The sequence below is a fragment of the Carassius gibelio genome, chromosome B18, assembly GCF_023724105.1.
Source record: "Carassius gibelio isolate Cgi1373 ecotype wild population from Czech Republic chromosome B18, carGib1.2-hapl.c, whole genome shotgun sequence".
Lineage (NCBI taxonomy): Eukaryota > Metazoa > Chordata > Actinopteri > Cypriniformes > Cyprinidae > Carassius > Carassius gibelio.
In genome coordinates this window covers 5645606-5717694 of record NC_068413.1, presented here as the reverse complement: position 1 = coordinate 5717694, position 72089 = coordinate 5645606, and the positions used below count along the sequence as shown (strand labels likewise).

At 35.1% G+C, this 72089-nt stretch overlaps 2 protein-coding genes across 3 annotated transcripts; one reads left to right on the top strand and one right to left on the bottom strand.

The window, feature by feature from the left end:
- The first annotated feature begins 25992 nt into the window (after nt 1-25992).
- LOC127977704 (EF-hand calcium-binding domain-containing protein 4B) lies at nt 25993-47007 on the top strand. 2 transcript variants are annotated; one of them, XM_052582716.1, is made up of 18 exons: nt 25993-26259; nt 29501-29761; nt 31994-32105; nt 32412-32601; nt 33551-33697; nt 34538-34628; nt 35174-35269; nt 36211-36398; nt 38418-38489; nt 38568-38613; nt 38696-38787; nt 39036-39381; nt 39634-39766; nt 40125-40206; nt 40377-40491; nt 41240-41341; nt 41626-41702; nt 43401-44519. In XM_052582716.1, the coding sequence occupies exons 2-18, from the start codon at nt 29549-29551 to the stop codon at nt 43483-43485; spliced, it is 2187 nt and encodes a 728-aa protein (XP_052438676.1). In that variant the 5' UTR covers nt 25993-26259; nt 29501-29548; the 3' UTR covers nt 43486-44519. The 2 variants fall into 2 exon arrangements, with proteins under 2 accessions (XP_052438676.1, XP_052438677.1); XM_052582717.1 differs by lacking the exon at nt 43401-44519 and adding an exon at nt 46875-47007 and having other exon boundaries at nt 26000-26259.
- A 75-nt stretch (nt 47008-47082) lies between these two features.
- LOC127977705 (protein arginine N-methyltransferase 8-B) lies at nt 47083-62801 on the bottom strand. Its single transcript, XM_052582718.1, has 10 exons — nt 62062-62801; nt 57993-58232; nt 56161-56316; nt 52548-52611; nt 51876-52018; nt 51686-51773; nt 50837-50952; nt 48560-48710; nt 47744-47865; nt 47083-47229 (listed from the first exon to the last, which is right to left on the bottom strand). The coding sequence occupies exons 1-10, from the start codon at nt 62128-62130 to the stop codon at nt 47146-47148; spliced, it is 1233 nt and encodes a 410-aa protein (XP_052438678.1). The 5' UTR covers nt 62131-62801; the 3' UTR covers nt 47083-47145.
- Between the last annotated feature and the right edge of the window lie 9288 nt (nt 62802-72089).

The following is a 72089-nucleotide window of genomic DNA, read 5'->3' as shown; positions in this document are numbered from 1 at the left end:
TGCCATCACCAATCAATACATCTGAGCTTTTTCCAAAGAAACGTGCAAAATTAGATCTGCAGCGGTGCCAAAAGCATACTCACAGAACTTTATTGTGCAATATTCTTTTTGAACTGTATGACAAGTTAAGAACGTTTATAAATTAACCAATACATAAAGTCATAATAATGTTTAATTAATAAAATTACATTTTTCCGTACTTGCTTAATGGAAAAATATTGCAAGATTTGGCTGAAAGTGCACAGTTCTGTTCCAACGTCTAAGTCAGCTATCATTGAAACTTTAGAATTATTATTATAATTTTTTTACCTTTATTAAACCTCAAATAACAGGTCTTATCACTGTTAACCATAAACACAATACATCCAATCAGCATTGATTTAAAGTATGATAGCATGTTTTTGCCATAGGATATGTAAAAAAAAAAAAAAAAAAAAAAAAAAGTGACTTTTCTCCTCACAATTCTGTTCAAATCTGACAGTTTTGACTTTTTTTCCCCTTGCAATTATGAGGGGAAAAGTCAGAATTGTGTATTAAAAAGTTATAACTATGAGATACAAACTCACAGTTGGGAGATAAAAATGTCTTTTTTTTTATTAAATTAATTATTATTATTATCAATCCAGTGGTGGAAATTGGCTTTCATAATAAAATAGATAAAATAATATTAATATTAATTACTATTAAATACTAATACAATTTACTATTAAATTACTATTTGTGAGTAAATCTTTTTTTTATGATAAACAAAATAATTACTTACAAAAAAAAGAAAGAAAGGTAAATATTAAGTAATTTTGACAGGACTTTTTTCAACTGTTTTAAAGACTAAATATCACAAAACTTGGAGCAACTTTTAATTTGGATTCTCTTTTGTAAGTGATTTGCTATGTCTCTCTCTAGATAGATAGATAGACAGACATATTTTGCCTTAGAATTTAGCTGAAATATTGGATCTTATGAGGCAGCAGGATTATATCATTAGGTGCTGCCCTGAGATGCTGTCTATGTATGCAGCTCATATGGAGCAGCACATTTGTGTTAATCTCTTCTTTCATGTCATTGATTTTTGTCTTGGTGGTTACAGACTCCATTCAGACAGAACAGAGATCCTCCAGCATTAAAATAATAAAATAAAAGGCATTGTGGCTTTCACATAGTCTGTAATCTTGCTATGGTTATTGAAGCGAAATGCAGCTCTTAAAAGAAAAACAGGCAATTTTGCTAAACTGCGTCAGCAGCACTAAGAATACCTTTCCAGCCTGAATCATAAATGATCTCGAGGTAAAGATATAAGCATGTTTTGCGTATCCTTTTTTTCATTTTTACTTTAATAATAAAAGTGTCACAATTTATAATTCATGGCAAACGGATATCCAGAACAACCCTATTTTTCACCTAAAGTGTTTTAAAAGGCCAAAGGAAAAGTACAATTCAAGAAGAATAATCTTAAGTGAAGCCTTGTGAATTATCGTCACCACTTTTTACATAATTGACTAAGGGCCAGAGGGTCTGATGAGCTCAGCTCTTAAATACAACGATAGAGCTCCATGCATCACCACAAATGATAAATCATCTCTAGTGAGGAGAATTTCAAAGCTTTCTTAGCTCTAAATTTAGACAATTCATGTGTCAGAGTTTTAGACTATTTTAGGTGAGAATTAAAACAACAGGTTACATATCTGAAATATATATTTTTAAAATGTCTAAGTGGCTTTGACAACAATGTGGCATTATCGAGACAACAGTTTTCCTACTTATCACTAACTTACTGTACATTATTGTAATTCTAACCGATTACAAAAGTAAAATGTGTCATCTCTGGCAGTTATGTATCGCACATCTGCAGAAAATCAGATGTAACTGTGAAGCACATATCTGTTTCATTCTTTTCAGCTCTGTCATATCCATGTCTAACCTCTACTGCAACACTGTGGTTTTCTTGCCATATGTTTTGAGTAACTCTGTGGTCATATCATTTTAACACTATGGCAACCTTCTTGTATCACCCTAATAAAACATAAAACAACACAAGACTCTTGTTATGTCAATAGGTAGTTAGTGTTAGATTTCTCTTACTGTACATCTAGGGTGACAACAAGTCAATGGCAGCCCTGTTGTGGTAGGTGTGGAGGTTTTTTTTTTTTTTTTGTACTTTCATTTTTCGAGGGCAACAATTATTTAACCCACTGTTCTTTAACTCACCAATCTATGTATTTGCTAAAAATATGAAAATCTATTCACCCTCAGGCCATCCAAAATATAGGCTAGATAAATTTGTTTCTTCATCTGAACTGATTTGGAGAAATTGAGCATTTTATCCTTAGCTCACTAATGAATCCACTTCAGTGAATGGGTGCCGACAGAATGAGAGTTCAAACAGATGATGAAGACATCCACAAGTAATCCACACGACTCCAGTCCATCAATTAATGTCTTGTGACGTAAAAATCTGTATGTTTGTAAGAAACAAATCCATCATTAAAACATTTTTTATGTCAAATCCCTAAAATATGACTCCTCTATACATAATTTTGCTTCACTAGTTGTTAATTGATGGACTGGAGTCGTATAGATTACTTGATGAAAAACTAAATGACACTTGATGAGATTTTAACTTTGATTAATGCACAAACCCTGATACGTTAATTTTGTTGGAAATGTCCAAAAACTTTTTTGGGGTCACTGCATAATATATAGACTGGGGTTGTGCAGGATCTGTCAAAAGACTCAGACTGCATTTTCAATCATGAAAGACTCCATAAGGATAACATTACATGACTTCAAATAAGTGGCATGGCGTCCCTGCCATAATCAGCTAAACCTAACGTAACTCCGCTTAAACCACAAACAATGCAGCCTGTCTTTTCTAAAACCTCACCAAATTTGCAACCCAAAGCTTCAGTGGCTCATCTTTCACCTGGTCAAAATATGCAAATGAACACAAAAGCCTTACCGTGCAGAGGGTGAATTATGGACTTCCGTGATGTCTGCTCAGATTTCCCTCATTGGAGCTTGCTTGCGTGTCTGTCATCAGGACAATCTAACTAGTATGAAAGCTGTGTGGACTAGAGGGCTAGAAATATTAAAAAAAACAGACATTTCAGTTATGATATGTAACATAAGTTCTCTTTTTAGAGGTTCACATGTACATGTATATATACTGTACATTGCACTTTCCCTTTGTTGCCTGCCTAAATGCGAGTAACACCCCACAATTTCAATCACAGTCTAATTGTGGTTCACTTGGTCACTGAGCCTTCTCAGACTAAATTTAATCCATCATGATTTCCACTTTAATGAATGAGACTGAGATAAGAGCTGGTCCAAGAGAAAATTACCCAAACATGCTTTATCTTCTTTGTCAGACAGACATTACATAGAAACCCAACATATGGCAACAAATACACAATGCATCAGTCTGATCCCCTGAAACAGCTTCAGGGTGAGCTCTCTGTTAGATGTCAGGTTGGTTGTATGTGTTAAGCTTTAGAGCTTCAACCAGCATCACTGAAATAATCTGACTGGCATGCCACATGTATTCGGTTTTCATATGTGAATACTTTATTCATTCTGGAGTTCTAGGGCGAAAGGCAGACACGTGTAATTATAGGAGATATTAAAGACACATCAGGTTGTGTGTCTGAGGCTGAAACATGTGAAACCACACATCTGTGATGCATATGTTTAGAAGGGGCATACTCTGTCACATAGGACACGGCGGATGTTCAGGTCCTATAGAAACGCCTTATATGGAATTAATTATGTAAGATGGTAAGGAAACCTGTTTGGGCACATTAATTTTATAAATGTCATTGCATTAGAAAATATCAAACCAAATGTCATCTGCAAATAATCTCTTACAGAATTAACATTTAACCAACTACCATTTTTTAAAGAAATTAATATTTTCATTCAGCAAGGACACATTCAATTGTGTCAAAGTGACATCATATAGATGGCTTGGTGAGCATAAGACTTTGTCTTAAATCTTACTGAACATAAACTTTTCAATGGTATTGTACACTGTAAAAAATACGTGTAATTTTAACTGTAAAATTTTGTAAAAACGCTACGGAAAAAAACTGATAATAGGTTAACAGTAAGTTCCCGTACTATATACAGGGAAAAACTGTAAAAGATCTAACAAAGCATTTAATGTAAATTTACAGTAAAATTCTGTTATTATACAGCTTTTAGAAGTAAAAAAAGAACAAATCAATGTATAATTTACAGTCTAAAACTGTAAACTGATATTCCCAGAATTCCCTGCGTGACACTCCACGTTTGAAAGTATTTTGTTTAAATAATCATGTTTTTAAATAGTTCTTGTTATCAGTTATGTACATTTGAGCTTTATGTTACATCTTCTGTTGCTTAATGAAAGTTTTTTGCATTATTTAAGTATCACGTGTGTTACCATGATGGTGTTTTGTGTTTCCATAAATGTGCACCTTCTATATGTTAATATATACTTCTGCTTGTGGTGAAGCTACTTGTGATGAGCTTTGATACTTCATGTGGCTTTCTCTTATACAGTACCATCTTTATTATTATGGTGGTTGTCAGTATTTTCAAGGTACAAAACAGATTTAATTTTGTGTGTTGTTGAATTTACTGGTTTATATTCACATTTTCTTGTTTGTAAATTACAGCTTTATATTGTAAAATTAACAGTTTTTGACGTAAATGTGTTTACAGTTTTCTGTATTTTTACAAAATTATTCTGGCAACCACAGCTGCCAAAAAGTTTTTGTAAAAACAACAAGAAATTTTTTACAGTGTATACATTATATATAAATTATAACCTAAACACATAATTTTTTCTTCTTTTTCTATTTGTTTCCTTTATATTTTAGTCTACAACTTAGTTTTCCATTTGATTTCTCCAGAGTTGAATGACATTTCAAAGTTTGGCCTAATTATCCAAATACTTTTTGGGTCCACCGTATGGTTTTATAAATTTCTCAAAGCTTCACAAAGACGAAAATATAAAACACTTTAAAAATGGCTAAGATTGTGGTCTAGATAAAAACAATAAAAAAGCAGCTCAAGTATCACTGGAACCTCAGGGTTGTAAAACTGGACCTGCAGTAAAATCGCACAAAATCTACTAAAGCTAGGGTCGCACTAAAATAATACGGGTGATGAAAATGCAAGGATCTGACTTAAAAATGTGGAAAACTATAAACATGCTGTCTCACTGTGTCATTAAAGGTTAGCTAGCTCCCCTTAAATTAAACTTATGCCATAATTTACTCAACCTCAAGTTGTTCCAGACCTAAAACACTAAAGGAGATTAAGAGACTTTTTTCTTTTATGACAAAAAGCATTTTGCATCCTGCAAAATTGATAATTTTGTGTTCCACGGATGACAGAAAGTCATACAGGTTTGGAACGTCATGTGAGTGAGGAAATGCTGACAGAATTTTCATATTTTTTTTCTTAATCAAAATGAATCCATGTTGATATATGGCGACTATGCCAAAATGTTTCGTAAATCATCCAATATACATGTAAATGCATAGATTTGTCTCTTTTTCCACAGTTACACCACTTCCCAGTGTACACCCTTGACAGGCTATAAATGAGTGTGTGGAAAAGCATGTCAGTAGTAGATAAATCAGAGGACAGATCATAGCGTATTTACATTGCGCCCTGAGCATGTGTGTGTCAAAATGACATGGCTTGATGTTGACTGATTTGGGCCTGTGACTCTAGTGTGTATGAGTGTTTATGTGACTCAGTGTCCGTTTCTACGTGTGCGTCCACTCTGACGCCGCCTGCCCATCTATATGAAGCAAAAATGCCTGGGAATGTATTTCTAAAAGTGGATGGAGCAGCTGAGAAATCTCCTCCACTGGATTAGAGCTTGTGAAGAAAACACGGTGGGTTTCCAAAAGTTCCGTGCTGATGTCAAATGGATCGATCCTTCATGTTAATCCCAGTATTTACCCAACACTCTCCAGTAACTATAAACACTGGCCAGCACACCCAGCGAAACGGATATCTGTGATCAATCAGTGAACAACTGTAAGGGGAAAAAACTGGTTTGTTGTTATAGGTACAGTGAAGAACATTGGTTCTATAGAGCTTCATATGGTAGAGGACTTGAATGAGGCTATTTCGTCTTGCCAAATCACCTGATCCATCTCATTCTCAAATGCTTTGATGGTTTCTTGGTAATGCCTGACAGATTTGCATTACAGATTTTTATGTAGGAATATATCTTACAAGGAGAAATAAATCCATGTTTATGGGTTCATATGATGTTGATAAAAAGAACATTATTTGGTGTATTTGGTGTAATGAAATGTGCGGTTTAAGGTTCAGAAAACATTATTTTCCACACATTGTACATTATTGTTTCTCCTCTATGCCCCGACTTTCTGAAACGCGTTGATTTTACATAGCTCATCAGCCATCTATCCAGTTCATTGTGATTGGCCGAATACCTCAAATGTGTGATGAAAATGTTACGCCTCTCACTATATTGTGATGCTGTGTCCCACACCGATGAGACAAAAACAATAAAATCCATTATATAATATTGAAGACATATTAAGACCTCAGTGTGTGATATCTCTTCTGTGACTAGTGAGGTGACATGTAAGACACGTTATTCAAGAAGAAACAAAGATATTACAGTTATTCTCAGTCCCCAGGTGCATTATCCTTAATATTTGCAACGAGGTATGTGCATTTCTCAAAACAATTCGTACAAACAGCACCACAAAATGGATAACCTGAAAAAGCCTCAAAAACTTTAGTTCATCTCTCAAAAGTAAGTATTTATTTCAATGAACATACCAGTGCCATCAGAATTAAAAGTCCTCGTGTCATCGTTCATAAACAAGATGGTCAAAATGCGAATTCATGTTGATAATATGACAGTGCACTCTGTTATAGTATTGCAGTACTTGATAGAAACTATGGCAACAGTTTGGATGACAGTTACAGTAATGTATTGAAATGCAGAAGTCTACACTTTTTATGCATGCTTTATATCCATTTCAAAAGTACAAATATACACACTACTGTATGTAAATAGTGTATTGATTGAAAGAGACTGGATAGGATTCACAGTTACACTTTTACTAGTAAAAAACAACGTTACAATGTTACAGTGATATAGAAAAGAAAGCCAAACACAAGAAACCAACCATGATTAACAACAGCGTCCGCAGTGGCCCTTATTTTATCTGATATGCGCAGATTTGCTTGGCCTCTTCTGCCTTTTAGCCTCTGTACCCTACCACCATGCATCCAAATACACATAATCAATTGCATGAATGTACCAAAGCAATCGCAACTTTTCCAAAAGAATGAGAACCTGCTTATAAGAATTGCACAAGTGACCAGTGAGATTTGGAGGTTGAACAGGTAGTTTTGAGAATTTCATTTCTGTTCTGAGATATGCACCAAAGCGACTGAGAAAAACTGTAAAGTGACCTCATTTGTGATTTTTTCAGGCTACTATGTACCAAGAACTAATACAACATATGGTAATTTATTTTTCAGCATTCTGAATGAATCTACTCACAGAGAAGCTGTTCATTTAACCACTGGACCACAGGGATCTCCCCAGGGAAATAATTTCATATGGGCAAATCAGAAAGGGCAAAGGAAGCCCCCCTTGCAAGGGTACTTCATCTTCTCCTGCGCTTGTGTTTGAACGGTGCTGTCACAGAACAGAAAAAGATGTGTAATGCATATGCCCTCTTGTCATTTAAAAATGACAACAGAGAAAATGTATTGCTAAAAAAATGATCTTTAATCCATCATGTGCAGGGCCAAAATAAATGTCCAATGGCACAACTTGAAAAGAAAAAGAGTGGACACCCTTAACTTTCAAAACAGACAATCAATAAGATGTCATGCACAGATTAAACACTGACAGAATGAAATATTTGCCTAGAAGAACAATTCAAATAATAAATTGCATTTTAAGCATTTTAGGGAATTTAAGCTAAAAAAAAACTGAAAATCAATGCTATTTATGCTGAATTTTTTCTTAAGGCCAATTGAATAAATAGTTTGTAATAATGTGAACCCAAAACATTTGAACTATTAAGCCACATTTAAATAAAATATATTTTGTGTCTAAAAAGTTGGTTTTATATTTTGAATATCTTATCCAGATCCACACATTTGATTGTATATGTAAACCATAAATGTGTTCAAACACTTTTGGCTTTTGGGGATTTTTGCACATCCAGTGGCAACTTGTCCAATATTTCACAATATAGTTCCTTAGTTATTAATTGTGCATTAAACTTTGACCTGTAACTTAATCCACACTGTTTCTGCTAAAACTTTAACTACTGTACAGAAATGTAAAAAAAAAAAAAATAATAATAATAATTGCATTGCGAAGCAGCATTTCAAGCTGAAGGTTTTTTTTTTTTTACGAAAGAAAAAAATAGAGATTTCCTGTTTACCTTTTCAACGTAACATTTGGATCATTAATAACATCGTAAAAGACATTTAGCATGTGGAAAAGCAAACACCATCTTTGACTTTGTGAGCTGAACCTGTGTTGTCAGGGGCATTTGTGTAAGATGACTAGAGCTGATGTTTTCAGCACTCATTTATCATATTTTCTCTCTGGAAGCGATTCAAATTCAACTTTACTTACTCTCGTATGGCCAGTGCTATATGGCCCAGGGTCCAGTAAAAACGGGTCAGGGCTTTCCATAGGTCACAACAAGGCGGACAAAAACATTCCATTGCCTCAGCTGTAATATAACTGTTGATGGATGTATACAATCTGGCATTTATTTCACATTAATGTGTAGTTCCATGCTTACAGACAAATATTACATATAATACATGCTGTCCACATCTGTGATATAATAACGTAATGCCGTTCGTTTTAAGAATTTTGCAATGTGATTATCTCTTGAGTGGTGCTAAGTGTTTGTGATTAACCCCTTTACATTCTCTTGAATTGAGATGAATGAAAATGAAACATTTTAAGTACATTGGGTCAGGTTCATATTAAATTGCTCAGTTATCAGACAGAAGTGTCCAATTGAGATCAGTAATGTTGCCTTTTTATTATGACATGATCATTTTAGCATATCTTTGTGTAATAAAAGTGTTTCTTAAAAAAAAAAAAGAGAAATATAGTAGCCTACTGACCCCAAACTTTTAAACTGTAGTGTATATTGTCACAAAATATTTTTATTTAGAATACATGCTGTTCTTTTTATCTTTTTATTCAAGAAAAAAGAATCCTGAAAAAAGTATCACAGGTTCCAAAAATAAAAATTGTTTTCAACATTGATAATAAATCAGCATATAATAATGATTTCATGTGACACTAAATAATATGGAATAAATATTTAGCTTTGCATCATAGGAATAAATTAAATTTTTAAGTATGTTAGAATAAAAAAACTGTTATTTTAAATGGCAATAATATTTCAAAATAACAGTATTTTGTTAAGTTAGTATTTTTATGAATGTAGCCTTGATGAACATACTATAAAAAAACTTCTTTAAAAAACAAAAATCTTACTGATCACAAACATTTGAATGCCAGTGTATTCTACATTTATAAGTCCTCTGCTAGTGCAATTGATATATTCAACTGGACTCCATGCCCTCTCAGTGTTGAAGAAGCAGTGTTGGAAATTTGACCACTTCTGCGCATGCAAATGCTTGTAAAATATGGTGGCAAACCGAAGTTGCTGAGTCTTTATTTGTTTGTGAAAAGCATATTTTCTCATCATGCAGTAATGTTTTTGTCTTCCGCTGAAACCACAGAGGATTGGAAACACTTATCTATATTGTCCATGGAGCTGGCTTCCTTCACAAGAGCATGATTAAAAGCAAGCAACACCAGTGAATTGTGCAAAACCAGATGTGCACTTGTCATAATGTTGTCACCACTTGAAACAAGCACAGAAACTTGTTATCCACTCCCAGACCTTTTGTACTTTTAATTTAGAGCTGTTGTGCAACCTTAAAATTCACACTAACCATAATAAGAGAGATTATTACGCTGCCCTATACGATGCTTCACCAATGTAGCCACAGAAAAGAAATTATGTCGTATTCTCTGTACAATTGCACATTTAAGCTTAAGAGATCTTCTCTCCTACATTCCTTGGCTTTGAAACAGAGAATAGAAGCGTGATAGAGAGAATGATGCGTGAGAGTGCAGTATCCTGTCATTTGAGTCAGGTATAACAGGATTTATTACCCATGTGGTGACCACGTGTCTACCTTTCAGAGGAGGACACTTGATTTATGCTTGTTCACTCAGTCTGATGGGCTTTATCTGCTTTGGCAGCTTTCTTCTTTCCATAAAAATATAAAAAAATGACCTGAAAACACATATGAACTGGAATATACTCATGATAACCTGGTTTGATTGTTTGAGGTTTTGGTTTTCAGTATTTATTAGTAGTGTTATCGATCCATTAAAAAAATAAAAAATAAAAGAAAGAAAAATTAATTGCAATGCACAGATTGTGAATTGCCATTAAGATGTATGGATGGATACATGCATGAACAGACTGACAGACAGACAGACAGACAGACAGACAAACAGACTGACTGACTGACTGACTCACTGACTCACTGACAGACAGACAGACAAACAGACTGACAGACTGACTGACTGACTGACTCACTGACTGACTGACTCACTGACTGACTGACTCACTGACTGACTGACTGACTGACTGACTGAATGACTGACTCACTGACAGACAGACAGACAGACAGACAGACTGACTGACTGACTCACTCACTGACTGAATGACTGACTGACTGACTCACTGACTGACTGACTGACTGACTGACTGACTGACTGACTGACTCACTGACTGAATGACTGACTCACTTACTGAATGACTGACTGACTGACTGACTGATTGACTCACTGACTGAATGACTGACTCACTGACAGACAGACAGACAGACAGACAGACAGACAGACTGACTGACTGACTGACTCACTGACTGACTGACTGACTCACTGACTGACTCACTGACTGACAGACAGACAGACAGACACAGACAGACAGATATATAGATAGATGAACTAATGGATGGATGGAAGGATGCATGCATGAATAGATAGATGGATGGATGGATGCATGCTTGAATGGACATATGGACAAATGGATGGATGGATAGATCGATGGATGGATGCATGCATGTATGAATGGACAGATGGAAAGGTGGATGGATGGATGCATGCATGGATAGATAAATTGACAAATAGATGGATAGATCAGTGGATGGATGGATTGATGGATGGATGCATGCATGGATAGATTAACAGATGGACAGATGGATGGATGGATGGACAAATAGATGGATGGATGGATGGATGCATGCATTTATGAATGGATTGATGGACAGATGGTTGGATGAATGGATGGATCCATGCATGGATAGATAAACAGATGGAAGGATGGATGGACCAACAGATGGACAGATGGATGGATGCATGCATGTAGGAATGGATAGATGGACAGATGGATTGTACAGAGGTATGGATGGATGCATGCATGCATGCATGGATAGATAAACAGATGGAAGGATGGATGGACCGACAGATGGATGGATGCATGCATGTATGAAAGGATGGACAGATGGATGGAAAGAGGTATGGATGGCTGGACAGATGAATGAATGGATGGACAGATGGATGGATGCATGCATGGATAGATTAACAGGTGGATGGATGGACTGACAGACGGACAGATGGATGAATAGACTGATGAATGGATGGATGGATTGACAGATGGACAGACAGATAGGTGGATGGATGGATGGATGGATGGATGGACTGACAGATGAATAGATAGATGGATAGATGGAAGGATCAGTGGATGGATAGACTGATGATGGATGGATTGATGGATCGATGGATGGACAGACAGATGAATGGATGGATGAATGGATTCATGTGTGATAGATTAGCATGAATGCAATAATTGAAAAGAATTGACAGATGGTCAGATGGATGGGTGGATACATGCATGGATAGATAAACAGATGGATGGGTTGATGGATGAATAATAAATAAATAATAAACTATACAAATGAATAATATATTACAGAGTGCCTTAAGAAGCAGCTTTTAGAGATTATTAACTACCCATTAATCAATTCATCAACTATCAGTGTGCCAGGAAAAAACAGAACATGAAAGAAGGATGAGAACAGGCAACATCTACAGTACATGCGTCTTACTGGTAACTGCCAGAGGAACTCTGTTTAGTGCTGAATTTCAGTGCCAACACATTTCAGTGTGGATTATTTCCAAGGCTGAGCCATCATAGCACTGATGAGGCAGGAAATTGGACTCTAGTGCAGCATGGTGCACTGACCACAGACTCCCGCAGGACATTACAGGTGGAGTGACATCATCCATACAAATAGCCAGCAGAAAAGGACATATTGAAAGCACTTAGAAGCAACTGGCTGAACTTCATAATGTTCACTGCAAGAAAGTGGTGGGAACCACAACGCACTAAAAGGAAACTACTTGTACCACAACAAGAGACCTATTCGCATCAAATGTGAATTAAAAGTGCAAAACATAAAATGTAATTACCAGACCAGTACAGAAAAGGAAAAAAATAATTATAAAAAAGAATCCATGGCTGTAAAAAAAAAAAAAAAAAAAAAAAAAAACTATAACTAAAAACTATAAATCCACTGTTAATCCACCGTTATTAAACAAAATATTGTTGAGACAGACAAACTAGTGTAATTTATTATGACTGAGAAACTTTTAGCTTTTCTTTTTCATATTTTTTTATTTAGTTTAATTTTTAGTAGTTTTGTTTTATTCGTGTAGTTTTTTTTTAAATACATACACACACACACACACACACACACACACATATATATATAGTTTTAGTTTGAGTTATTTTAGTACATCAAGTTACAAACTAAATTTAACTGAATAATTAAATGAAAATTAAATGAATAATTAAAATCAATTAAAACCAATAATTAAAAGGAAATGTGAAAAAGGTTGTATTTTATAGCTTATTTTACTTCAATTAATATCTATTTCAAGTAATGAAAAATGTGTGTTGTTTTGGGTTTTTTTGTTTTACTTTTGTTAACTATTTTAACCCTGCAACAAATATTTATTCTTGGTGTGAATACATTTCAAATCTTGAGGTTTTACTTTACTAATCAGAACTATAGCAGACTTCACACAAGAGAATCGTCAAGTCAACGAGTTAAATTAAAGAATCTCTGTAGTCAATCAGGCACCATCTGATTTGGATATAAAACATGTATAAATAGTTCAAAATGACTTAAAAAAGCAGAGTTATAGCATCCAAGAAGTACAAAATTAGGAACTTCTTACACGCTGACAACTCCAATAAGCCATCCAGAGTAACAGGATCAGCGGGGTGTATCATGTGAACAGATTGGCAGTTCATTTTAGTTTTGGCTTTGCATAAGAAAGTTATAAACAATTAATTTATGCTGCTGCAGTCCAAGACACATCCCCCACCAACACCTATAAAGAATCTTCAGTCAGAGATTTATTTCCTCCGAGTTTATGTATAATCTGCCAGAGTTTGTGTTTCCAAAATATTTCCCTTTCCATCGTTTTTTGGCTGCTCTCAGCAGCTGTCGGGATCTAAAGCATATTTATGTTGTTCTTGACCTCACAACACCTTTGATGAACACACAGGCAGAATTACCATGTTCACCTTCAATATGGCTTTAGAATGAGCTGCGGCTCAAAAGCCACAATCCATAACAACTAAAATTTAATCATATGTGTGGAGTCTCCGGTTTAAAGCTCTGTCTGTAACATACTAGTAGGTCTTTCCCAGTAAATGTCATAATATTCAACTCACGGCTAATTTAGTTTAGTGAATATAGAGTGTCAGTTTTCCAAAATGAATTCTGTTTGAATAGACATTTACCTCCAACCCACAAACCAGTACCTTCATAGTACTGGCTCCTATAAAGAATTGTAAGGAATAACAACATTAATTTCAATTTCTTTGAGTTTGGATATTTGAATACATTGAATTTGCAACATTTGCTGTACTTTAACATTAAACTAACTCATGGAATGAATGTGGTGTTTTTTCTGTCTTTTTTTTTTTTTTTTTTTTTTTTTTTACAGTAAATGAGAGAGAATCCTATTCTAAGCTCCTCAGAGTCCCTGGCTCAACTTGAATACAAACGTCAATTGAAGCGTGGGAAGCAAATGATTCTCAGCCAAACATTTGTTCCCACTTTAGCCTTCGGGTCTAGTTTTTTTAGTGTTAAAATACTTTCTATCCTAATTTCATATGCAGAGTCAATTTTATTTGCAGGTTGATTTCCTGTATAGTGTACAAACTGTGGTGTTACTACATTGGTTTGTGGGTGGGACTATCAGTTTGTCTCACCAATGGAAGGCTGGCAGGCATTATTTCTGCAATTCCATTTGGTTACATTTCTTCTTATTCCATTTAATTCTGAAGCATGTCATGTAATGGAGAAAAAAATGGTTTGCAAATACTGTCTCATGATTACTTCTCCCTTAATATCTATTCAGTTGCTTTGACTTTGGCTGACGAATAAAAAAAATATACCAGTAAGTGAAGTTCAAGGCCAAATGCACTACTGTAAAAACCCAAATAGCTGGTATGTTAATCTTGGATGCATTTAAATATGACCCAGTGTCAGATTATTTCTCTGTGGCCCTAACTATCAACAGAAGCATAAATCAATATACAAACCAAATGAAATAAATACAAGGTTTTCAAAAGAGGTTGAAAATGTTTTGTTATTTCTGGTTTCTAAGAGGTCAAGTACGCCAAAACTGCATGGAAAGACCTTGTGCTATGTAGTACCGTTTGCTTTTTTAGAGTTTGAACTTTGCCTTTTTACAAGAAATCATTTTGCACTGTTTTGTAAACCTATTAAAATAATGCAAAGCCGTAATTGAAGGATGTGACAGATAAAAATATATTATGTAAATAAATAAAGATTATTGGAGCACGTTACTATTTCAGTCGTTCTACTTAAGAAATGCATATGTATCTCAGTATGTCACTAATTTATTTGTAATAACTTATGGAATTTGCTAGCGATTTTTGCATGAAATAAATAAACCATTTTCATTCATTGGTAGTATCATGAACCCAATACCAAACCAACAGAAGTCATTTAAAGATGTTTTAAAGGCAAAATAAATAAATTGTCAAACGGTCAAAGAGGAGGAGGAAACTGGCAATGTATAATGATGTATAAATATAAAGTAATATCTTCAAATCAATCATACTGCCAAAAGATTATGTTCTGAGTACTTGTACGACATTCTTACACAGGCTAAAATGAAATAATAGTAAAATAATGAACCTTTGCATTTTAACGAACTCTGTTTTATTCATTTGCAATCCTCTGAATATATCTCTTTGTCATTTATAGACCACAAAGGCATCTCCAAGACACCATTAGTAACATGGACAGAAACTGTGAGAAAAAAAAACACCTCTGTTCTAAGCGTCATATTCTCCATCAAACTCTCTCCAGAAATCTGTGTGAGTTACAGCCCATGTCTTGACATTTACAGAGTCATCCCCTGAAGCCAAAATGTACTAGGTCCAATTGTTTTAAAGTATCTTTAAAGTTTGCCCTGAGACAAAAGGCCAGTAATCTAAATCAAGACTGGCAAAAAAGCAAGAAAAAGAAAGACGTGTGATGTGTTTATTGTACTGCACTTTGACTGCTATACAATTTTTTTATTATTATTATTCCTAAACATTTAACACGTGAAAAAGCAAATAATATTATATTTTTTAATATTATTCGTTTTCATCTGAGGTGCACTTACAAATATTATTACACTTTAAAATAACCTTTCTTATTACATTGAAAGCATGCCATTTATTTAAAATGTATATCCCATGTGTATGTTCTGTTCTGTTCCTGTTTCCAGTTATATATTTAGTATATGAAGAGAGATATGTATTAAAAAGTCAGTTCACTTAACATGTACTGTATCACAATCCAAAATAACTATAAACAGAAATATAGGCTAGGCTGACATTGTGGCTTTTCATGGACATCACAAGTCGATTAAATAAGCACATCTGCCAAGTCTGTGCTAACACCACACTGGGTTGCTGTACTTCAGTGATAATCCTCTCAACCTTGAACAAGGTCTCTCCTTCACGTCTGCTGGCCTATAAATTACAAGGGGTATTTCCACTTCTGTCTGAGTGACAGCCTGGCGTTCACCAACCTCGAACCAAAACATGGATTTCAGTGGTATCTGACTGTTGGCGAAACCAGGGAATTTACCCAATAGGCCACTTATGTTACCAACGATGTCCACTCAGCACAGCTCTGGGTGGTCCACCATCATCTGGACAGGCTTGAATCATGTTGTATCCAAGATGCCTCGGAGCAAGCACCACATTTGGAGGAAAAGCATGGTATAATGAGACAACCTGAGCATTTTTGGTTTAGGCTTAAAGGTCTGAACTCCGCCTGGATTACATGAAACGGCAACATGGTTTTGGCCCAGGCACAGACTAAAGTCTGAAATGGAAAGAATTGTTTCAAGCTGAGAGGGAAAAAAGACCTAGACTTTAAACAACCCTCTGTTTCTGGGGAGATACGCTTCTCAACACACTTGCACTCCGTTAAGTTTCAGCAAGACACAAAACCTTTTGTGACACGGAGGAATCCGACTGAATTTAATACCTCCAGGAGGTGAACGAAAGTATGATTTACCACTTTTGGCAAGGAAAATAGAAGGCGGAGGAGTACAGATAAACCACAGAATAAATGCTGGCCAACAGGTTTGCCCTCAGAGAGCAAGAGGGGGAAAAGACAAATGAAAATAAAAACATTGTGAAGATTAAGGCTTGAAGGGAGACAGAGAGAAGCAGAGGAACAAAACAGTGGCTCACATTCCAACAGCAACCAAGAATGCAAAATATGTTTTGTGCTTCTAAAGAAAAGAAGGGGGAAAATGTTTCCCCTTGCACCAAAGCTGTCAATCATGAGGTCTGCACACTACAGACAAAGTGTTTCAATCCAATCTAATATTTTACTTTAGAGCTGTATTTTTATTATAATTATTTTTTGGTGTTAAAGCAATAGTTGACCCAAAAATGAAAATTCTGTCATCATTCACTTAGCCCGGGTCTTCTGCGGAACACACTGTAGACTAAGATATCTTATATATAGCTTTGCGATTACAGAATTACCTGATGATGTCTGCACACTAGATCAATCACGCTGCTCTGCTCCAAACGAATCCTCATGATGACCACCTGATGGGTGAATACGGATATATGAGCCCGTTTATTATGCAGCACTCAACTGTTGGAAGTGCATTCCTGAGGAAAAGTGAGCTCGGTTATGCTCATTCAAAGCAAAAGCAAAGTGATTTTCAAGATGGTGTACAGTATGAAAAACAACAACAACAACAATGCATGCCAGAGCTTAGATTTAAAGTAATGAACAGTGAGGGAGACTCTTTTTAAAGTTCTCCAGCTGAGATGAAGTTTTAGATTCAGAAGATTAAGATTTGTTTTACAGATGGCAGGTGCACAGATGTGTGTGTGTGTAACCTTTATCACTTTACTTATGTACAAATATACATTACAGTAACTAATTTACCAAAAAAGAACCAAATCAAAATCACAAATGTAGATGAGTTTGTTTCTTCATTGAAACTAATTTGGAGAAATGTAGCATTACATCGTTGCTTACCAGTTGATCCTCTGTAGTGAATGGGTGCCGTCAGAATGAGAGTCCAAAGAGCTGTAAAAATGGAATAATCCACAAATAAACAACATGACACCAGTCGATCATCTTGTGAATTGAAAAGCTGCTTGTTTATAAGAAACAAATCCATCTTTTAGGGTTTTTTCATTTAAAATGTCGTTTCTGGCTAAAATCAGTCCATAATAACACTTCCTCCAATAAAAAATTCAGTCTCCTTTTGTCCTTTCAAATCAAAATCCAGCAGAATATTTGTTTAGAATCGTTTTGGTTTGTAAACATTGCTTGATCTGTGCAGATTTCTCTCCTGATTCAGGTGAGATGACATTTCCCCTGGAGAAAGCCATTTATTTGGATAAGCCAGAAACAATGGTTTGATAGTAAACATCATGATGGATTTGTTTATATTGATAATTATGGCTGAGTAACAATAAATAAAATGCATGACAAAATACAACCCATACAGATGTATGCATATAGCTGGAATGGCAACGAGAGGTAAGAAACAAGATGACGTATAGTCTAGGCCAAACTACAACTGTTTACTATTTGCACTGATTTTAAAAATAACACACTTTGCTTTAGCACAGATTTATGCAAATTACATACATATCATGCGCACCTGTTCTACATTTTCCTTGCATATAAATAAACAAACTGTATCAAATTACTAATGAACGTGGCTCAGTGAGAACACTGAATAGGATATGGACTCACAGAATGACTAAATGTTTGAGTACTCTTTCACATGACAACCAATGTTTGGTGCCCACTGTTAAACATCTGGTCTTAACACCTCAAATGAAACCAACATGGAGTTATTTAGTTGCTAGGTTACATAAGTTGAACTTTGAACTATATTTAGAGGATTCAATTATTTTTATAGCCAAGACATGAACTAATTTAAAAACTAATTACAGCGTGAGCATGATATCACATATAGCAAGTCAAGTTTGATGTTTCAAATACGCCTCTTCTCTGTGATTATGATTTATTTAAGAAGCAAACTATCATGTCAAGAACCTCTTTATATTAAAACTGTTCTCATTTTGGTTACACTGCAGTCTTTTTCACAAACAACTACGCAATCTTTGATCACACCATAGCAGTGTACTGTGTGTCACTTGGTGACTCGGCTACCATTATAAAACAACATTAATGCATCAGTACACAGTTCAATGCAGGTTTTCAGTCATAAAGCCAGACTCAGCAGTGCCACGAGGGACTTGTGCTTTTAATTGGCCCCGGGTTCTGCTGAGAAATGAGTTCTAAATCTGGATGTCTAACATTGGCGGTAACAAGCACACGCAAGGTAGTGATTACTTTTGCATTGTTGAACCAAATCCGCTGGAAAACAAACTGGCCTTGCATCTGACCTGCAGTATTCACAAACAAATATCAGGAAAAACACTGCAGCATATGCTGGCCTTATTTACACACACATCGAGGCTTTTGTACATTTTTTTGTGATGGAAGAAAGATTTGATAAACTGTTATATGATGGTTTACTCAAATACAAAGCTGTAAATTACTGAAAAAAGGGAAGTTTGTCATTTTTATAAATTACGCAGTTGCAAGTCTACTTTGTTTTCTGTTGTTATGCATCTCTTTATGTTGTTTGTAATATCTCTTCTCATTAAGTCCGTCTCTCTTTTCAGAAAAATATATAATGCTAGGTCAAAATTAACACACAGTAAATACAAACCTGCTATAGCTTTTTGTTTTCTGTGCTATTGATGATGGATTTTAAAAAGAAACTGCTTAATTCCGCGTTGAAATATATGGTGTCATTTGAAAAGAATCTGCAATATGGCTTTCACACTTTGAAGATTGGCAGCACAGCTTGACAGATAGACGACATACTGTGACTGCTTTTAGCTGCTCATCACAATGTCATCCGACTCTGTGTGGTAAGTAATAATAGCACTGACTCTCACTTCTGCTGAATTTGCACAGTCACTCCCACTATTATGGCACTGCCATGGGTGAAAGCCTTCACAAAATGAAGGAAGACTGAAGTGTCTGACACATTTGAAATTCTGAATGTCATTCCGGATGATTTACAATAACAATAGGTTTTAAAAAACATTATGCCAATTTACTGAGGAAATGTGTTTTTAATGTGTTCGAAAAGAAATAAAATAAAAATACAATGTTGTGTTACATTCTTATTCTTTCTAGATGTTTTAATGCTCCTTTTATGCTTTTTTCTTGCATTGCCTCAAAAATTTGTGGTTGGGTGTTTCTTCAGCTATGGGCACTTTTATGTCCTCTTTTATGAGGCCAGCTTATTCAAACTACAGAGAAAGCTAAGGAAACTTTTCTCTTTGTTATATGAAGGTTACATAAAACTGTCTTGGACACGTTTTAACGTGCCTTCGTTTATTTTTTAATTCATCTATTTTTTTTTAAATGCTATCAAATGTATCACCTTGGTCTAAAAGCTTAAAATAAGAAAATTTAATTAAATTTAATTTTATGATTATGTGAAAAGAAATTAAATACATTTTTACACAAATTAAATTGTAAACCAATTTCAACCACAACTAATTTTGTTTCGGTTTTTAGAAAAACACTACCTAAATTATAGCAAGACAAAAAGTTAGCTATATTTCATTCAAAAAAAAATTGTAATATGTGGTTTAATACAGAATGTCATTAAAACAATATATCATATGAGATGGAAAAAATACCATTCAATTTCAAATACAGTTCGAATTACTCTTATAAGCCCAGTTCAAAATAATCTGTTATGCATATTTTATTATCATGCAAACTAGTTTATATTGCACCGAAATGACACTAGCTGTACATGAACTAATCAAAATTTCTACTGATGCAAATATTCTTTTACTAATAAAAACAAGTTATAAATGACTCAAAGAGAAAATGCTGAGATAGATTAATAAATTCATTCTATGATCTTTATATCCAGGCAGCTTCACTCCAAGTTAAATATTGTCTCTCAGACCAAATAATGAACTGAAGAACAATATAATTAAAATGACATTTAAAGGCCTAGCTGAATAAAACAGTTGATAAATCAATCTATTATTTATTGCATGGTCTGTAAGGCATATATTATGTCTGGGATTTTATTTCCGTGTTGGAACAGCTTGTGAAAATCAAAGGCAGGGCACCTGTCCTGAGGGATCTGAAGAATTATAGGACAGATTAACTCAATATTTTTAGCTGTCCTGGTCAGTAGGTTACATGACACTATGGAGCATAACTAAACATTTCATATACGAATGTGTAAGGGAAAATCTTTAGAACAACTTTAAATTGACTTTGATGATTGTTCAACATTCTTTGTATTGCATGTTTTTGCATTAAGATATTTTGCCATATGGATGCTATGGTTCAGAAATATATTATGAGGATTAATATATATATATATATATATATATATATATATATATATATATATATATATATATATATATATTACATAAAATCCAGCTTATAAAGGCATAGTATCAATGGTTTCAACAGATTTCGATAATTTATGTGCAAATAATTTTGAAAGGTGTTTTCTGAGAAGAGAACGTTGACATTTCTGAGTGACTGACCATCTACATCTACAAAGCCTATAATATTTATAGATTTGTAATTCAGTAGAACAGCACCAAAACCAGCAGTGTAAGTATTTCCTTTAGCAGTTTTGCGGTTTCAGCCTCAGATGTTTGTGGTCTTGGGATGACAGTGACTCACAAGCAGTTTGGAAGTGTTGGAGGAGAAATGTAGAGCACATGCACAATAAAAGTAAGCCAAACATAGACCTGGTGGTGGTGAACTATGAAAGAAACTGATATGAAGAAAAGTGAAAAAAAAAACAACAACGGTAAAGTCTGGAGTTTCACCTGTCATCATTCCAAAATATATAGACCACATTCTAAATGGTTTAGGAAAAGCTTTAAATATTTATCTTAAAATACAGGCAGAGGATTTGTCGAAATAACACCTGCTATTAATTTCTATTTGCAACATTTATATTTATGTAGTGCAGGTTTAACTGTTCGGTCTCTTTCCTCTGTGGAGTCTTGGGTTCTGACTCCAGTGGGCTGTAAAAAAGGTGATTTTTTGAGGAGCTAAGCCAAAGGAAAGGTATAAAGATAATGTTTTCACTTGCCGTGGTAAGAATTGGACCTGAAATTAAAAGGCAGGTGTTTAAAACTACACTCTTGGTGACTAACTGAACAAAACAGTCATCTTGTCCATCAGTTTTAATGCACCTCTGACATTAAGCGAAAACACAACACAAGAGAGAAGTTCTTTAACCACATACAAATGATGTTTGACAATTTTGACAATTTTGAAGAAATTGATAGAAGCCTGTTTTTGTCATTGAATAATAAAACATAAAAAAAAGAAAGAAAAGAAAAGAAAAGCTTGGTGATCCAAACCATATTCCAAAAGTGAGTATGAGCTGATGCCCTCAGTTAGGAGGTATTGGGTGCCAACTTGTTAAATAGGTAAATTCTCACTATAGTTCCATTATCAATTACATTATTGAATAATAGGAAATAGGGCTAGTGGGAAATGTGCAAAATGCTTCCTCTATGGCATCACTGTAAAAACCCTCTTCTGGAACATTTCTAATGAAGGGTGTAAATGCATAAGTTTTGCATTTACATAACTAGAAATGCATGTTTTTTTAAACAAATGTAATCCTTTACATAGTGCATTAAAAACTAAAAATTAAGGCAATTGCGATTGAAATGCAAAACTTTATTATCTGTAAAATTGCATATTTGCAGTATAATGCATTACCCCAGGACCAAAAGTGAAAATTCTATGTATTTTTTTTGTAAGTTAATGGTTATTGGGTTTATGCAATGTTGGAACTGTTAAGGATGCAATGGAAACCATATGTTTTTAAGTTACATTCAAATAAAAAAAGTGACTTTGCAAGCAGCTCAAAAACAGCTATCTGGCCCTTTAGAATAACAAGTGCCTTTCAATCAGTGGTGCTCTAACAGGCAGGCTAATTAATTACTAGTAAAAAGCCTGTGCTAATCTCAATTGGAAGCAGGCAAGGTTTTGGACCTCTGACAGCTGGTTGGGGCAACTGAGACTTCTTATCATAGAAGGATCTGGCAACACTCCCCAGCTCCGGCTTGCTTGAAAATGGGGCGTATAATTACCTCGTCCAGCGCAGTGAGGCAGGACATGCTTAGATAGTAAGTGACAGTGTCACCCTGAGAAAAAGATTACAGATTTTCTTCTCTCATAATTTTATGGCATTCTGCTCCATAAAAGCACTCATGTCTACAACTGCAGGCAAATGCGTAAGCATCAACTCATGTGGTCTTGCCCACATTTTCCACTTTCAGGCTATTTACAGGTAATTCTTACGTTGACACTTCGCTCACTTTACAGCATAACACTTCATACGCATTACTCAAGCCAGGCTCCTTTTTCTTCGATATCATTTTGCATTCATGGAAAAAATTTCAACATCTTTTACAGGCATGAATACAGAGCAGACTCAGGGACACACACGGCTTGGCATAAGACTTGGTATTCTGTAAGCTATAACACTGCAGAGGTCTATAGCTTTATAGCCTTAAGTGCTTTAAAATTTAAATATAGGTGTTTTATTAATGCAATGAATCTATCAAACACCAAAAATATGATTAGAATATAAATAGACTTTATAAAATTCCAAAAATAGAATACATTTGAATGCATTTTCACTGAACAGGATGGAAGTCTTCACAGTTTTCACATCAAATTCTGGTTTAACCAAACTACATGCCTTGATAGACAGACAGACAGACAGACAGACAGATAGACAGATAGATAGATAGATAGATAGATAGATAGATAGATAGATAGATAGATAGATAGATAGATAGATAGATAGATAGATAGATAGATAGATCATTCACCATTCAATATACAGTGAAGTGAGTAGATGATCCTGCTATTGAAACAAACTACTTGAAATCTGACTTCAGAAGGCATTCAATTGGAAATGCATCCCTCAGTTCAGATCATTTCAAACTATGTATGCATTTCATGTGGTTTTTGCGGAATCAAACAACAAACAACTAAACAGACTTTAGCTGAACAAACAAAGAGAAACCATTTTTGTGGCCTGTCTGAACAAAAGGCAAAGAAACCCATCTATATTCTCAGAAGGACAGATTAAAGGCTTGTTACAGACGTCTCCTTTGTTCCCATGCAGCCTGGCCTGTGACTGCTCTCTCTCGCTCTCTCTTCTTCTCACTGTTTCCATGCTCTTTCAGAGCTGAGAGGCTTGTGGAAATTGCTCCTGTGGGTACCGTTTCACTCTTCTACTGTTAGGTGTTAGTGCTGGAAACAGAGACAGTAACTGAGCTTGTTTAAAAGCACAGATGAAAAAAAAAAATTTGTTGAATAAACCTTTGCTTTACATTTGTATATTTCACAAAGCAACATGTGATCCATAAAGCACAAAAATGCTTTTATGTTAAGTGATTGCAAAAATGTGTTTACACTGAATCAACTGTCTCAGTCCTGACTGGCACACTGCATCTTTTTGATGAAATGTAAACTTCTTCTTCCTGCCAAACAAAATCAGTGGTTTCCATTTTGTTGTTACCAATAACAGCTGAGGAGCTGAATGAATATCACCGTTAGCAGCTTGTCAGTAAACAACTGCAAGCATTTTCTAGCAAATTTGATTGATCTAATTATTTGGCGCCACCAAGTGGAGGGTTAATGCAGGCTCAAGTGTAATTCTTAAAGAGACAGTTCACCCAAGAATTAAAAACTAATCAATTTACAATTTACTAATCCTTGTTGCAAACAAGACAGTCCGTTGGGTCCAAAACAACATTTGACCATTTAACAGTTGTGTTACTTGAGATAAAATAAAATGTTAACTGACAAAAACATAAAAGAAACTTTTTTGTTTCTCATTTTTAATTTAAACTGATGATCAATAATTGTGGCAAATCAACTGAGTGAAAAAACATGTCAATATAACAAAATGTAGAATATATACCAAACTTATTTAAACTCCCATGTTTAGTGCTTCGGTGGTGGGCTCAATTAAGGTCAGCAGGGGATTTCATTAATTCTGCAACTTACTTCATCACCACTTCCTGGTTCAAATTTTCCCTTTGCACAACCACGAACCGCACTAGCCAGTGTTCACTCTGACTATTGAACACCCACAACCACAGTGCATGTGCATATGCAAGTGTGCAGTTACTATTGTCAAGAAAGTAATTCAGAGAAACCATGCAAACACAAAATGCTGACTTATGCTAAGACGTTCTCATGTATACTGAAACAGTGCAGCATTGCAGGTAAGCAGCTCTGATGCAGATCCTCAGCATGAATATAAGGGTCTGTGCTTTAGAGACAGGAAACCCAACATGGTCTGCGTTTCTCAAAAGCATTGTGCGCTAAGTTGATCATAGAGACCACTGGTGGAAATCATTCACAGGTCTTTTAAGGCTTGCAATGCTTTTTTGGAAATGCAGCTGACACCACTGCTTCTCAATGAACTAATCAATGTATTCGTGCATAAACATGACTGTGGAGTCCAAACTGCCAGGGCCAACTAGTAACACAGCCTCTGTAAAACATAAATAAATATAATATAATATAATAAATAATATAATAAAATATTAGCTCAGCCTTAATGCTGCCATATGTGTATAAAATATAAAATATTTGTGTCAGCTGAGTGCCTGGACTCGAGAATCTGCTTTAAAAACTCTAGGTGGCACTAGATTACTGGTTTGGAGTTAAAATGTTTCATGTGTTTTTTTTTTTTTGTTTTTTTTTAAGAAGATTCTAACGTTTAGCTATTGTTTCAAAAACACAGAAAAATAATAAATTATGCTATTTAAAATAATATTTTTTTAATAAATTAAAACTTTTATTCAGTGACTTTTTAAATATTTTATAGAAGTGACAGTAAAGACTTATATTGTTAGAAACGTTTTTTGTTTTGAATAAATTCTGTTCTTTTTGCATTTTTATACATAAAAATTACTAAGAAAAAATCATCACAGGTTCCAACAGTTTCAACACTGATAATAAATCAACATATTAGAATGATTTCTGGATGATCATGCGACACTGAAGACTGGAGGAGCCAAATGTCTGATGAAACTTCAGTGCTTCTTTTAAACTAAAATACTAAAACAAGCAGATGGCAAGTTATTAGTAGTAGGAGTAGTAGTATATAAACGACTCGTCTCGTGGTAAGTATTAACTTCCGCGTGCCTTCTTCTGTTGCTATAGAAACACGTGGACGCGAGTCCCTCCCCGTGAGCGCGCAGAAGTGAGTGTTTGCTCATAGTTGTCTGCAGCTCTTTGTAGTCCCTGATACATAACGCGTTCAGCTTCAGTTTCACAATCTTCGGGGCGTTCAATTAAACATCAGTGTCAGTTATTGTTGGCTGAAATTGTCTGTACTCCGTGTCAAATTGTGGAAAGTTTCACTCTTAACAGTACTTTTCAACCGGAGATTGTCGCTTCGTGGATGGACTTTATGAAGTATCATCAGCGGCTGCCTGTTTAAAGGTACAGAAAAGTTACTTTTTTTTTTTTTTTTTTTTTTTACCTTGATCTGTCTAACTTGACCATTTCCGTTTCGTGCTTTGGCAACTTCGAAGAGGAAGTGTGAAAGAAAGTGTGAGAAGGAATCTCCTACTGAGAGGAGGAAACAAGTGTTCCTGTTTTCATCAGCTGCTTGTAGAGTTGCATATTGTTTTCATGTAGTAACTTACATGACTTTGCTTTTCACTATAGTCCATCTTTGAAAGTGCATTGCCTTGTCTTTGTCCCTGACATTACGTTTCATTTTATTTAGTAGAACAACAATTGTTTTGTTCTCTTCTAAATGTAGTAACTATGCAAGAGTTTAATTCACTGAGCTGAGCAGCATTGTCTTCAGCTATTATAAGTGTAGTCTAACTGGACTGACAAGAAATGCTTTCCATTTGAGTTTTGATAAAACTAAACGTTTGCATAATCTAAGAACTTTGTTGAATCTACATGACACACAAACTACTATACAGTATGTGGATTGTTTTTGCTAAACCTAAGAATCACAAATTGTGTTTCTTTAGGTTTACAGGTAAAGATATTCAATAATTCTCCAAACCACATATCTGCTGTAGGGTCACAGGACAGGGGTGATTATGGAGCCTGTACGGTTAAATGCATAAATCAAATATACTGTATGTTGTTTTGCATAAAACAAATGCCAATTTCATACATGTACCTATAGGTTTGTATATTAGGTAAAAACTGGTAGCCTGAATGCACTGTAAGTCGCTTTGGATAAAAGCGTCTGCTACATGCATACATTTATTACTTAATGATATCATATGCGCTTTGCTGTAATATGTTGGATACAAAGTTTTATCAAGTAGAAACCCAAACTAATTCTTGTCAGTCAAAACGATACTTTGTCAGATCAAAAACACTTAGAATTGTCTAGTTATAAAAGTGTTGTCTGTTTCACAAGTGCAAATGGTGTCTTTTTGTAAAAAGGCTTTTCCAAAAATTTCTTAGACATGATATTTAAGTGAAGCTAGTTAGTCTCTGTCCATGCACTGAAACATTTTGAACTTCATGGCACACTACTTTGTTATCTTTATTAATATGGCAACATAGATTATCTTTATTAATATGGCAACATGGATAAAAGTTTTCATGCAAAGCAGTAGTGATATTGAAGAAGTTCACTCAGGGAGGCTTAGCATGGGTCAATTTACTTTTTGTATTTTCCTAAAATGTAGTCATTAATTTACAAGAAATTTATTAAATTCATTTATTAAATTCTGTGCCCCTACACTCAGAAGTTTGAAACAGCAAACATGGCTTTCCTGGTCAATACCCAGAGGAAATGGCCATCACCACACTCGTGTCTGTGGCATGACTTGTCCGCTCCCATCAATCCCATCAACTTTTAACTTGTGGTCACTGCACAAATAACGTCTGTGTTCCACTAAATAAGAGAGATGTGCATTTCAGTGTTCCAGGCCCCTAGTTTCTGCTATTCTCAGCAGCCAAGGACTTATTGCCTTTTGCCTGTCCATATGTGTTTTTCCCCTCAAAAAGACCCTGATGAAATTCAGATGTACGTAAGTGCCTCAACTAGTTTGTATGGGTTGATTTAGCCATAGAACTCCTTTTTTAAAGTTTGGGAGAGGCCTGACATCAGTTTTTACTTAGAAGCCATCAAGAAGTCTTTTTTACTAAATATAGTGCTAAAGAAATACAAGTACAAAAGTGCACTGTACAGGCACGGAAAGATTATTTAATATATCTTTACTGTTAATGGACTAAAATTAAACAATAGTCAATTACTTCTAATATTTGTAAGCTTTACTTAGACCTTATAAACCTTTTTTTTTTGTTGTAAAATTCACATTTTGCCAAAAAAAAAAAAATGTATATAAAATGCTTTTCAAAATAAAGGACTGTTTCACTGCTTGTGTGACAGTTTATCTGAAAAACAAATGTTCAGAATCCTAGATAACTTATCATGAGTCTTTGAACACTTAAAAAATGTGAAAAGCATAAAAACATTTTTGCTTCCTAAACACATTTTTACACACAGACATAATTGTAGGATATGCCTGAGTGACTGCCTTCAAAACCTAACCTGCAATATAACAGCACACTAACTCACTTTTGTAGGCAATCAAGAAGCTGTCATAGAAAAGTTGTCAATGTGATGCTTTTCGGGCTACAAACTTTGAAATTACTTTTGTGCAGCAGAAATGCAAAGTAATGTTGATTTTTCTTGTTAGACAAAGGAAATCAATAATGTACATATTCAGACTGTTATGACAGGCAAACAAAAGTTTTAATCGACACGTCTGCAGAGAAACCCAATCATTATCATAAATGTATAACTTTTTTTTAATCTGCTTTCTTTATTTTGCCTCAAAACACCATACCAATCTTCTTAGACTAAGAACCCACTAGAGTTGCTAAGATTTAGAGATGCAAAAGGGCACCACTTTAACCATTATGCTCTTAACCCATTACACAAGCCATTTTAGTTATATATATATATATATATATATATATATATATATATATATATATATATATATATATATATATATATATATATACATATATACATATATACATATATACATGTGTGTGTGTGTGTGTAGATATATGTAGAGATAGATAGATAGATAGATAGATAGATAGATAGATAGATAGATAGATAGAATTAATAGCTCAAAAGAACAGCATTTATTAAAATTTAGCAAATTCTTATTGCCACTTTTGATCAGTTTAATGCATTTTTGCAGAATTAAAGTGTTGTCTACATGAAAAGCAATAAAAATATTGACCCCTAACTTTTGAAGTATATATCCTGTTTATTTAAATAATATTTATTTATAATAAATAAATCCAATAACTTAAGAGACTCCTTTGTCACAGGTCTCTGGCAATTGAAAGCAGATTCCTCTGTGGTTTCCCCTCTTTAATATTATTAACTGTTTAAGTGTGTTTCAGTTATGACACACATAATGCGTTGTAAATGCTCCTTTCTCTGAATTTGAAAACGGACATTATATCCATCTGTACTCAAATAAACTTTCTGAATATTCACCTTGATTCTCTCTCTACCTTCCTCCCTTTTTTACGCTATTTGTTTTTCTGCACCAATCTCAGTGATCTCGTTGTCTAATTAAAGAGGTGGTTGCTATGAGATGGCACTCAGCGGCACTCTAAGAGGATGTGATGTGGTGTAACTCAAAAGCTTTGTTCTCTCTTCTCTTCTGTCAAGGGCTGACCCATGTGAGGAGAGTGGAGTTTGCGCGCACATGCATACAGTATGCACACACAAACACACACACACATGGACGGCATGGCATCTTTCTCCAGCACCTGTGGCTCCAAGGTGGACCGGGCGTCCCGTCTTAGAGGAGAAGACAGACAGGGGACACACAGTGACAGCGACTGCAGTGCTGTGCTTGAGAAGACCAGAGAGTTCTTCCAGATTTGTGACATCGAGGGCAAAGGCTTCATTACACGACGGGACATGCAGGTAAGGATGTTGGGAAGGGCAACCATGTGATTTCTCATTAGGCCTGGAGTTTTATTAGTAAAGAAGAATGGAAACCCCACAAAATGTCTTGAGTCATCCGGTTATCCTGGCATCGTTTCAGCTGGGAACCATGAGCTAATTGAGCTTATTTGTGTTTGCTCACCCTTATAAGTTGTTTACTTACAAGAGAAGACAAGCAGCAATCTGAATAACGTAATTAACTTGCAAAGAAACCCAATTAAAGTCATAGTTTGTTAAATATCTAATTGTCAAATTCTTGTGAAAAGGAATGTAAGTACAATATGCTTCTATACACTGAAAAAAAAAAGAGTTTCATTCATCCAATTATTACAATTTAGGGTAATGATTGCCATAGTTATTGGCAAAGTTATTTCTTTTTTTTACATTGGCTCAAGTATTTTTTACGTTGGCAAAAATATAGATGTGAATCATTACCCTAATTTTTTTTAATTGGATGAATGAAACACTTTAATCCAATCCTTTTCTTTTCTTTTCTTTTCTTTTCTTTTCTTTTCTGAATAAAATAATTAATGGAAGTTATTACAGTGAATAAATATCTTTCTAACTATTTAAGCTCTAAAATATTTGATCACTATGATCGATTTTATGACTATGTAATTCGTTTAGGTTTAAATGAATATATATATATATATACATACATACATACATACCGTGCTGTGAAAATATTTTTGCCCCTTGCTGTTTTTATTTTAACTTTTTGCTATTTTAATTTTAAATATAGCATTTAGTTATATATAGCAGCTACTGAACATAAAGTATTTAAATTTACTTTTAAATTAAGAAAAGTGCAAAATACACAACTTTTGAATTCATTATTGAATTTTTTGCATAACAATTTGATTATTTGCGATTAATCGAAAAAACTATGCAATTAAGTGCGCTTAAACATTTTAATTGTTGCCCAGCACTAGTTTTTTTTGTCTCTTTTTTGGACTTTTGTAGTATTCATGTAAATACCACTGTAAATTATTTCAGTAATCATTCAGTTTCTCTCAAATACATTTATCAAATACCATGATGTGGCATCAGATCATTGTACCACGGTACCACCGCCATATTTTTATTATTATTTTGTATATTTTCTGTTCCACTGATTGGTCATAGTATGTTAGAGCTATTAATCGCTCATCAATGTGGTTGATTTAAATGAAATTTGAAATTGCAGCATGTCAAAATCGTAGGAGCTTGGGATACCATCCTGAAATTGTGGTGGGCGTTTTGAAACCACCCCTTCAGTTGTATTATTGTGCAGATTCGATCACCTCTTAGATTTTCCATTCATTGCACATGTTTCCTTTGAAGTCTGGCTCTCTGGCCTTGCTCTGAAGAGCCTTTTTCAAAAGCATCACACCTTTGATCCAGTGTCTATGGAAAAAGCATTAATAAACATCGGTTCCTCATCTTTATTTAAATGATGCCTTTTGTTATTTCAACCCATTTGGATTAAATAAACCCCACAATCCCAAACGTATTTAAATCTTTCTGTTAAATGATTGTTTATATGCTATCGTGAAGACTGTGACAAAACATTTACGCGCTTGGCAAAGTAACTTGCATCATGGCACCACCACATGTTGGTCTTGCAGAAAACGCTGACAACACTACTGGGGTTTCAAAGAGCAGCGTTCTCTAAACCTTCAGGCCGTCAAAAAAGCCACAGGAGGAGTTTTATTGCTGTTTTTAGAAGCTGTCACTTTGGTTTACCGGAGGAACTGGGTGATGGCTCGCAGTTTGTTCTCATTTTTACGCAACTGTTTTCACACGTCCATCATCAGCATTTACAACTGACTTTTACAAGTACAGAAAAAGCCAAAAGTCCATACTAAAGTCACACTGAGAATTTTATGTAGTGTTTTATGGGACATCTGATCCCAGGGCATATCTGAGCAAACATGTGCCAGGTTCCCACACAGGGTGTGTTATTTGCTCTCTAAGAATAGTAGCATTCTTACTGTGTGTTAACTGGGTTGATCACTGAAATCGACAGCCTGTCTGATTATTAAAGAGGTCAAATGCGACTTAGTTTGAGACCTTACTCATGAGATACAAATAACCTGGTTATAAGAATGTGTGCTCAAGTGTGGTTGTCTGTTTTTATTTACAGTATACTCTTAATTTGCTTATTTTCAGGTGATGCAAAATGCATTATGCTTTTCATAACATGCCTGTATCATTTGTCATGTGTTGTAGAGATTAAATGGAGAGCTTCCGCTGTGTGCTGAGGAACTTGAGAACGTCTTTGACACTCTGGACGCAGATGGCAATGGTTATCTGACCCTTGAGGAGTTCTCCTCTGGCTTTAGTGCGTTTGCTTTGAAATCTATACAGCATTCAGTAAAAAATCGAATCAAATATACTTTTTTTTTTTTTTCGGGTCAATGACAAAAAATATTAATTCCAGCATCAAAAAATGTAAAGTATAATACACCTTTAAATGTATTTTTTTGTAAATGTAATTTGACGCCTCGTCTTTGTCCCTATATGCTGTATATATAATGTGTGTGGGTGTGTTTTATATTATTGGAACATCTGATTGATATTATATGTTGTATTTTGGGCTGTCTGTATCCTTCAAAAGTGTGCTAATGTATTTATGTCTCCAATTCAGGTGAATTCATGTTTGGTCCAAGTGTGGTGTCAGTAGATCCACATACAGATGAGGAGCCAGTCTTAGCAAAGACCCCAGAAGTGCTCTATGAGAGCCAATGGGAGGAGCGAAACAGCAGGGGAGACGATGACGAGGAGCAACACTTCTGCATGCTAATGGAGAACCTGGGGGCAAGCAACATCTTTGAAGAGTGAGAGATATTTAAATTAATATTCGTGGTTGTAGCATAGTTCATAGTGCACTTCCATGCAAGAATATTCCAGCTAGTGTATACATCCTGAAATAACTGAAACAGATTAAATTATTATATATAATTTTCTTTATTTATTAAAGTTTTGTTGTTATTATGATTATTTTAATATCTACTTTGAGTTTGCCATGAAAATAGCTTTTGCTGTTGAGATCGCATCAAATAAATAAATCAATAAAGAGACAGCACAGTCCCAAAGAAAGATATGATACCTTTGATAAGAACAAGGGATGTTAATAAAGGTCTATTCTTGTCTTCTTATTGACCAAATGGTGCATTGAGCCCATTTTTGTAACACATGACCGGATGCACTTCCTACAAACTACCGCCACTCCTAAAAGGCAAACGGTGATGGTGGAAGACATCAATTGTAAAAGTTCATCCTTCTGACTGACTGTAATTATTGTGTATGATTATTCCTTTTTCGAAGGGGAGCTGACAGTTTAGATTAGATTCTGATTGCACCTCATATACGATCAGCTTCATTTTGCTGTTCGATAAAAGGAGAACTATATTTTTTTACTGTAGTTCCACAAAATCATGATGTAATTTTGATATCCTTCCAGGAGACCTATTGCTAGTATAAGCTTTTTTCTGCAACAGAAAAGACTGAATGTCTTTACTTAAGAGCCTTTATGTTTCAGAATGAATTCATTTCCAAGACGAAGGTTTACTTTACTGAAAACCTTTTTTTTTTTTTTTGGTTTTGTACATTTATAATTATTTTTTACAGTGGAGCACATTTTTTTGTGAAGTGTGATAGAAGGTACTACTGCATAATAGATAAAACTTGGTCATATAAAGGTAAAACACATTGCAAACTCTTGTTTTGTAATTTTTAAGAATTTGGTGAGATAAATGATGCATTAAGCGTGTTGTGACGTCTCAGGCCAAGAGAGGTGCGGAGTCTTTGGGTGCAGCTCAGAAGAGACGAACCTCACCTTCTGTCCAATTTTGAGGAGTTCCTCGCCAGGGTCACTTATCAGATCAAAGAGGCCAACCAGGAGAAGAAAGAGATGGAGACGGCACTTAAAAGGTCAGATGTCAATTAAGCACTGTTATTCCTTTCAGAATTTGAGCATGCATTTTAAAGGGATGTTACTTTATGAAACTATGTTTAGTACATCATTTAGAAATTTAGGTCAGTAAGATATTATTTATGTATTTATATATTTTAATTTAGCAAAGATACATTCAAAATTACCAACATTTATGGTAGAGAGCATTTTATTGCTATCTACTTGGTGGCATTCATACATTTTGAGGTACAGCCCACTATATGAATCCCATGTTGGTTGACTTGACAGTCACATATCATGACTAAAAAGACTCGAGGCACATATATGATGCAAGGACTAGGAAACCTGGCTTTTGCATGAGATTTTCACAGCTGAGCTGACTGTATAATTGGTAACAGAGTTGGCTTGTACTAGGCCCAAAAGTTGATTTTCTAAGCATTAGCAAAGGTAAGATTTTGGTGTTGAGCAGTGTGTTTACAGTATTCTGTCAACCATTAAAGGATATATAACAAGCAAGCAAATAAATATTTTTCCCTAAAGCATTCAAAAGAAAAAAGTAAATAATGTGTAATGCATGCTTGCATGATTATGAGTATCACTCAGTTTTCAAATATATTGATCCCTTTAATTTAGACCACATTTATTCTCTTTTTATCACAATGGAGAGCCTGTACTGAGGCTTGATATTCAGGTCTGTTTTGGCTTTTACAGATGTATCTTTGAAATATCTGCTGAGAGCTGAGCTGAAAATGCCTTTTGAATGACGTCTGTTCCATATAACCAATAAATAGTGTTTTATTCTCTCATATGACTAAGTGACTTACAAGATTTTTGAGTGATCATGACGTCTTTCACAGGAAAGTGGCGACACATGATGATGAAATCCAGAGGCTGTATGAAGAAATGGAGCAACAGATCAAGAATGAAAAGGAGAGGATACTCTTAGCGGTGAAACACTTATTACTTATTAATTACTCAAATTGGTCATTTGAAAAAAAAAAAAACGGTCTCATAGACTTACATTGAAAATCATACAGTATGTAAAGACCAGAAATTATAAAAATTAATTCAAATAAAAAGGCTGTTAGACTGGCAATCTCAAATGAAGTTATGTTTACATTAGAAACACCAAGGATGATAACTATAAAGATAACGATATAGTACTAAAATCGTTCTCTATATTAAAGAATAGCACCACACTATAGCTATAATGATAAATGCACAGAGAAATTTAATCTTTGGAAACAGTTTCAGAAAGATTTTTTCCAGCTTATGATTGATAAACACATTGACACCCAATCAGAATCCATCCTGCTATTACGATCCTGAGAATTTAAAGCGACAGATGAGCGTGTGCTTAGAATAAACAGACCATATCGTCTGCTGGTGTGGACGCTAATATTGTTGTCTTTATAGTTATTGTTCTTGGCGTGAACAGGGCTTTACTATGTACTATGGTAAATCGTATGGGTCATGTGAACTATGTTCTCTAGGATTCTGAGCGGTTCTTGTCTCGCAGTCAGGACATGGAGCATCAGCTTTCCGCTAAAGAGAAAGAGCTGGAAATGCTTTCTAATAAACAGAAAAGGGTGAGTCACAACAAATTATTTTGCTTGTCACTAAACCAGTTTAACTAGTAATATTTATGAAGACATTGCACATCTATTCACTTTATAAATATTTCATTTTATATAGAATAAATACATCTAAGGAAAAAAACAACTGCAGTAAATGTTTTTTATTATTATTATTAATTTTTTTTTATATTTAAAGAATTTTACAAAGAGTGATATAATTTTCTATAAGGGCTTTAATCCTAATGAAAGGTCAAGGAAAGGCTGTAACTTGAACTCAAGAACAAACTAACATCTACATTTGAAGTACTTTGATTTAAATACTGTACGAGTCTTAATGCTCAGAAGTATTATTCTCAGATTCGTTGATCATTTGCTGGAAATTTGTGTTCAACTTTCAGAAAACCACATCTGACAGTGCTGATGCACACACACAAAAATAGAGCAAGGCCTTTCAGTGCTAATGAATGAACCGAAAGTAACAAAGTCGTAATGCTTCCTTTGCCTGCATCTTTACAAGCTTCATTTTCTTTTCTTCGCATTTGCAATTAGTTCAGTTATTGTGCTCTTTGCTGCAATGCAACTGTGTGCAAAAGCAAGCAAAACTTCTTTTCTGCTGTGAGGAGCTGAAGTGTGGTACAGTATGTTTGTTCAAAGACGTGGGATTGTGTCCTATTTTGTGTCTGTATTTAGCAGCATAGCTGTGTTGAAAAGCATGAGTGTAAGAGCTTTCTTATCAATCCTTTCCTCCCACAATGTCCCATCCAACCATTCACATGAACACTTCCAAGGTTATCCTTTCAATTTCTTGATAGTGGTGTGCGTATAAACAGCCATCATATCTGGTTATCCAGCACAATTAGTTTCAAAGAGCTTCTTGTTCTTCATTTATGTTTATGATAGCTTAAGCTTGATTGTTTCCTTTTTTACATGTGTGTTTGTTTGATGTCCATCAGCTGGAGCGTCAGTGTCGAGAGCTGCACAGCGAGCAGCAGGAGACGGCTGTGGAGAACGTCAAACTGAAGAAGTGTAACGAGGACTTGAGCCGTGAGCTGGACAACACCACCCAGGAGCTGAGTCTGGCTCAGGAGCAACTCATGCTGCTGCAGGAAATGTCCTCACGTCTGCACGAGGAGAGAGAGATGTGAGGATGAGATGACATTTAGTGCTATGCTGCTATGTGCTTTTTTCATATATATTCAAATTTAAATTCAAAAGTGAATATTTTTTTTAGAATATAATAATATGCTCTATTGAAATTTAAAATAAAATATTTGTACACTCACTGCATTCAAAGCAAATGAGGGTCAAATATCACACAGAAATATAAATATATATCATTTTTTTTGTCATTCCCTACATTTTTTTTGCGTGTGTAATTGTGATTGTCTAATTTATTTGTCATTATTTTCTCCATGATTCTAATTACTGTTGTTACGATTATGTTACTGTACATTACAATTATATATTTATTGAAATCATCATAAGCTGATAAATACAGGTGCATCTCAATAAATTAGAATGTCATGAAAAAGTTCATTAATTTCAGTAATTCAACTTGTGTATTAAATACATTTAATGCACACACTCTGAAGTAGTTTAAGTCTTTGGTTCTTTTAATTGTGATGATTTTTGCTCATATTTAACAAAAACCCACCAATTCACTCTCAACAAATTAAAGTACTCCATTAGACCAATAATAATAAAAAAAAATAGTGAATTGTTGGCCTTCTGGACAGTATGTTAATTTACTGTACATGTACTCAATACTTGGTAGAGACTCCTTTTGCTTTAATTACTGTCTCAATTCAGCGTGGCATGGAGGTGATCAGTTTGTGGCACTGCTGAGGTGTGATGGAAGCCCAGGTTTCTTTGACAGTGGCCTTCAGCTTGTCTGTTTGGTCTCTTGTTTCTCATTTTCCTCCTGACAATACGTCTTAGATTCTCTATGGGGTTCAGGTCTGTTGAGTTTACTGGCCAGTCAAGCACACCAACACCATGGTCATTTAACCAACTTAAATATCCTGCATTTGAGCAGGTGCCAAATCCTGCTGGAAAATCAAATCAAAAAGCTGGTCAGCAGAAGGAAGCATGAAGTGCTCCAAAATATCTTGGTAAACGGGTGCAGTGATTTTGGTTTTCAAAAAACACAATGGACCAACACCAGCAGATAACATTGCACCCCAAATCATCACAGACTGTGGAAACTTAACACTGGACTTCGGGCAACTTGGGTAATGAGCTTCTCCACCCTTCCTCCAGACTCTAGGACCTTGGTTTCCAAATGAAATACAAAACTTGCTCTCATCTGAAAAGAGGTCTTTGGACCACTGGCAACAGTCCAGTTCTTGTTCTTCTTAGCCCAGGTAAGACGCCTCTGATGTTTTTTGTGGTTCAGCAAATTCCTTGAGACGTCTGTGTGTGGTGACTCTTGATGCCTTGACCCCAGCCTCAGTTCATTCCTTTCGAAGTTCACTCAAATTCTTGAATCAATTTAGCTTGACAATCCTCATAAGGCTGTGGTTCTCTCGGTTGGTTGTGCGTCTTTTTCTTCCACACTTCTAATAATCCTTCCTCTCAACTTTCTGTTGACATGCTTGGATACAGCACTCTGTGAACAGCCAGCTTCTTTTGCAATGAAAGTTTGTGGCTTACCCTCCTTGCGAAGGGTGTCAATGGTCGTCTTCTGGACAACTGTCAGATCAGCAGTCTTCCCCATGATTGTGCAGCCTAGTGAACCAAACTGAGAGACCATTTTGAAGGTTCAGGAAACATTTGCAGGTGTTTTGAGTTTATTAGCTGATTGGCATGTCACCATATTCTAATTTGTTGAGAATTGGTGGGTTTTTGTTAAATGTGAGCCAAAATCATCACATTTAAAAGAACCAAAGACTTAAACTACTTCAGTCTCTGTGCATTGAATTTATTTAATACATACGTTTCACAATTTGAGATGAATTACTGAAATAAATTAACTTTTCCACGACCTTCTAATTAATTGAGATGCACTTGTATATCACAGTTTATTATGCATTACATTTAAAACATTACATAAAAAAAACGTATCTATCTAATAATTTCAATTTAGTTTGTAAAGTATGTCCCTTGTTTGATTTGGCATCATTACTGCTAGCAAAAAAATTATCATTATTTTTTTTTTCAGGGAGATTTATAGGGTTACAGAAAGCTTGCAAAGAGAGAGGGCAAGTCTTCTCAAGCAGCTTGATTTGTTAAGGTAAGAAATAACTATCAGTGAAGGGGCGGGTCTTTATGTTTTGGTCAGATTTCATGTTTTCTGTTTCATTCCTCCTAGGGAAATGAACAAACACTTACGAGATGAAAGAGACATGTGCTATCAAGTAGGTTCATATCAATGTTATATTAAACATTGTACTGATCCTGCATTTAGATAATTTCAAGTCATTGTTTGCTGTCTTTCAGAAACCAAATACTTCTGTAGCAAAACTCTCATGGAAACAGAGGCCTGGGTCAATTACTATGAAGCAGTCTGAGCGGAAGCATTCATTTAAGAGGTATGGCTCTTAAATGAACTCAAGATGAAAAGATAGAGTGGATTTGCAAAATGAAAAAGGATCTGACTTCCTAAGATAAAAGAGCTAGTCATTTTAGACTTGAGTTTAATCAAAGCTTATTGTGAAGACCTCATTAAGATGTTTTCTTGATATTTATAATTTGAGTGATCAAAAAGAGGTAGTGCTCTGTATTGCTGATGTCATCTTAGTGAATAAATCAGCATACATGTGGATGTTGTTTTTTCCAGTGATGAGGATGAAGAGGTTCTGCCACAATCTAAGTGGAAGAACGTGATTGGCGTAAATGGGCACAGCATGGACCTGGAGGACATGGTAGATGGACGACCTCCTTCAGAACAACAGCTCCGGAAGATCATCTCCATCGAGGAGGACCATCTTCCTCAAGTCCTTCAGCAGGGTTATCAAGCCCATCTCAGAGATTGGAGTAAGGAGTTGGAGGAGGGCATGGACGTCCGGATGAGCAATGTTTACCCCACAACCAGCACTCCGACCTCTGTTTCACCCCCTCCAGGAGTCGCACCCACACCCAACTCTCCCAGAGGACGGCCTGTGGGCAAAGAGACCGTCCAGTCGGTGAGAAAACAGCTTGATTTGGTCTGAACCTCAGACATCCCTTAAGGTTTCAAAATGAGTATACTCCACAAAATAAAGGTTCTTTATGAGGAACCTTTAACATCCATGGAACATTTCCATTGCACAAAAGGTTCTTTATAGTGGAATAAAGTTCTTTAGAATAACATCAAAAATGTTTAACAGGTTTTTGGTTCACATGGACCCGGCATTCTTCCCCTTTTTATTAACTGTGGTGTCTTTTTTTTTTCCCAGGTGGAAGAGGCCTGTTCAGGTCCAGATCGTCTCTTTAAGATAATTCTGGTGGGGAATTCTAGTGTGGGAAAAACATCTCTTCTACGTCGCTTCTGTGACAACTGTTTCCACTCTGGTACATGTGCTACTGTAGGTAAGTGGCCTCGTTTCATATTTTAACTAGTGTCCAGGGGTATTTTTATTTATTTAACCTAAATAGCATCAATTTTAAGTCACTTGCTATCCCAAACTAAAAATTCTGCCATCTACTTACCATCATGCTGCTCCAAAACCATATCTTTGGGTGTGAGTCCACAGCTTGTTTCACAATTTGACACCATGTCGTTGTGTCTGTTAATTGTCCACATGCTGATGGCAGTAACACTGTTTAACCATTATTAGTAGTCTCGCACAACATTGAGGTTTTGCTGACTTCGGATTTTAACATTTAAAGCACTCAAGACTCTTTCTATACAAAAGTATACCATGGTTAAAGAACATGATGTGTGCAGGTATTGACTACAGTGTGAAGATTCTTACAGTAGACAACAGCCAGGTAGCCTTGCAAATGTGGGACACAGCCGGACAGGAGAGGCGAGTTGTTTAAAAAAATTTTTTTCAAATATGTTTATTTTTCTGTTAGCAGTCTTAATCAATTATAGTCAGTATGTAAGACCTAATTGTTAATTGGTCGCTCCATTGTATCTTTTAACTGCAAAAATAAGTGAATGCTAAGGACCTTTATTGTGGGGATCTGCCGACAGGTATCGCAGCATCACCAAGCAGTTTTTCCGCAAGGCTGATGGCGTGGTAGTGGTGTATGACATCACTAATGAGCAGACTTTCACAGCAGTGAGGCATTGGCTGGCCAGCGTGCAGGTGAGTGTTTCATATCCACTTTCTTTTGGGTAAAAGATTATATTTATACTTGCATACACATACACCTTTGGGGAATTGATTGAAATATTCATGAAATACGGTGTAAGAAAATATTTTGTCCAGTAAAATGCGCTTTAGATTTAAACACGACTCTTACGCTTGAATTATAAATACTGCTTGCTTCCAGTTGGTAATAACAGGTAGCAATTGGTTAACACATGTTTTTATTATTATTATTATTATTATTAGTAGTAGAAGTGTAACTTTCAACAGGCTTTTATGTAAATTTGCTGTTGGCATACTGGCCTAAAAAAAGGAATTTGTTAATAAAATAGATAATGAAAGTCCTAGGTTCAAAAGTTCAGGGTCAGTACGTTTTTTATTTATTAATTTTTTTTATGCTTTTATTAATTGTCAGTTTAAAACTGTTTAATGGGGTCATATGAGACTTAAGTCTTTGCAGCTTTACAGATCTTCTTCATGCACCAAGAGCTTGTAACGCTCCAAAGAGAAAGGAATAATTGAAATCGCATCATACGACCCCTTTAAGAAATCCTTTTATTAAATAAATACAGCCTTTGACTTTTTCAAAAATATTAACAAATCTTATCAACCCCAACCTTTTGAATGTCAGTGTGTATAATGAAATCAATAGACAGACAACAGTAATGCAATAAAATGTTTATTTCAAGCAAGTCAGCTGTATCATTGTGGTAAGGCAGTTTTAATGCGAACTGTTTATCTACAGGAGGGAGCAGGTGAGGACATTCCCATCATGCTCCTGGGGAACAAGACCGATCTAGATGGGCAGAGAGAGGTTCCACTGGGAGTGGCAGAGAAATTAGCAAAGGTGAGTGAATCTGGGCCCTGGAGTGGCACTAATGCATCACCATTAAACATTTTTAGCATGGAGGTCTTGAAACAGACAAGTTAAAGAACTGATTCAGAGCTGAATGAGTATTCGGCCGTGAGGTGCATGTGAGGAAGTCCTTTCTCCTGTATCAATGAAGATGCATGAGAGGCTTCCTGTCAGTTACTGTTGCATGAACTCACCAGATAAAGAACCACACTGAAAGGCACACAGTATTACTCTAAAAAGTATCTTATTTTGCCATTTCCTTTTCACTCTTTCAGGACTTTCAGTTGATTTTCTATGAGTGCAGCGCTTTTTCAAGCAACAATGTGACAGAGTCCATGATTCATATGGCAAGGTAAGAGGTTATTAAGTAAAAAATAAATAAATAAATAAATAAGTACACAGAAGAGTGGTTTTGAATACATCCATGTCAGATTTCTGACTACAAAAAAAAAATTCACATAAAAACAAGGTAAAAACACGTAAACAAGGTAAACACATAAATAAATGTATATGAAGTATATAAATCAGAATCTAATATTGGAAATTACAAGACAAAAGAGTGTGATGTGGTAAAATTAAAAAAATAAATTCTAGTAATTTATGAAGGTACAATACAGTATTGTTCAAAATAATAGCAGTACAATGTGACTAACCAGAATAATCAAGGTTTTTCGTATATTTTTTTATTGCTACGTGGCAAACAAGTTACCAGTAGGTTCAGTAGATTCTCAGAAAACAAATGAGACCCAGCATTCATGATATGCATGCTCTTAAGGCTGTGCAATTGGCAATTAGTTGAAAGGGGTGTGTTCAAAAAAATAGCAGTGTGGCATTCAATCACTGAGGTCATAAATTTTGTGAAGAAACAGGTGTGAATCAGGTGGCCCCTATTTAAGGATGAAGCCAACACTTGTTGAACATGCATTTGAAAGCTGAGGAAAATGGGTCGTTCAAGACATTGTTCAGAAGAACAGCGTACTTTGATTAAAAAGTTGATTAGAGAGGGGAAAACCTATAAAGAGGTGCAAAAAATGATAGGCTGTTCAGCTAAAATGATCCAAGGGCCACAGGCAGTTTGTGAGACGACCCCCAAACTCTGAATTCAAGCCACAGTACACAGTGAAGACAGTGAAGCATGGAGGTGCAAGCATCATGATATGGGCATGTTTCTCCTACTATGGTGTTGGGCCTATTTATCGCATACCAGGGATCATGGATCAGTTTGCATATGTTAAAATACTTGAAGAGGTCATGTTGCCCTATGCTGAAGAGGACATGCCCTTGAAATGGTTGTTTCAACAAGACAATGACCCAAAACACACTAGTAAACGGGCAAAGTCTTGGTTCCAAACCAACAAAATTAATGTTATGGAGTGGCCAGCCCAATCTCCAGACCTTAATCCAATTGAGAACTTGTGGGGTGATATCAAAAATGCTGTTTCTGAAGCAAAACCAAGAAATGTGAATGAATTGTGGAATGTTGTTAAAGAATCATGGAGTGGAATAACAGCTGAGAGGTGCCACAAGTTGGTTGACTCCATGCCACACAGATGTCAAGCAGTTTTAAAAAACTGTGGTCATACAACTAAATATCAGTTTAGTGATTCACAGGATTGCTAAATCCCAAAAAAAAAAAATAGTTTTGAGTTTGTACAGTCAAAGGTAGACACTGCTATTTTTTTGAACACACCCCTTTCAACTAATTGCCCAATTGCACAGCCTTAAGAGCGTGCATATCATGAATGCTGGGTCTTGTTTGTTTTCTGACAATCTACTGAACCTACTGGTAACTTGTTTGCCACGTAGCAATAAAAAATATACTAAAAACTTTGATTATTCTGGTTAGTCACATTGTACTGCTATTATTTTGAACAATACTGTATGTTTTAGTATGTGAACAGACTTTTGGCAGAATAATTCGTAATATCTGTTTATTGCTCATGCAGCTGCATAAACTGTCAGGTTATTCCCGAGTACAGTTTTATTTTTCTTGTATTGCACCTTGTTAGATGTGCTACCTTTTTTCTCTCTCTCTCTCTCTCTCTGTCAGAGTTCTGAAAGACCAAGAGGACAGAGAAAAAGAGAAAACCGTGTCACTAGTAGACAGCCACGCTAAGAAGAAGTCCTGCTGCTAGTAGAAAGTCACCCATAAACACTCAAAGAAACCTGCAGATCTTTCAAACCTTTTTGCTTTGCATTTTAAGATGTACAATGTGAAAGAGTTTTATGATAATGGTTAGATGTAGGACTTGAAATAGTTTTGTACATTACATTACAGCTGTAAAGCGTGTCCCTATTAAGGTCATTTAAATCTCTCATCACACTATTGAACTAAACAAAACTATATTTTTGTATTGATAATTTATCGTTTTAATATGAAGGTCTTGGAAAGTATATTTAAATGAGCAAAATAAGCTCCTACACACTAGTTTGCACAGTCGTTTGCACAAATGTATTATTTATGTTATTCCTAGCAAGCAGACATACTATGAATTTTTTTTACATTTGTTGTCATCAGCGTGAATATTTTTAATACACTGCCATGAAGCGAACATGTGGTTTGCATAAGGATTCGGTATTGTTTGCTTTACTGTAAAAACAGTTGAAATAGAGCTAGTCCCATATTGATTTCAGATCACTTTTTGATTTGCATTTTATGTATTGTGCCAACAGTACTGTGTGTATATCTGTATTGGCTAATTAATGCAGTCTGTGTTAAATCAGTATAAAATGTCTCACAGCAGCCGTTGATGTTCACATTTACCATAAATAATTTAGAGATGCATCAATTGTCCACCAGACACTGGATTTATGCACATTTGAGATTAGGCCTATGGTGTGTTTTCTCAATTTTTTCAGTTAATACGATTCTTGATCTGTAACTGGAGTTTTCATATTGATTCACACATAAGTTGTGGCAATGACCATTGGGCAGAATGACACTAGATTTGAGCACAATGTGGATGTTTTAAATAATTTTTCACTTATTTAGTCTTATAAATGTTCCTGCTTTGTTATGTACATGTGTAATGTGTAAATACTAAAAAGAAATGTATTTTGAGTGAAAAAAAGTGTTTTTTGAGTGTTTGCATCAAGTCCAGTTTGTTCTTTCTGGGAAATTACTTTCATTGAACAATAAACTCTAGAAAACAAGGACAAGTTCACATATTTAAGGCTCAACAGGTTTACCAGTTTAAATAATCTCTTTAAATTAAAAAAATTTAGCGCTGCATGTTTCATGCTTCCCTTACAAATGGATTTACTGTGAAAAATATATAGTAATAAAAAAAAAAAAAAAAAAAAAAAAGGACAATACGTCTTTTTTGTCTTGGCCAGAATTTCAAAATTGCCTAAAATGTCCATTGTTTTCCTATTATTTTCAGTAATGACTGAAAAGTAGTTTGACCAATAGCGTACAGGCATTATACATCATCGGCCAATAGTGACTTGTGAGAAGGCGGGATCTACAGAAGAACGGTCAATCAAATGCAAATAAGTACACGTACATATATTTTATGAGCAATATAGAGAAATGAAATGAAAACAAGACATTTTAGGAAATGTAGAAATCCCAACTATCATAAAAAGGATGTATGGTCTGCGTAAGTACTTCAGATAGATTCATTTCTCATTTGTTTTATGTTCATAATCCTTTCAAGCCCCCGTGTGGACTATAAATGGTACTACATTTAGACACGAGCACAATAAGGATTACACAATAGTATCACAATAATAGACAAATGACTTTTATTCGCTTTACCATCTTACATCACCAACGTTTCATAAATGTTCTTTTCTCTTTTTTTTCTCACTTTCATGTTTTTATCACAACAGCAACATGTCTTTATAAACAGCCAAATAAGATTTCAGAGGCATGCTATTGTACACCTATAAACACTTTATGTAGCTTTAATTCTTTTACAGCAATTTTATTTACTATTATCTTGATAGATGCTCAATTCATGGCAGAATAATCATTTTAATTTTCTTTAAACAACCTCAAATACAATACAGAACACCCAGTTGAAAATACCATAATGCAGGAGGAAAGCATTCCTTGCACAGAGAAGATAGTTAATCAAATTTCCAATATCGCACAATATTCCACCAAGGAATCAGATATACACCTATAGTACACCTACAGTAAAAACAAACTATGGACAATAAATATAACACATAACTGACGATGTGCTTTGCAAGTGAACTGAATGTCTTTGGTGAGGACTTGAACAGTATAATCAACTGTGACACGGGGGTCACAGATGGACCGGGACGATCCCAGTCATGGCCTTGGCAGAGACTCTTATAAGTGCACAGGTGAAGAGCAGCAGGTGCCATCTGAGTCCAGCTCATCAAGATCTCACCGCAGACAGAGCCAGCATTTCACATGCCATCTATATTTTGATATGTATTATCATGTGCTGTTTCTCTTTTTCTATTTTTATCTCTGTGTTCAGGTAGCAGACGTAAGTTGAAATGTAATTTCACGCACCTAGAATCATAAATAATACTAACACTACATATTGCAATCTCATAAAGTTACTAGAAAAACAAATGTACAATCTTACCACATCAGTGTATTGCAATCAGTTTTTTTGTCTTGTAATTTCTATTATTAGCATCGGATTTGTTTTCCTCTGATAATCATAGACAAGAAACTTTAAATCTAAACTCTTATCAGGAAATGGTGTCCAAGCAATCTACTATATATAATAAAGAGGATTCAGAACCTAATTTTAAATTATAAAATGACATTTGGTGTGTAATTCACACATTTTAAAATAAAACATTAATTAAATTTCTTTTTTTAAGTTTTGTTTTTATTGCAGTATGAAACTGCCATGCAATTATATATAATAGTATATAATATAATAATAGCTAAACTGAGCTCTTATTGAAATTCAAATATTCTTTTATGGTCTATGTATAATTACTTAGTTTAAAAAAATTCTGATTATGCCATGACATTTAAACATGATCTTTTTGGTAAAGCATTGTGGTGAAATAAAAATGTTTTCTTATAGACTTCATCAATATTTATGTATATTAGCATCAGTTATATTTGCCAACCTTGTAGGTGCAATATATATATATATATATATATATATATATATATATATATATATATATATATATATATATATATATATATTAATAAAGCTTAACAGGGCAAAAAAAAATTTGTTCTTAGCATTTGCCAATGTTATTTAAGTAAGCATGGATTATTATTATATTTTTATTTTTTTGCAAAAAACGACTATTTTCTGAGAATGACCTGTTTTTTTTAAAACCTGATTTAAATTAAGAGATCACTTATTTTACTGCATTGAAATTGTTCAAGTCCAGCAAATAAACTATTACTATGTGAGTGGAGTTATTCTCATAATATGATATGTTAAATTGAGATATTTGTAATTACAACCTTCAATATTAACTATCTTATCTCACACTCCTAATCTAAAAGCAAAGTAACCATAAACTAACACTGAACATTCATGAAAGCATGACATTCTTTTGTTTGCAGTGGGCTGCAGTCATAGTTGGCCCCTGAACAGTCGGAGAGATGGCGTTCTAGTGCAGGCTAGAGTCGGCGAAGGCAAGGCTGCTATTGCTAGAAGTACCACTTTTCGCTCTAAAAGTGTATGCAAGACTCCCAGAGATAGCAACTTCTGTGCTGGTCTTACTCTCTGTCTCTGTCTCTTCCCAGCAGCAGGGCTGTAGCTGTGATCTGGAGCGGCCCCTGCCTCTGCTTCTCTGAGTACTGTCACAAACCGTCTCTCGCCACTGCTGGATACTTAGCGCATCTTATAGTCATGAGCGATAGCAGCCTCACAGAGCTGACCTTTAAAATCCAGCTCAAAGCTGAAGTCCAGATCACGCTGGAAAGACAAACAAGAAAGTTAAACTGCATTTTAATTATAATATAATAAAAAAAACTATATAAGAAAGTTGCATTGAATTATACAATTTTATATTATACATCTTATCATTCAAAACTTTGGGGGCATTATTATTATTATTATTATTTTTTTTTTAAGTAATAAGTTTATTCTGTGTGTATGAATTAAAAATACTTTTATAACATTACAGCCAAATTCTAAACATATATATATATATATATATATATATATATATATATATATATATATATATATATATATATATATATATATATATACACACACACACACACACATATATATATATATATATATATATATATATATATATATATATATATAATAATAATAATAAATATTGAGCATCATGGAAAACATATTTTTGGCTATACTTATATTAACTAACTATTTAAAATAAAATAAAATATAAAATGTGTCTTGAAAGCATATTTTACTTTATGTTTCCTTTTGTATTAATTAAGTAGGTTCTTACTGCGTTCTTCTCGTTTGGCTTCATGCTGACAGTTCCGACTATCTCCTCTCCTCTTTTCACAGTCAAATATTCCTCCAGATAAAACACTGTCTGCTTCCAATGTGTGTACGGGGAATCTGGTGCTACAATAGAGAAAATATATTAAATATTAAACACATTGTGACGCTGCTCTATGAAACGCTTGATTCTGATTGATCAGATGTTGGATTCTGAAGTCAAATATAATGACCTCTACTGAACACTCCATGCTCATAATTTATCCTTTAATATCTAAATCTATATTTCATGTCAAAGTAAATCATTATTTCAGAAGCAGCCATGCAATAAGGATGAACTACAGTGAGCTGATCAATATTACAGTCATGATCATCCTGTCTTTGTTATATTTATTTTATTTTTTTTTTTAAATAGACATAAGACTATACAAGATAAAAAAAATGCTGACATTGCCTGTATTTCTTTTAAGACTGCTGCCAAAAAAAAAGCAAACGCTATGTGTGTGAATTAGAGAGAAAATAAGGACCCGAAGTATGAGTTCTAATTTTCTTGCCAAACAAAAGAACACTTGTGCTTCTACCCATGAGGAAACGCCTGTGCTGACTGAGCAACCTCAAAGGGCAATAGAAGTTAACAGAGCCCTCAGATCACTGTATGTATGTAGCTGGTTTTCATTTTAGAAATCCATTTTCTTGTTGCCTATTTTGGTTTAATGCCTTTGGAAGTGCTGTGTCAAACCTGAGCCACTAGAGGGCAAACATCAACCACAGAGTACTGTGATCCAAGCTGCAGAACCTAGAGAAGTATAAAACACTACACCTGTGGAGAAGCCGGTCTTTTTATGACACTTGGTGAATTCGATATTGAAGTAGGTGACCAGAGCGTGGACATAATCATTCCTCTGGATCTGCAGACAGAACGAGGAGGTGAAGGACAGTTCCTCTGGCTTCACTGTGTAGATGTCCACTTCCTGTGAAAAGATGAGTAAAGCTTAAAGTTGTTATTTCATGGCCTGAGGAACTTGATGGCATTCTCAGCTGGGTTTCTTTTAAAGGAATATTTTAGCCAAAATCGTGGACCCCGGTTGTCCTCTCACATCAAAATCCACTGGTATATTTGTTTAAAACGGTGTTGTTTTCGCTTGGAAATGGTGTTTGATCTGTGCATATTTCTCTCCTGATTCAGACAAGATGATTTTATCTTGAGAAAGCAATATTTTTAATAGAGCACTCATATTTTAGCTGGAAACATTAAAAAATTGTGGATTCATTCTAGATTTGTTTTTATCAGCTGTTTGGACTCTCATTCTAACGGCACCCATTCACTACAAAGCATCCATTGGTGAATAAGTGATGTAATGCTAAATTCTTCCAAATCTGTTCCAATGATCAATCAACTCATCTACATCTCGGATGACCTGAGAGTAGGTATGTTTTTCACAGTTTTTCAAACTATTTCTTTAATTAGCGATTATGTCTTAGAATTTTCTGCTAACATTTCTTATGAGACAGTTGCTAAAATATGGTAAGACCATAGAGCTATAAAACTGATATGGATAGTCTCTGGTCATTTGGTCTTGGAGGAATTGAATGAGAAATGTTGAAGTTCATTTTGAGATCTTTGACTCTTCATTGGCGACTTTAGTATCTTCTGAACACAGTGTGTGGAATTCTCCATTTAATCTCAGAGTTGTCCAGGAGAAACGTGAAACATTAAAGAGATCTCTTTAGTAATTTATCTTTACTGCGGGAGAGAGTAAAAAAGTTCAGCATCAAGCTTGATCTCTATCTCTTCTTCTAAAATGTCATACTGTACTGCTAGCATCTCAATAATCATGTTAGGATACTATTACTGCTCTTGGATCAGTACGTTCAGACAGCTGTTTCAAACTCCATCATTTCCAGACAGTAAACTGAGCCCTGCCTCCACCGCTGATATACTTGCCTGAAAAAACAACAGTAAACTTATTTAAGTGCAAACCTTTCTGTATTTCTCTGTGGTTTTATATTCCTCTCACCCTCACTTTCCATTAGACATCAAGTCTCCCATTTGTAAATGTGTCCAATCTACTTTACATTAAGTTATAAAGCTCAAAGTTTGACATAGCATTAATCACTATATCAAACAAACCAACAGTGTGTGTGTGTGTGTGTGTGTCACACTTCCATTCACCACTTAATTTAAGTGCCTTCATCCATTATGTCCCAGCTCTGCTTCATTGAGCAGATCTGATCTTTAAAATAAGTCGAATAGGCTGAAATATCACGATATAATTTCCTCTAAGGTCAGTTCAGGACACTGAGTATCAATCAGTACAATAAGGAATGACTCCAAGTGGCACCTAAAATTTCATTGCATTATATTTCAGATAGCTTTTCTTTTTTACTTGTTGTAGCATTTAAAATGTTTGATTTTACTTTTGCATTTTTAATGTTTTCCCATAATAATGTGAAAATAATATTCAGATTTTTAAGACTGGTGCATCCTTAGTTAAAGTTAACTAGACAAATTGCTAGTTAGTTTTTTGATATAGCTATCATTATTTGATTATAGATTATGGTTTGACATTGTTATTTAATGCAATATATATTAAGTAGCTTAAAAAAGGCCCACTATATGTGTTTATCTATATTTGTACAGACGTGCAAAATTCTCAAATGACTAGACTTCTACATATCAAACTCTTCTCTGATTTACATCAAAGTTATGGATAAGTAGTGACAGAGCAGCTACTTTATATCTGTAAAAAGCTGAAAAAGCCTTTTGTTTCAAATATATTTTTTCATATTATCTTTCCGCAGTTAAAATTAGAGGCTTGCAGATGTATTTCACAGTCCATCTGTGGAGCCATTAAATTTCCAGGCTTGATGAATCCGATTCAACCAATAATCATCTCATCAGCACCTTCTCCAGTGGTTTATAATGAAATGAAATTGCATTTCAACGGATCATTATGTAACTGTCACACTCGGTGATACAGCTAATGATCGCTTACATACTAATGCTGCTGTATTCTCTGTGGATCTCACTTCAGCTTCTCATCTAGCACACGTATGGTGAGAAACACGACTTCTGTGAAGTGTTTTAATGGCTGACCTTGATCAGGCAGGCATTGGATACCACTTGTTTTGAGTCCACGATGTCCACCAGTGGTTCTTTCATAGCTACGTTCCTGATGCAGGTCATGTCAAAACCATAAACGTTCTCCCACCCTGCTCACACATAAAATCATTAGATTTTTGATGAAGGCCCCAAATAAAATACTCTACAAGTATGTAAAAATAAGCACTTAATTACATGTCTAAAAATTCATTCAAATCCACATGCATAGTGAATGATAGTACATGCATTGGAGATTAGAAGGCATTAGCATAAACTGTCCTATTGTCAGTTTTCTCTTTTACACTTTTACACTGTAAAAGTTAAATCTCATTAGATCTAACCAAATTATTTGCAGTATTATAGATCTATTTTATTGTATCAGCTTAGAAATGTGTAAACATGAGTGTATTTGGATAGATAAAACCCTCCTTTATAATACTGGATGTTTCTGTGTGCGTACCGTATTTTTTGGACTATAAGTCACACCTGAGTGACTTAAGTCGCATCAGTCCAAAAATAACGTCATGATGAGGAAAAAAACATATAAGTCGCACTGGATTATTAGTCGCATTTATTTAGAACCATGAACCAAGATAAAACATTACCGTCTACAGCCACGAGAGGGCGCTCTGTGTCTTCAGTGGTAGACTACAGGAGCACTGAGCAGCGTAGAGCGCCCTCTCGCGGCTGTAGACGGTAATGTTTTCTCTCGGTTCATTTCTCTCGGTTCATGTCAAATTAATTTTGATAAATAAGTCGCACCTGGCTATAAGTCGCAGGACCAGCCAAACTATGAAAAAAGTGTGACTTATAGTCCGGAAAATACGGTATTTTGGGACTCACAGTGAATCTTGAAGTCCTTGTACTGTCTGTCTTCAATGGCCACCACATATAGAGCAGCCCTGTCTGGGAACATCAGACCTCCAGGTTTCTAAAGATAAAAAGCAGTATGTTTGTTCATTCTGTAGAGACACTGGCTGTATATAAAGTACACACACTCACATGAACGATCTGTACACACGTAAACACTGACCAGCCATTTATCTCTGGCGTAGATGACTGTGTTGAGCATGGACTCATAAAAAAGGCAATAACCCATCCACTCTGAGATGATAATGTCCACCTGATCTACCGGCAGCTCTGTCTCTTCCACTTTCCCTTTAAAGATGGTTATAACTGGAACACAGACAAATAAGGGCACAGAGACACTTGACAGATCCTTTCTACTCTTTGAATTTTTAAGGCCAGTTAAAAGATGTGGGTCAAAGCTTGCGTGCGTGTCAGAGAGACTCCAGCTAAGATTGCAGCACCAGCTTTATACTGCAGTGGTCTAAACGCCTGATCAAAAATGAAGCATCATTTTATAGCAAAGTCTTGTTCAAGCTAATAGGAAGAGCTTTAATATTAGAAATATGCTGTTTTCTGGCTAACTTAAGGCTAACTGAAAACATACAGAAAGAGAAATGTTTCATTTGACCTTTGACATGTTTTTATGACTATGAATAATCACACTGGGCAGCCATTGTACTAATAAAAATATGTTTATATATATATATATATATATATATAGAGAGAGAGAGAGAGAGAGAGGGGGGGGGGGGTGTCTCCTCCTATTTGTCATTCTCTTTTTCTCACACACCCACACGAGCAAGCGAACTACACAGAAACTAATTATACAATATCTACACATTTCATATCTGCTTACCACTGTCCAGGTGATTGGCCTTGATGATTTTCTCAGAGTATTCTGATATACTTGAGCATTCAATCTGAGAAAAACAAAACAGAGTAACATGAAGATTTAAACTTTCTAGTTTGTTGATTCTGTTATAGCTGGTAGACCTCGTATTACCTTCTCTAGCCTTATATCCTCTGATTAGTACAATTAGTGTGATTTGAATCTTTGATGAATAAAATATTGTTTTGAAGAATTATTAACTATTTCGCATTCATAAACCAGATTCCTGTCCCGTTGTCAGACAGCAATATACGTAAATGAGCACACAGAGTAACGGGGCTGCCAGTGGCCTGAGGCTAAAGGGAAGAGGAGAGATTAAGTAGAAAGCCGTCAGCTGTATAAGTGAGAGGCTGATTCCAGACAGCACTGATCCCTCTGCCTCATGACGTCCCTTTGTTTTTTTCCCAGCCATCGTTAGTGTCCATAGCCATCGCCGTCAACTCCAGTGGAGAACAAAGAATCAGTCAGCTTCGCTTCAACTGACAAACGATCAGAACCTACATTGCAGGCCCACCTGTTTCTGGAAAAAACTCACGTACTGCAGTGGGTCAGCATTAAGTTTAAAAGTAATCGGAGAAGCCCATAACACAGTCAGCACATTTCCAATCTCAGAAGAAAAGTGCTTGATGTACATGATCAAGGCGAGAGGAAAGTGCCTGGGCCTGAGCTGCGGTGAACAGAGATCAAGGACAAAACTTTGCGAAGAAGACAACTTTAAACATGATGATTTTATCTCATTCTTTCATTTACAGTTTGGGTTATTTGGGTGGAAATATTCATTTAAATAGCTCAACAGCTACTAGCAAGCTTTGTTCATTCAGAAATATTTTGCTAAACATTAATGGACTTGCTTCAGTTTGTAAAACTGTTCAAAGTAATGCACTTACAAAGGAGTCTTTGTATTAGTACAAATGTTAAAATAGATACTCTTTCAAAATTACAGTCATGGGATTGCAGAATTATATGTTAATGTACTCAAATTGATTTTTCGTGTTCCTTTTTTATTTAAACAATTTAGTGTGACTTGACACCATTTTGATTTAGCACCATTGTATCAGATTTCTGGTTAAAAATAAAAAAAAACTTGGCTTAACTGTGTTTTCATTTTAAAAGAACATGTTTCAATCAAGCAGCTCAATCAAAAAGGTAACTTACTGTGCTAATTTCCTTTGTGTTCTCATGTCAAGACAAATTTAAGAAAATCAACTAAGTTTTACATGGTATGTGTAGGACATAACAAAAGGACTGTATCCAATGAAACAAAATTATGCTGGTAACATAACCATGAGTGCATCCACTTAAAACAGCAATTAAAAACTGCAATATAAAAAAAAGATAATTTAGAAAACTTTTGTATAGATAAGTAATACAGCCACAAAATTAAAGTCATATACACTTCTCGTGTAAATGCATTACTTTAAAAAGAATTTGCAAACTAAGGAATGAGTCAAAATTAATTTATGATATTGACCACGTTATAGGTGCAAGTTACATGTGAAAACAATTAATAATCTAGTCTCAAACATCATGAATGTCCACAAAGTCGTGAGCTATTAGTAAGCCATTAATATTTTACATTTCCATTATGAATTTGGCAGACACCGTTACCAGAAGCAGGTTATATTGTATTTTATGCTATACATTTTATAAGTTTATATATTTACTAGGAGTTAAAATCCATGATTTTGGCTCTGCTAATGCCATGCTCTATTTTTAAAGTTATGCAAAATGTATTATTAATTATAAAAAAAACTACTCTAAGCCAAATGTCAAATTCCCTGACCTTCACTGACTAAAAGCTGAATTTCCATGACCTATAATGAACAAAAAAAAACAGGCCGCTGTTGTGCTGAGCACTGATCAGACAAAAGCCAGCCACAGACAGTATTTTAAATCCATCCATTTTCATAGTGCAACAAATACCAGTTTGCTGCATAATGGACTGTTTTTGTATATCTAAAATAACTAAACAACTAAAACCCTGACACAATTCATGTTTAAACATGGCAGAGTCTGTTCATGCGTTAAAAATAAGGTGGATATAAAGGCCAGAATATTGTGTCAGAGAATTTTGAGCTGGCTAGCTTCACTCAAAATTTTCCTCAGAAAATGTAATAATCTCATTTATATTCTGCATTGCAATTCTGAGCAAGTGGTATTTTTGAGTTTGTGATGAGCACTGTAACATAGACACTGAGGAGAGTTTGCGCTCTCTGGCATTTAAATATGATGAAGCCATTCAGAGAATTGTTCATTATCACAGTGCAACTGGATAAGAGCAGCGAGGTGCAAATCATATCAGCTCAATTACAGCAGAGACCGCGGCTCAGACTGACACCCGCACGCGGCTCAACTTCCCGACAAAGTTCACTCTCCTCCAAAAACCGAGAAAAGCTCTCAGAACATTCTTTCCCAAAGGGTTTCCAGGACACATTTTCTCTCTCTGCTCGTACTCTAACTTGGCTTAACAAGCTTTGGCTTTAGTTCTCGAAGCGAAAGTGCAAAACAAGCACCACATGGTCAATGTGGCCTTTCTGACCTTTACTGCTTTTTCCACTGTCTCTTTCTCAGTTTTATCCAAAGAGCCAATTACCACAGCCTCACAATGTAGTGTGTTAGAGTCTGATATATCAGCACAGCCAATAAAGGCTGCCCGCTAAGAACCTTCACTAACCACTGGGGAGGAATGCATTGAAGGGAAGAGAGTTTAATGGACAGGACAGGAAGTGAGAAAGAGAAAATAGAATTGAATCGAAGGTATTGCAATACAGAAAAACAGAAGGGGCCGCTGAAAAAAAAAAAAAAAAATTCTATGGTGGTGTTAGTGCTATAGTGCTGGTGTGGTTGTGTCTTGATTGTGTGTGTGTGTGTGTGTGTGTGTGTGCTGATAATGATATGCTGGTCATTATTTTTATACTCAAAATCATTTAACAGATAAATCGTCTTAAAATACTCCAGAATTGTTTTAAAATAATACAGTATTTTTTTAATACATTAAAAACTAAGAAATAAAATCTGTACAAATGAAAAAAAGGAATATAAACTTAACTTTTATAACATTTATACTATTGATATTACTATTGACTGTAAATCTGATGTATAAATCACCACATATATAAAACTGACTAATTTGACTTGATTAACTTTAATTGCATTACATTATGATGGTAAAGGTGATATAAATATAAAAACGATGAAATGAGCATGCAAAATTAATTATCTAACATTGACTGATATATAATGAATACTGAATGATTAATGAGTTATATTAACATACATGTGTTTGCAATAATATACAGAGACTTAAAAGACTAGAATATCATGTTGTTATGGATTTTAAGCAGGCCATTTTCCTGTATTGAACCGCTTTGAACTTATATTTATGATCCTTATTATGAAATAAGTAGGTGGTAATATGACATCATATTTCTCTACAAAAGAGGATTATGCGTTTACACCTTCAAAAGCTCTTGGTGCGACTGCCACACATGATGCTATTTTGAGCTGTGCGAATGGTTCCAGCAGGGTAGGAGGCTACAGGCTCATGCTGTTTTAGGCATAAGGAGGGCCGCCCTCTTACCCCATACACGTGCTTGGCTCCGGCCTTGGCAGCAAACATGGAGAGGATGCCAGTACCACTCCCCACGTCCAGCACGATCTTGTCCTTGAAGATGTGTTTGTTATGGTACATGGAGTTCCTGTATGTCAACGTCCTCACTTCGTCTTTAAGCATTTCCTGTACATTCATGCACAAAAATATATACACACGGTGATATTTTAAGGTCCAATTTTCACTATTAACCATTCAAAAATTACGGTTGAATCACTGATGTCACATGGACTATTTTAACAATGTCTTTTCTACCTTTCTGGGCCTTGAATGTGTCGGTTGTGTTGCTGTCTATGCAGGGTCAGAAAGCTCTCGGATTTCATCAAAAATATCTTTATTTGTGTTCCGAAAATGAACAAAGATCTTACAGGTTTGGAACGACACGAGGGTAAGTATTATGACAGAATTTATATTTTTGAGTGAAATATCTTTACAGATTTAATGGATCTAAAATACAGCCATGCAGAATAAGGCATTATTATGTGCTTTATAAGTACCAATAAACAGCCAGTATGCTAGTTATATATATACAATATACATAGTAGCTCTGAGTGCCAAGTAGGTTTTACAAGAAAATACTATTTCAGTTTAATTCAATGTTCTGCTTCCTGTTTATTTTATTTACAATTTATCAATTTCTGAGTTGAAATTGTTTAGTAAATCCTACACCATTTGTTTTCAGTGTGTATTAATATGGTAATAACTCATTAGCATGGTGTATACAGTATATAAAAATACCATGGCATTGATACATCACTGCAGCATGGGTTAGCTAGATCTTTTTTTGTAAAGAGCATTTAAAATGTTGTCTAGGTAGGCAGCTCACTTTGATTTGAAACACACCCAATGACTTATTCAGTCTTCACCCTTAACCCCTTCACCCTTCACCGTTTTGGGCATGGACATATCTTGGTACAGTATCTTACCATACCATTCAGTTTTAAAACACAGCCACAGCCAACAGCCAACTTCTGTTTCATGTGATGCACACACATTTCTTAGGCCTAAATTAACATTTACTATAAATATCATCTTACTGAGACATATCATTTGTAGATATAGAGTGAAACTGATATTTACTGTATGTGCATTTTACGTAAATAGTCTGCTATACTGTTTTAAAGATCTCATTGTTTTACATACTGTATACAGGGTTAATAAAACAATGCGATTATGACATCTATAATCAATAAAAATTCAATACCTAGTAATATGCCTGTCTAGGTGACATTAGGTCATTATAAGTGTGTTTAAAAACCCTTATACTAAAAAGCATTATGGTATTGTCTTGTTTTTTTGTAGTACCATAAAAACATACAGTATATTAGTCTGGTCCTGATTCACAACCATGGCTATTATTAGCATTACTGTACAAAAAAACGAAATAAGACTACTACATGGATCTCTGACAACCTGTGAGAATGTAAAAAAGCTTGCTGTCACCATTACAGCACGTCTGCTCAGATCTATGCAGCTTTTTGGGTCTATGCCTCTCTGTCACATTGAGATGAAGGAAGGGAAAAATATCTGACCTATATACTAAAAATGAGTCTGAACAAAATTAATCTTGCAGGTCTCGCCTGAACCTCCTGTTCTCCCTGCTCTCTCATCCTATAATTCAATGACACCCCCCCCCCCCCCCCCCCTTCTCGCTCCTGCTCCATTTCTCTGCATATTCTGCATTATACATAACTCCCGGCATACATCAACATGACTGATGTCGATTACCATGAGTACTTATACATCTCACGTCTCAGCATGTCTTTTAAATGCAAGCATCCGTTGCTCTGATGTGCACATACCTCATGAATGCCGAAATGGGCGTATGAGTCAAAATAGTAATCCCTGGAGGTCATCTCATCGGGGTTGAGGAACTTGGCCATCTTTCCTCTGCCGGGGCAGCTGGGTAAGCTGGCTGAGTGAGGGGTGTGAGGTGCGTGGGAAGGGTGTGTGGGCCTCTGGGAATTATGGACCGATGACACTGGTTTGGGTAGAGGAGATGGCTGGACCGACTGGGATGGGGCGGCACTCAGGGGCTGTTGCTAAAAAGGGGGAAAAAGGTTCAACAGGTGAATCTGACAAAGAAGTGCTAATTTATTTACCCCAAAATAAACAAAAATTATCAGTGTGGTAATTAATAATAAAAAAATGGTGGTAAAAAATAATTAAAGCAATACAGAAGCACTAAAAAAATTGTGACACTTAAACCATCCATGAAAATTTTTAATGTCTAACAAAGTAGCAAACTAAGAAACTTGACACCTATAATGCAATACATGCATACATGATACATACATACATAATACACATTTTTCTACCATGGACTAAAAAAACATGAACATGGTAATTAGTAAATATATATATATATTTTTTTTTCTCAAAATTTTGAGTTGAAATTAAGAAAAGGTATAACACTTTTTTTTAAATGCCGTAAGGTTTGACATGTTTCTAATGCAATAACATTCAGATTTTTAAGTGTCCAAATATTTCTTAGAGTCACTGTTTTATTTAAATGTAATGTATTAATATATTATTTATTATATTACAGAACATATTTTTGTTGTATTGTTCTTTTTTAATTGACAATTTATTATTATTATTTTTTTTATTGACCTGGACTGTTCTTAATGATATCACCCAAACTATGACAGATTAATGTGGTCCATGATCCTTCAAAAAGCAAAATAATGACACTATATTCAGTGCTGTTTAAAAACTGTTATGATGTCAGGAGAGCCTTCCCAAAATGTCTATAACAATTCCAAGACCTGGCAGAGGCAGTTTGTGCCCTATGAGCAAAGGGAGCACAGGACAGTTAGACTGGCGTGAAAATGACTTAAGACAAGCATTACAGTACATATGGTGAGCCTCTCGGACTCTGATTAGCACATCTACATCCTGCAGAGAAGCTTGGCTATTCCTCTACCTCACAGAGAAAATACTAATAAGCCATTATCCCACACTGTAGACACCAAATGAGTATGAAAGTGCCATTAGCCACTAAAAGCTTTGACAAATACAGATTTAAATCTTTAAAAAAAATGTATGTATGTATATATATGTGTGTGTGTGTGTGTGTGTGTGTGTTATTCATTATATAGTCTTATATAATAAAAGTTACATATTATAAAATACATCTTTTTTTAATATTAAGACTCCTGGCGTTAGTTAAAAGTCTAAATGGGCAGATCATGGTTATTTTAAGTTTGAAAACCTCTAATCTATAACAATTTTCTACTATAAAAGCACACAACTCTTCATGTTTGGCCCTTACAGTATATCCTACATATCTCATATGCTGTTTTGCAATTTTGTAATACTGAAGATATGTGTGGCTGTTTTTGTATTTGCATAAGTGTACCTATATTTGCCTGTGGGAGGGTGTGTGCTTAGCCTCTCGGCTCAGGGGATTTAAAATAATGAGTGTCAGCAGAGGGGAAGAGCAGCTGTATCAAGAGGCGTAAAGGTGTTCGGATTGCATCTATTAGAATGATGGGAGGAGGAACACATGTCCTTGCCCCTCCAGTCAGCTAACAAATCTCATTCACGTTCTATTTTTAACCTCAACAAATGGCACATTTCGGCAACACTCCACCTTTCAACCATGCTTTTGAGAACTCTAATAGTTTTTTTCATGACATAACTGGATTGACGTGCGTGAGAGGAAAAATAGGTGCTCTTGGGAACCTTTCACAAATAGAACTGCCAGCGGTTTTTTTTTTCTAGTGTAGGTTTATGACAAGGAACAACTTAAGAGTTTGAGTTGTTTTGCATTGCATATCTAAATCATTAATGTGTTCAGAACAGCTCTTATGAATTTTACAGATTTATGGGCAGGCCTCTCTGCTTTGGCTGGGCATCATCTAATAAAGCTGCAACTGCCAGTGTGCATTTCCGAGCTAAGTGGTGTTTTCTCGAGCAAGATCCCCTACTGTAAGCTTTATACCTTTGAAACCCAAACATTCAGGTTTATTTCATATATGAGTGGGTTTGCAAACTTATCAGGTATTTGTAAATATTTTACGTAAGACATACATACCATAGCATTACAAAATATTTGATTACTCAATAGTCATCCATGGTATTTCATTTTTGACTATCATCACTATTTATGTTTGTCAAACATGAGTTTCATTTAAAGCCTACACTCTTAAAAATTGTTCTTAATTGCCATCATGGTTCCATAAGGAACCTTTAACATTTTTAAACTTTCCATTGCACAAAAGTGGTAATTCTATGGCATTACTCATTACTGTGAAAACCCCTTTTGGAACCTTTATTCTCAAGATAGTAGTTCCATCTTCTCTCTGTGGTAGACTTTGACAGACTAGCAGCTGTAGTGCAGAGCAGTCTTCAGTGTACTTGCTATTTTGGGAGAGGTATCAGAGGTCAGGCAGGATCCATCACAGGGTTTTAAAGATCCCTTGACATTATACGCTAACCTACTGCTGCGCTGAACTTCGAGGAACTTATAACAAAAGCATCCTTATATAAGGCCATTTTCTTCATACTTTAATGAACATGGATTAGATTTCATGCTTTCGTGACTATGTCAGTACATTCCAGCTGGCTAATCCCTCACTGAGTATTGCATAAAGTTCAAGGCCACTAATGAAAGTGGAATTCATCAAAGTGTTTAGCTCAGTGGCAGGGCCAAATTGCAACCTCAGTAACCTTTCCTTCCCATGCATTGTTTCCACTCCTTGGTAGTCCTGATATTTAAACCACCAGCCAACTATGTGGATGATGACTCAGATATTCAGCTTTCTGCACAGCTGTAAATGCACTCACTGCCCTCCGCTAAAACTCTGGCCTCACACTGATATGGGCACTCGGATGCATCAATAAGTAGTCGACACTGGGATATGTTCAAGCAAGATTCAGCTATAATGAAGGTCATTTTTTAACCAAAAATTATTTCAGGCTATTCGTTTGGATGTTTCATGATTTATAGCCTACTGTTTTAAACTGCAATAAATGTTCTATATTTTGATATGGATTTCATATGAAAGATGTTTAAAAGAAAGAAAAAAACTATTTCAAATAAGTTCCTTCTAAAACAGCTGCTCTCCCCGACGCAGGTGCAGCACCAAGGACAGCGACCAGACTCCGCAAACCCTGCACCAACGATCACAGAACATTAGCAGCTTTGCTCAAGACACTAATTACAATCAATCACTAATTAGTAATTTGCCTTACGCTAGTAAAGTGTCTCATAGACAGTGCACTTTTTACAGGAGCAGTAGGGCCTTCCTTTGGAGCGGAATTGAGATTGTGTGTTTTACTCACTGCATTAACCTTTGCAGAAATTGAACCTATTAACCTTTGGTTACCAGATAAGCCAGATTTATTTCAGTTTGTCTGACTTGTTGCCAGTGGAAAATAAAAATAAAATAAAATACAAATTTACATTTACTTATATTACCAGTAAACGCTTAAGAAAAGAAGTCGCGTGCACCTGCAAAGGTAACCATAACAGAACGCCGCTTCTGCTCTTTCCTTTAGGACCAAAATTGACAAAATACAAATACTGTTGATATTTAGCACTTTATTATAGGTTTACATTTCATAAAAATGTAATGACATGTGAAGTGTGCTGGCCAGGCATGGAACAGCAATTTGCTTTGCGCGAGAGAAACATCAAACAAATTGACCAGCGAAAAATAGAAGTTCGTTCGTTTAAACACATTGACCAACTGCAGAGTTCAGTGTAATAGGTTCGTACGCTGTTATAAACACGACGAAACTCAAAACCTCAAACGCAGAGTTACTTTTAAACGGAAAATGTGAACTATTGAGGCTTCGTAACTCAAAATGATAAGAACACATTTAAGTGTATTTATATTTGACATGTTAATCCACGTCGCTTACCTCAGTGCTTTCCGTGTCCGCCATTTTTCTCCTGAGGAGCAAACAGCGGGAGGAGTGTTTAATTCCCATAAGAGCTGACGAGATCGTGCGATAAATAAATGACAAAAAAAACCTATTCAAACGTCTTCAGAAATCCTGCAGCCTTCGCGTAATTACCTCACAAAATCTCAGAATTAATTCGAATCATGTTCCAGAAGATAAACGAGCCCTAAAACTTGTTGAAAGCCCTCCTGAATCCATGGTATAAAAGTTACCAACAGCAGCGGTTCCCAAAGGAGTGCATGGCGAACTCTCCATATCGTGGGTAAAATATTATGTACTTACAAAAAAGCGCCCCATCGTTCCATGACTTTAGTAATATTAGATCAGCCGGTCAATAAAAGTGTAAATCATTCATATCTCCGTCCTTTGGATATGGAATAAAGTCACTTTTGTGCACCACAGAAATCTCTCTATAGTATTTCAGTGAGCCAAGAAATATGGCTTTTTTGCTGCTATGAAATCGTTCGTCGATCATTGATGAGATTCTCATACGTAGGCTGTAGCCTATATAAAAGTGGCTCAAAGACGTTGCTCCACGCTCCGGATCTCCCCAAATGTATTCTCCCTTTCAGAAAATAGCGAAGGTAAAGTTCCTCTCTCGAGATGCTGAAGGATCTTAAAGGACAAACCAGTTGGATTCCTTTAAATGGAGCAGCGGGAGCCAATGAGGTGTGCTTTCACCTCGCCTCCATCCTCTGACCGGCTGAATGTGATGAGGAGCTGAGCAGGTTCCAGTGCTGCCCCCACACACGGGAAACTTCAATCAGTACACAAATTATCGTCGACTCAAATAAGCGGAAAATAAACACCTCAGGAGTTGTTTATCAGTTTGTGTTCTGTTTCTCTATCGCTTTTAATTTATTTAGATTAAGCTCTCTCGAGACATTGTTAAAATGTTTACAATCACCTAAGCTGAAAACTCCAGACACGTCGATATTCTGAAATAGCTTTATATATATATATATATATATATATACATATATATATATATATATATATATATATATATATATATATATATATATATATACATATATATATATATATATATATATATATATATATATATATATATATATATATATATATATATATACATACATATATATATATATATATATATATATATATATATATATATATATATATATATATATATATATATATATATATACATATATATATACATACATACATACATACATACATACATACAAACATACATTCATACACACACACACACACACACACACACACAAACACACACACACACACACACACACACACACACATATATATATATATATATATATATATATATATATATATATAAGTTGGTAGATCCCACACTTAGCGTGAAACTGTTCTTACACATTTGTGGGTATGCACTGTTGATAAATGAGGACCCAGACGTGTATGTCTTCTTGAAATAGCCATGTTCACATGAGCAGCAGTAGTAATAGTTTTAATCGTTATTTTGTCATTATTAATTGATATATTCTTCTTCTTATTTATTAATTTGTTGGATTTCATTTCTTTTTAATTTTGCTCCATTATCAAACCTCTTTATGCTTTATCAGTGTCCTCACATTTATATTATATCTCCCATATTCCTTTTTAACACCATATATCTTCTGAAACTTCTTGGCCCCTCTTTGAATCTTGTGTTGCCTATGATGTTTAATGGAGATTGTGGTTCAAAGAGCTAATGACACCAGGGTGGATGTAACATCTGCTCACTTTTTGTGCTGCACTGAGGAGCTGCTGTTAGCTGTAATGTTCTATGAATTACCTCTCTTGGCCTTATCAGATTGCTCTCATCTTACAAAGTGCAGTAATTTAAGATATGGCCCTCTCATCTCCTAGCATAGGATAGGTAGTATGAAAAAAAGCAACAGGATGGAACAAACGATAATGGTATAGTCTCAACAAAAGATCCCTTTTGACCTGGTGGATGAGATGGATATGTCATTCTTCAACTGCTGAATGTCTAGAACGATGTTTTTGTCATTGTATTGATTTTATTATGCAACATTTTGTTGTATGCTATTTTACACTTCTTTTAAATTGCATATTTAAAAAAATTGCAAAATAAATATAGAAATGAAGTGTGGGAAATGTGTGGGGATTTCGAGTTTTTAATTAAAAGTAGAATGATTATTGTAAGTTACTTAAAATAATCTGGCTTTGCTTTTATTTGCATATTAAGATAAGGATTGCTGCAGCCAAGAATTTTGATGGGAGCATGAGGGAATATTCTGCACTCTTCTGAGAGCTGTGGGAGTTGTGGTGCTAGAACAGGAGCATGGGCTTGTGGGTGTTTCAGGAAGATTAAGCCGAACTGTGCACCAAGTGGGTGGACAGGCGTGAATATGCCAGGTTTTTACGCAATCTCAGAGTTTACAGAAAATGGATCAAACTGACTGCAGACATGTTGACTGAAGGAAAATAAGTTTGTGTATAGGTGTAAAAAGGCAGGATGAATTCTGGTTTGTTGACATGAGTTTTAGTGAAGGAGCAGACTGTGTTATTTTAATAGTCATTCAAAAGGCGTTGGTTGCTAGGTTTTTTGTCTTCTGCGGGTTTTGTGTGTTGGAAATAAATGGTCATGATGCTGGTTCATGGACACAAAGTCATGGTGCTGGTTAATGGGGTTCATCTCACACCTCTCATTAGCGCCCCCTGGTGTTAAATAACTCTATTGGCATATGTGGAGCAAACAAAAATTAGCTCCTGATGAAAAGTTAACATATATTTATTTCATTGTATAAATTCAAATGAAAAAAGTCATCATCAATTGAATTGTTTTATATTATATTATATTATATTATATTATATTATATTATATTATATTATATTATATTATATTATATTATATTATATTATATTATATTATATTATATTATATTATATTATAACTGGTAGAGAATTGCTTTAGATAAAAGCGTCTGCTAAATTTAATTTAATTTAATTTATTATAAAGGGTTCTTATTAGATATTATTAGTTGTGATGGGAGAAAGAATAAAATATTTTTGTAACAAAATATTTTATTTTCTACAAGTAATAGTATATTTACCAGTGGTGATTAACTTTATGCGTAATAGGTTTTGACACCGCCTAAACCACATATAGTAGCCGGCTGCATTATTAAAATCAAATAAATAAATAAATATTTTTCCAAATATTGTCCAAAAAAATTGTGTATTATAATGTATTGTATTATATTTTATTATTAGATAGACACTAAGGGTGAAAGAAATTCTGTGTGTGGCAAGATTTTGATTCTCTATGAGCACCATTTCATAAATATACCAAAATAGGCATATCAGTATTTACCCCTGAGTGTTCATTTTTATGCATACCCAGTCGTGACACCTGCTAACCCACAATTGAGCTATCACTCTGAGCCCAAGAGAGCTCTTTTAATTGGATGATTGGCAGGTGGATATGGCATGTGTGAAAGCTCATTAAGCTTCTTGCATGTGGCCAGTGTGATGAATGTAAGTTGTAAAATTTGTTACCATGGAACTATATTGATGTAAAGCGTTAGAGACAAGAACCCAAAGTGTTTCTATTTAAAGAATGACATCGAGGCTCTATAGTTTATCCGGCAGAGTTAGTTCTTTGGGATCACTAATGCATTTGTTATGTACTTTTACAAGACTGTAAGCATTGTCACTATGACTTAAAATTCAACCTCAAGTCCTGATGCCTCAAAATGCTGCCTGTGTAGGCAGTCTAAGTCAGATAAAGAGAGGTTATAAGACTGGTTCAACCCGAAATGAAAATTCACTAATGTTTTACCTATTATTTGTGTTTAATGAACAGTTCACTCATCCTCAGACCACTGAAGATATACATGTTTTTTCCAAAAAACATTTGTTTCTTCATCACTTCCAAACCAGTGGATCCTCTGCACAGTAAGTGGGTGCCGTCAGAATAACAGTTCAAACAGCTGATAAAAAAATCACAACAATCCACAAGTAATCCACACAACTCCAGTCCATCAATTAGCAGCAACATCAGTTTAAACTGTTTTGGACTGTTAATTGTTCTTGATCTGAGCATATTTCTCACTTGTTTCAGATTTTTCACTTTCTATTTTCACTGGGGAAAACATAAACTGTATTTTTGCCAGGACCAACGGTTTGAGGTTAACAGGTTGTTAATTGATGGACTGGAGTCATTTCGATTGCTTATGGATTATTGGGATGTTTTTAACTCTCATTCTGTTGGCACCCATTCACTGCAGTGGATCCATTGGTGAACATGCGCTAAATTTCTCCAAACCTGTTCTGATGAAGAAGATTAGTTGTTTTTTTTTAGCAATTTTTCATTTTTGAGTAAACTGTTCCTTTAAATAGACACTCAGAATTGCTTTTTGGAAAAGTATGGCAGTGCCAATAGAGCATTTTGTATTTTGACAAATATAGTCCATGCATGGTAACAAATAAGAACATATTACAGATTTTTCAAAGTTTCAGCAAAGTTGTTGCGACACTAGTAATTAAGGAGTGAAATAAAGTTCTCAGCAGAAGTGTTTTGTATCCTCTCTACTTTTTAAATGTTATTATGAATCTGTACTGTATCGATTGTCACAAAACTCAAATAACAGTTCAGCTTATTAGCAGTGTGGCTTGGTGTTAATAAGGTGAAATGTCTGGTGCTTTTGAAGAACAAAGTTTCACAATAGGGCCAAGCTGCTTTTGTTTGCAGTAATTGACTCTTCTGCACACACTTCTCTTCCCACTTTCATATTTGCTTTCTCTGTGCTTTTATCTTGTGAATGTTTGAGTCTTTGAAATGGTGTATCTGTTTCTATGACAAGCAGCAATGTACAGTGCAGTAAAGAACCATCTTGAAAGCATTTTTTTGGTTTGTTTTCAACATGACATATACTTCAGTTTGATCAGAAACTGGACTTTTCCACAAGAACATTGCGATGTGGAAAAGTAAGCTTGAAATGCAGGAGCAGTTGCGCACATCCACTCAAAAAAAGAGGATAATTGTCACTCAGAAAATCTTGGCAGAGTGGATGGCATCAATTTGCCCCATAACCTATGGCCAGCTGTGACTTTGAGAAATATCATTGTCGGTCCGTCTCAAGCATATATTTAATCTGGCAGCAGCACAGAGCGAGGAGCCCCATTGACAATGACTAATCTGAATCCCTGCAGGAGTAGCCAGCTGAGTGTGTGTGATGTAAAGGCCATCTAGTCTAGTTTTTTTCACCCATAGACATTTGCTCTGCTCTGAAACTAGTGATCTGTCTACATCGGCAGCATTTTAAGGCATCATATGTGCATCCTTGATGTAAATGCCTTTCAAAAGGTATATTTATCTTCTTAGGAGCCATTCACAAAGACAACATTGTTCCATTCCACTGCACTACTTTTCAATTATTTTTTCGATGTAAACACGCTAAATGGACATCTTTGATGATATCAAGTCTTTTGCGTCATGTATATGACACAGCATTCCAAAAACACAATGCTCGAGTTAAATTTTTTTAAGCTTTTTAAAAAACACTTATTTTTTTCACCATTACACTGCCTGTGTTCTGTGAGAATGGGTTAATAATGTTTTGGGCCAATGCATTTATCCTTTTCTGAGAAGGATCCTACAATGTATTGCAACAAGCTGTAAAAATATATCAATAAAAATATATACGGTGGACAAAGAAAAAGATATATTCATTGTAAATATATTTTTTATTCAGTGCCAAAAATTATAGAATACAAAAAATACATAATTAATAGTAATTGATTATTAATTACATTAAAATATAAAAACATTTTAATAATTTATTATAAATTATTATGAAATTAGAAAGTAATGATGTGTGTATGTTTATGTATGTGTGTGTGTGTGTGTGTATGTGTGTGTGTGTGTGTGTGTGTATGTATGTATGTATATATATATATGCTCTGGAGGACAGGCTCATATATACACAAACATACATACAGTACATACATACATAATTGTAATCTATTATTTATTATATATTGTATAATATGATGTATTGTATATACACATTATATACATTACTCTTTCAACACTGACAATAATAAGACATTTCTTGATGCATATTAAGAGTTATTTTTTAACTGTATGGGTGCCGATTATTAAGTTACATTTTAAAATATATTAAAGTGTTTCTTTTCTTTTTTTTTACTATCAGTTTTAAAAATCTGTCTTTTTTCTGTTTCGCACAAGAAACACTGTTTCTGCTCATTCTTTCTTCTAGAGAGTTGCTCATGTGAGATCTTCTTTAAGATATTATAGTCTTAAAGAGTTTTGTCCTTGTTACACAAGAAGGGATATAATACAAATGATACCTGTCAGAAATTGACATTGCTGTTCTGAGTGACTTTGAACTGAGTGCAGCAAGAAAACAGATGACACAGAACACAGAATGACATCTTATTTTAGCTGCCAAAATATTTTTATTGCAAAATAATGTTCAGGCATCCTGCTGCAGGAACACATTTAGTGCTAATGGGGCTTTGGGAAACAGTTGCCTATGTAGGCAGTAGACAGCATGGTACTGTAGCTCACTAGGGTTTGGAACACAGCCATAGACAAAATGCAAGCTCATCATTTACAATGCTATATGGATTTGCGTCAATGCACATCCTGCTTTGTGTGTGTGTCATTTGATGGAAGGAGTCCAGGTGGCATGTTACTCTCAAGTTAATTAGACTGCTGTTGTGTCATGTTTAGCGGTTTGTGAGTGTGCAAGCCTGCGTGCATGTTGGGTGAGTGCGTGTGTGTGCCCAAACTGTAGTGTGTTACCTTGTGGCACTGACATTGTGATGTATCTGACGTATTAGCACTAGGCATCTGCCCCTGGTTAATGGTGTTAGAGAGAGAGAGAGAGGGCTGGGGACTGTGCAAAATAATCTCTGCAGCTGGTGTTACCCTGCAGAGCTGGTGCTGATCCAAACCTTATATTCATGCAGAGAGTGTGCCGGAATATCGGATTTAAAAAAATTTGGGTATATGACTCTTTTCCTCTCTTTACACTTTGACGGGGTGGGATTCATATTTAATGATCCATGAGAAATGGGCCACTGCAGAGCTAACCTGAGAAAAGAACAGCACTCTCTTCAATAATACAGTCTGCCTTTAGCCTTTTCTAGTCAGGCAGGAATCCTGTAATGCAGCCACAGTAGATCTCTGAGTCAAATCTGTTTGACGGCTCTGAGAGTACACAGGTGAAAAGAAAAGTCAGGGCTTACCCTAAATGACTTCTCGGATACAAGGAAATACGCCAAAACATCATTATATCCTCCTGTTTTTATTTATGATATTTCTGCTAACTAAAGCAATGCACAACTGTAGCTGGATTTTATTCTTTATATGACAAGAAGGCATTAATAAGAACTACTGTAAAATGAATTTATACATCAAAACATTCATGATAATAATGTTTCAATTTCCAGTTTCCAGTTTACTTTGTTGAACACATGGGACGCCACTTTATTCACAAACTGTTTTGTATTTTTAGTTCCTTTTTCATTTTTAGATTAAATTTGAATTCAGATTAACAAATTATTCACATAGCAGTTATTACTATATATTTTGTATTACTTTGAAAAGACAAATATGTGACCCTGGACCACAAAATCAGTCATAGGTAACACGTGTATATTTGTAGCAATAGCAAAAAAATACATTGTGTTTGTTAAAATTATCAATTTTTATTTTATGCCAAAAATCATGAGGATATTAAGTAAAGATCATGTTCCATGAAGATATTTTGTAAATTTCCCACCGTAAATATATCAAAACTTAATTTTGGATTAGTAACATGCATTGCTAAGAACTTCATTTGAACAGCTTTAAAGGCGATTTTTTCAGTATTTAGATTTTTTTTTTACCCTCAGAATCCAGATTTTCAAATTACATCTCGGCCCAATATTGTCCGATCCTAACAAACCATACATCAAACTTCAAAAGTTTGGGATGTGTATGTTTTTTTCCCCAAATAAATTATATTCTTGAAAAATTTCTATTTATCAAAGAATCCTAAAAGATATTAAACGGCACAACTGTTTTTAAAAAATGATAGTTTCTTGAACAACAAATCATTCAATGTTCATCAATCATTTAATAAAACCACTGAACTTTTTTCAATCAACAAAAAAGAAAAAAATCAGTTATGCATCATAGGAAGAATTTGCATCATAAAATATATTACAATAGAAAACAGTTATTTTAAGTGATAAAATTTCACAACTGTTCTTACTGTATTTTTATCACATTAATGCAGCCTTGGTGAGCGTAAGAAACTTTCCAAAATCTCATCGACCCCAAACCTTTCAAATGTTAGTGTATGTTATATGAGAATTTAGGGGTTTTTGCATTGATCTTATCTGAAGTTGAAAAGGTTTAGATCAGATACAACCTTTAACATTTACATGAAAAAGCCACCAAAACACTCTCATTGTACAAGCCTGTTTAAATCAGTGCAGCATAGTTTTGCTGGTGCGGTTGTCATAGTGACCTACTTGTCACTAGGACTTGAAAACTTCCCTAGTGAATGTAATGCCAGAGAGACAGTTTTTCACGAAAAGTGTCACATTCTGGTGTGCGCCTACCGAGCCAGCAGATTTCTCCACCGATCCTTAGAGTGCACGGATCAGTTGCTTTACAATCTGTTCTTTCTAAAACACTTAATACAACTGCCTTTACTGAAGAAAAGCCCATCTAGTAATCAAGAGTACATGACCTCACTGCATACCTTCGGAAACCCATCCCTAGAATCACAAATTAACATTTTCTTGTGTTTTATTCACAGGGCATAATGAACTGTTCAGAAGAATTTTCTTTGATTTTGGGGAGAAGTATCTATATTTTGCCTTCAAAGAGTTCTCGTAAAACAAAACATTTGATTCTACTAGAAGCAGATCACACACAGCCACCTTCCAAGATCTGATCGAAGCGGTCGAGCTATGTTCACACTGAATTTGTGACGCCCCTTTCCTAATTATGATTCTCTTTATAATAAATTGCTTATCTGAATGTTTTCATTTTCAGCCCTGGATGTGTGGAAATTGATTGGGGCCTGTGTTGATCTAGAGCTAGCTGTTTGTCTTGGAACCTCTATCATCTTTGATCTTCATCTCATTAGGGAGAAAATGAGGCGAGGACAGATTAGTCCCGCGTGCTCAACTCGCTATTCCGAGACAAGGACTTCCATCCACTGAGTTCATTCGTTCATGCTGGGAAAAATAAAGGCTACTCCACAAAGAAGTCTAGAAAATGATGTGTGTGGTACTGTTTAGATATGTGGATATATGTAAGTGCACAATATGTTCTATTTTTAGGTCTTATTAAAGCTAAAACAATCAGTGTAAGATCAAATCTATTTAAGAAAACACAGCCGTGATGAAATTACAGCTCCAGGGGGCACAACACAACAGCATTAGCTGAGTAAACAAATAGCTCTAGTCTTCAACAGAACCACATAACGTGAAACAATACTCTTTCAATTAAAAATTATCTCAGACACGGCAACTTCAACTGATAACAGCATCAATTCACATTCAGAAACAAAATGTTTGTATTTTAAATAAATCTGAGGGAGCTAATTATATCATATTATATTATATTATATTATATTTAAAGGGTTAATTGATCCAAAAATGAAAATTCTGTCATTAATTACTCACCCTCTTGTTGTTCCAAACCCATAAGATCTTCGTTCATCTTCGGGAACACATATTAAGATATTTTGATGAAATCCGAGAGATCTCTGACCCTCCGTAGACAGCAATGCAACTGCAGTGTTCCCAGGTCCGGAAATGTAGTCAGGACATCGGTAAAATAGTCCATGTGACATCAGTGGTTCAACCATAATTTTACGAAGCTAAGAGTTGTTTATGTTTAGCGTGTGCATACTATCTACTAAACGTTAACAATGATGATTACGTTGTATAAGTTAAGTGGATACTCCCCTTTGACCATGCCAGTAATTTAA

What these genes read in the sequence shown, in the direction of transcription:
- LOC127977704 (XM_052582716.1), top strand. Translation starts at nt 29,549, where the DNA reads ATGCACACACAAACACACACACACATGGACGGCATGGCATCTTTCTCC. An exon ending in GGAGTTCTCCTCTGGCTTTA is followed by an intron (nt 32,106 to 32,411) that starts GTGCGTTTGCTT and finishes TCTCCAATTCAG; the next exon opens with GTGAATTCATGTTTGGTCCA. An exon ending in TTTCTAATAAACAGAAAAGG is followed by an intron (nt 35,270 to 36,210) that starts GTGAGTCACAAC and finishes GATGTCCATCAG; the next exon opens with CTGGAGCGTCAGTGTCGAGA.
- LOC127977705 (XM_052582718.1), bottom strand. Translation starts at nt 62,130, where the DNA reads ATGGGAATTAAACACTCCTCCCGCTGTTTGCTCCTCAGGAGAAAAATG. An exon ending in CCCATTTCGGCATTCATGAG is followed by an intron (nt 56,317 to 57,992) that starts GTATGTGCACAT and finishes ATGAATGTACAG; the next exon opens with GAAATGCTTAAAGACGAAGT. An exon ending in GAGCCAAGCACGTGTATGGG is followed by an intron (nt 52,612 to 56,160) that starts GTAAGAGGGCGG and finishes TGTTTTTCTCAG; the next exon opens with ATTGAATGCTCAAGTATATC.